This window comes from Pistacia vera, unplaced genomic scaffold, assembly GCF_008641045.1.
Source record: "Pistacia vera cultivar Batoury unplaced genomic scaffold, PisVer_v2 Contig78, whole genome shotgun sequence".
NCBI classification, from domain to species: domain Eukaryota; kingdom Viridiplantae; phylum Streptophyta; class Magnoliopsida; order Sapindales; family Anacardiaceae; genus Pistacia; species Pistacia vera.
The window spans coordinates 2,501,283-2,573,371 of record NW_022196645.1 but is presented as its reverse complement, the minus strand read 5'-3'; the positions used below and the strand labels follow the sequence as shown (position 1 = coordinate 2,573,371).

At 31.7% G+C, this 72,089-nt stretch overlaps 2 protein-coding genes across 11 annotated transcripts; one reads left to right on the top strand and one right to left on the bottom strand.

Annotated features, from left to right (window-relative positions):
• Positions 1 to 11,476: 11,476 nt before the first annotated feature.
• Positions 11,477 to 15,914, top strand: LOC116116690 (pentatricopeptide repeat-containing protein At1g66345, mitochondrial-like). 10 transcript variants are annotated; one of them, XR_004125832.1, is made up of 5 exons: positions 11,493 to 11,531; positions 12,321 to 12,463; positions 12,996 to 15,095; positions 15,554 to 15,628; positions 15,844 to 15,895. XR_004125832.1 is itself a non-coding variant. In XM_031402738.1 (5 exons), exons 3-4 carry the CDS (start codon positions 13,457 to 13,459, stop codon positions 15,606 to 15,608), a joined length of 1,476 nt encoding a protein of 491 aa, XP_031258598.1. In that variant the 5' UTR covers positions 11,493 to 11,531; positions 12,321 to 12,463; positions 12,996 to 13,456; the 3' UTR covers positions 15,609 to 15,628; positions 15,844 to 15,886. The 10 variants fall into 10 exon arrangements, 2 of the variants coding, with proteins under 2 accessions (XP_031258598.1, XP_031258597.1); XR_004125835.1 differs by lacking the exon at positions 15,844 to 15,895 and adding an exon at positions 15,745 to 15,799; XM_031402738.1 differs by having other exon boundaries at positions 12,996 to 14,877; positions 15,844 to 15,886.
• Positions 15,915 to 37,681: 21,767 nt separating this feature from the next.
• LOC116116660 (lysine--tRNA ligase) lies at positions 37,682 to 46,452 on the bottom strand (the record flags this gene model as incomplete). Its single annotated transcript, XM_031402712.1, has 16 exons — positions 37,682 to 37,816; positions 37,965 to 38,016; positions 38,108 to 38,251; positions 38,349 to 38,417; positions 38,527 to 38,670; positions 39,358 to 39,514; positions 39,618 to 39,714; positions 39,822 to 40,104; positions 40,217 to 40,342; positions 42,533 to 42,595; positions 42,676 to 42,830; positions 43,144 to 43,229; positions 44,467 to 44,560; positions 44,665 to 44,830; positions 44,938 to 45,009; positions 46,342 to 46,452. Coding segments are annotated over 16 exons (1,833 nt in total), but the record flags the coding sequence as incomplete, so codon positions are not given.
• Between the last annotated feature and the right edge of the window lie 25,637 nt (positions 46,453 to 72,089).

Genomic DNA, 72,089 nt, shown 5'->3' with positions numbered 1-72,089 from the left:
TTATGTTATATTGTGTTTGTTAAATATGTGATTTAATGGACATTAAAGGGTATTAAGATAATTTGTCTTAAGAGTTAAGGGTAAAGTTGTCTTTGTGCCAAAAATATGGAAAGTAGTGTAACACAATTTAATTGTTAATTATGTGTTTGATAGATTAATTAGATTAATGTATATTAATATGACATGTGTCTTATAAGATACATCAGTTTAATTGTTAGCTTATGTGTTTGATAAGATTCAATGCCATGTGTCTTATAATAAGGGTTAAATAATTGCTTATTTATGTAAATGTTACATTATACCCTAAAGTTTAATAAATTGTTTTAATTTGCTTTTGTGGGCAATGTTGAATATAATTAATATATAGATATATGTGTGTTATATCAACATAATGCATTTTTGTCATGTTCATAACATGTAATGCTATTTGAAGCATGCAATATGCTTGTATTTTTATGCATATAATTATGCCATGTATATAGTTAGGTTTTAATATTATATGAAGTGTTGAAACTTAATTTATGGCATGACATTAGTTTTAGGTTTGTAGTTGGGGGTTTATGTTTTATTTAGTTGATACATATTATGGATATGTATAGGGTAGATATTAAAACATTAACCTAAATTAAAACCTAAACTTTAAATCTTCCCTAATTAAAATATTAAGTCTATGCCTTCCATTATGAGTCAATTAATCTTTGCCATAAACTTAGAGATCCCAAGATTTCTATTATGTGAGGGATGCTAATTTATGACTTAGAATTGATTGTCTTGTTCTTGGATAGAAATTCATATTGTACCCAAGATTTCTATTATGTGAGGGTATATAGGAATTCTATTTTAAGAAAGCATAATGGTCGGATTTAACAGTATAGGATACCAGATTTCATTATGTGAGGTATCTGAAACTAGAGGCAAGAAAATGAATCATAGCTTATATGGTGATATAAAGGAAAAGTTTCCTACTTATTGAATTTAATGGACCAAGATTTCTATTATGTGAGGTTTATGAAATCTGATAAGAATTTGATCCCACTAGAAATTTTAATCCAGCAAAATTTCCGAATCTTTATCCGGGAAGTATAGGATTTGAATAAAATAGTGGGAGCTAATTAGATTAGCTTAAGAAAAGATATATATACAACAACACTCATGATTTGTTTTTAATTTTCTTGCAGCATCTCTCATAAGATATAATAGTGAAGATGATAATCTACGTTGAAAATCCTGGATGATAAGAACAAGTTAGTTGGCCGTAGTAATTTCAATGATTGGCTGAGAAAACTGAAAATAATATTATTCAGAAAACGTAGCCTAGTTTTAGAAACACCCCTGCCTGAACCTCCTCCTTCTGTCGCCTTCTGATAGCATAATGATATAAAAAATGGAAGGAAGATGAACTTAAAGCTCGCTCTTATATGTTGCATCGATGAGTGACGAGCTTCAGAGAAAGTGTGAAAAGATGAAAAGTGCTAAGAATTTACCTCGCGTTACAAGAGTTGTATCGTGAGAATTCGAGGATAAGGCAATATGAATTAAGTTCAACTTTATTTGGAATGAAGTTGAAAGAAGGCGTGTCACCAGAAGAACAGTAATGAAATGAACATTCTGGGCAATTACATGCCATGAGAATTGAAATGCCGGATACCTCAAGGAGGATTTGGTTCTCCAATCTCTACCTCCAAGTTTCACACCTTTCATCAATAATTATCATCTCAATAGGATGAGAGGAAACTTCCTGATTTGTTGAATGAGATTCAACAGTTTTATGATCAGGAAAGAAAAGGCAAAAGGCAGGAGGTTGTAAGTATGGCTTCTTCCAGTAAGACAAGAAGAAAAAGCCAATGAAATCTCAAAAGAAATTGGGAACAAAACCCAAGGGAAAGGGATTTAAGAACAGCTGCTCCTCAAGCAAATAAATCTAATGAAAAGGGCCAATGCTTTGGTGTAAGAAAGTGGGCACTGGAAGAGGAATTGTCCTCTATCTAGACAGTCTTAAGAAGGCTAAAGCTCTTCGCATTGCGAAGACTGGATCAGGTATGTCCCAATGCTATGTCATTGAATTTGAATTAAATGTTAGTTCAAATAATTCAACCTGGATATTAGATTCAGCTGCTACTTCACACATTTGTGTTTGTTTGCAGGATCTGCAGAATAGTTTCTCCTCTAGCAAAGATCAAGTCATGTTAAATGGCAAATGGAACAAATGTTGCTGCCGAAGCCATGGGAACACAGTTTAGGCTCCATCAGGACACATTTTGTATTTGTACAATGTCCTGTATTTGCTAAAGCCACTAGAATATAATTTCTGTTTCTGTATTGTAAATATGGTTACAGTATACAGTTCAATAGAAATGAATGTTTAGTTTATTTTGGAAATAACTTGTTGGCAAAGCTATCAATACAAATGGTTTGTATGTGATAGAATTAAATGGGCATAGCATATGAATTCCATTACTAATAAACGAACTCGAAATGAAATTAATCCTAAATTACTTTGCATCATATTAGGTCATATAGGAGACAGAAGATAAACCAGTTAGGAGAAAGTGGACTTTTAAGTTCATTGGGTTCAGGACCTTATCCGACCTGTGAATCTTGTCTTCAAGAAAAATGACCAAGTCACCCTTTAAAGTAAAGGGAAAGGGCCAAAGAATTGTTGGAATTACATACAGATGTATGTGGACCATTAATGAAATGGCCAGAGGAGGTTTTCACTACTTCATTACCTTTAGATGATTATTCAAGGTACGGGTATTTGTATTTAAGAATACAAATCAGAATCTTTTGAAAAGTTCAAGAATTCAAGAATGAAGTAGAGAAACAAACTGGAAAGAGTATTAAAATCTACGATCGATCGTGGAGGTGAATACTTGAGTACCGAATTTCGAGATTTTCTAAAAGAAAATGGGATTATATCACAATTAACTCCTCCTTTTACACCACACACAATGGTGTACTGAAAGGAGAAATCGTACTTTATTGGATATGGTGCGATCGTATGACTTTTACGGACTTACCGATTTACTTGTGGGGGTATGCCTTACACAGCAGTGCATATTTTAAATAGAGCACCATCTAAATCAGTCCAGAAAACACCATATGGATTGTGTAGGCAAACCACCTAGTCTTAACTATTTAAAGGTCTGGGGTGTCCAGCTTATGTCAAGATTATTAAAACAGACAAGTTGGATGTAAGATCTGAAAAAGGTCGATTTATAGGATATCCTAAAGAAATTTAGGATATTATTTTTACTTCCCTACTGATCAAAGAATTCAATCAGTAGAAAGCACATTTCCTTGAGAAAGAATTCTTAGAAGAAGGAGGTGCAGGAAGAAAAGTTGAACTCAAAGAATATTCTGAAGATCTCAAATCGATCTACTCAGATAGGTGAACCAGATCAAGAACCTTCAACACATGACACAATGGTTCCAGCTCGTAAATCTTCTAGAATTCTCGACCTCCAGAGAGATATTATGGCTTTCTACATGAAAAGTTTTTGAATCTTTTTCAGTGGGAGGAAGTTGATCATGGAGATGATCCTAAAACTTATGAAGAGGCGATATTAGATATCGATTCTGGAAGATGGCTAGAAGCGATGAACTCTGAAATAGAATCCATGTACACTAATCAAGTTTGGACGCTTGTTGATCCTCCAGAAGGATAGTTCCTATTGGTTGTAAATGGGTCTCAAGAAGGTTGGCGTAGATGGAAAGGTAGAGACCTATAAGGCTAGACTGGTAGCGAAAGTTATACTCAGAAACAAGGGTTGGATTATGAGAAACTTTCTCACCAGTTGCAATGCTTAATCCATCAGAATTTTGCTAGCCATAGCAGCACACTATGATTATGAAATTTGGCAAATGGATGTCAAGACTGCGTTCCTCAATGGATTTATTGAGGAAAACATATATATGCAACAACCTGAAGGTTTTGTATCCAATGTTGAGAGACATAAAGTGTGCAAATTGCATAGATCTATTTATGGATTGAAGCAAGCTTCCAGAAGCTGGAATATCCGATTTGATGAAACAATCAAAACTTTTGGTTTCATAAAGAATCCGAATGAACCGTGTGTATACAAGTGGATAAAAGATCATGTCATGATTTTCCTCATATTATATGTAGATGACATATTATTAATGGGAAATGATATGGCATATGACTAAAGTTAAGATGTGGTTGTCAAAAGCGTTCTCAATGAAAGATTTGGGAGAAGCAAATTACATCCTAGGAATCGCATCTATAGAAATAGAGCGAAAGGATGATAGGGTTATCTCAGAGCATGTGTATAGAGAAAATGTTGAAAAAGTTCAACATGCAAGACTCCAAAAGAGGTTTTTTGCCTTGCGGTCATGGACTACATCTTTCTAAGGATATGAGTCCTAAGACTGATCAAGAGTACAGCGGATGCGTAATATACCCTACGCTTCAGCCGTGGGTAGTCTTATGTACGCATGCTATGTACAAGGCCTGATATAGCTTATGCTGTAAGTATTGTGAGCAGATATCAATCAAATCCAGGAGAGAAACATTGGTCAGCAGTTAAAACAATCTTTAAGTACTGAGAAGGACTAAATATTTAATACTGAGTATGGAGGTCATTGAAACCAGGGATACTCAGATTCTGATTTTCAATCAGATGGGTGATAGAAAGTCTACATCCGATTCTCTTACTGTATGGAGGAGCAGTTAGTTGGAAAAGTTCCAAACAGTCGACCACTGCAGACTCCACTACAGAAGCTGAATATATTGCCACTTCAGAAGCAGCAAAAGAAGGTGTGTGGATACGCAAATTTGTAGCTGAACTTGACGTGGTTCCGAATATGAGTTATCCAATAACCTTGTTTTGTGACAATAATGGTGCTATTGCACAAGCAAAAGAACCAAGAGCACACCAAAAATCAAAACTATTCAGCGTAAATATCATATTTTGAGAGAGCTTGTTGAAGCTGGAGAAATATTGGTGCAGAAAACACCTTCAGCGGATAACGTAGCTGATCCTTACTAAAGCGATGACACAGAAGCAATTGATCATCATCTTGAGAAGATGGGTATTAGATCCCACAACGATTGGCTCTAGTGCAAGTGGGATTTTGTTATGTATGCCCTAGAACCAATCGTGTCATCGGTTCCGAGGCATTATGTTTTGTATATATTTATGTGAATGTATATAGTTTGTATTACATTTTATCTTATCAATAAAGAAAGTGTTCTTATTTCACATGTGGTTTATTGCTTCATTTATATATATGTATTACATGTGAAATGTCCGATGATACAAATCTTTAGAAGATCAAAATCATCAAAGTATTCCCTACATAGGTAATATTAATTGGGCAATAATATTACATAGTAGGCATGCGAATGCCTCCGTAGAATACATGTGATGGTATTGTGTGGTGATTATAAAAGTTATATCACTAGGGCTTAGCATGGATACGCGGTTAGTGAACTGTTTTTGAATATGGCCATTTATGAGGATCACATGGACATTTAAAATGTAGTCAATGATTTATCATAAGATCATACTAAGGTATTTAATCCTTACACCTGAGATATCACGGTTGGATTCTGCATAAACGCATATGGTTCATATGGTGTATAAACATGAGGCTAATCATGCCATGTGTTAATAAGCCGATTTGGCCATGTGTTGTTATGTGTGAGGACAAGTGATAGTCAAGATGGGATCCGTTGACTGGTAAGATTGATATCAATTCCAAGACAAATGCAAGATACATTGGAAAGGGAAATCTCCGGCCGGGTGTATAAATGTTACATGAAAAGTTGTTTATGTGACACGTTCCATATGTATTGAATTAATTAAGATAAGGATTTTGACATACCATGAATCCATTTCTAATTAGGATTAGACAACGGAAGATTGATTATACAACATTATGATTGTAAAAGGTTCGTTGGAGTATATCTTCATTGTGACTTAGGGGTTATGGAGCATTGCTAGATGCCTACCAAATCAGTGGAGTTTTGTTCATAAGAGTTATGATAAAACATATCGAAATAGTCTATGATATTGGGCCCCGGCTAGGCCATAGTGAACCTAAGAGGTCACACATAAAACTAAGGAGAATGAAGAAATAGCCAAAGAGAGTTGATTATCCAAGGTTGGCTAGCACCTACCAAAGGTAATAAGTTATTTATATAATCATTTTCTTTATATTAAATTGGATTTACAAGGGGTTGTAATTGTAAACAATTTAAGAGTTAAATTGTTATTGTGATTAAATGTTAATCCAATGTTATAATTTAAAGAAGTTAACAACTTCATAACAATTATGGAATTGTTTAAGGAAGTCCAAACAATTATGAATTGTTTACAAGGATTCCTATATAAAGAAAATGATAATTGAATTGTGTAGAGAGAAAAAATCTCTAAGAACCCTAAATCTCCCTCTTGGTCAATCTCTTCTTCCCTTGGTGTGGATACTCTTTTGCTTAATTTCTCTTGAAATTAAGAGTCTCCAAGGTTGCTAAGGACTTAAGGTAACATGTTCTACCTTACTTATTTCAATTTGATTGAATTTTTTTTTTTTTTAAACATGACTATACTTGTTATAGCATGATATGCTTGATTCTTCATGCATCCATCTTTCAGATTGTACCGGATTGAACAATTGAACTGGTGTTGTTTATTGATCGACCTTGTCCTCTCCCTCTCCGATCTCTTGCTCTACTTCGACCTACTCTGCCTCGACATGTTTGATGATTCCTGGCTACATTATTTTGGTTGAGTTCGTGTCGTGATCTGTATCAATTACTCTATGGACGTCTACGACTCTGAGTCACAAATGGATTAAAGACAGTTGTATTTCTTCCCCTGTTGTCATCATCTAGTTGCCTCACAATAACGTCATCTGAATTCTCTTCTTGCACATTCATCCCATAATGCCAATTCAAGAATTCTACCTTTAAGTCTTCCAACCTCTTGTCCAGGTACTCCAACTTGTTCCTGTTGTCAAGACAACAATGATATGCTTCTTGAAATTGCTTATCCATCCTCTTATACCTTTCATACTCTTCTATCATTTGCGGATACCCTCCTATGAAAAACATATAGTTGTTTCATCGATAAACGTCTTTCCTCCACCTCCTTATCAGATAAAGCTCATTGATCATGTAAAGTCTTTCACAAACAATATCTTAAAAATATGGCAACAAAGGATTCCCTTTGATTCAAATTTCCTACAATTGCATTAAAATTTGAAAAAGGAAAGAAAAATCAAACATTAAAATTTTACTTGTCTGAATGAAACCAAACACAATGAAACCAATATTGCACAGGAACCGTAAACCAAATTCATTTCCCGTTTCCAAGAACTACAATGAAACCAAATTTTCAAAAGCTTAAGTTATAATATGTAATTTTAGTAAATTATAGAATATTAAGGTTCCAACCTATTTCCTACGTAATTTTAGTAACATTTACCATATACTAAAGTAACTACAATAAATTACTCATGTCAATAACATTTCGTTAATGTTAGGCTATAAAATATGTACCCTAAATTCATAATTCAAACATATATCACACGTAAAAGACTTTGAAAATTTTGAAAGAAAATAAAACGGGGATTATCACACGTAATACTTCTGAAAAAGAAAGAAAAAATTTATGCACGAACCTACAATTACACCTTAACAGTTGTCCATCTTCTATATACTCAACTTCATAGGTGAACTCCTTGCGATACCGGTCATTCACTATACATCTCTCTGTCACCTTAAACTTCTCAACACCATCTTTCTGCACTTCCTCATCGATATGTGGAGTTACATTGCAATACAACATGTGCCTTATCTTATCCTGAACAACCTTGAACATTTCGTTTGTGAATGCTTATTGAAACTGCCTATCCCATTCAAATTAAGAAATGCACTTAATCATTATATCTTTACTTCTAAAATCAGCATAAAATTCAATTCTCCATCTTATCATGCATAGCAATCTCGTATTGATCCACAAATAGTTTAAGTGTGCTCATCAAATTCACATACCCATCAAAATATGCATGCATGCCCTCACTCCTTTGAGTTGATAGTATTCTGGCCCAGAATATATTGTTCAAATAGATTGGCACCCAATTCACCCTCTCCCTGAGAATTTTTTACAACCATTTATTTTCCTGTAGCCTATGCCTCTCCATGAACCCATTCCAATTGCTTTTGAACATCTCATATATGATAGCTTTAAACTCACGAACTATAGTACCATAGTCTACAACACTTAAACTTCTCTAGGACTTTACATAGAATATGCCACAAGCAAAATCTATGAACAGTATTAGGCATGACTTTTGAGATGGCTTTCTTGATACTTTCACATTGATAAGTCATTAAGGCTTTTGGATGAATGTCTCCCATAACAAACAAGTGAACAACCATTTAAAAGTATCAACATCCTCATGTGAAATCAAGGCATAACCTAATAGAATTGATTGTCTATGGTGGTTGATGCCCACAAATGTCGTGAATGGCATTTTGTACCTGTTCATTAAGTATGTTGTGTTGAAGCTAACTAAACCATTGAACTCCTCGTAAGCAGCTTTGTAAACCTAGAATCACTGTCAACATCAATCAAGTGAAAAAAAATCTCTACCCTTTTGCTGCATCTTCAAGAATAATTGGTGGATTGACTCAACATCACCATCACCAAGTCTCAGTTTCCTTTTTTTTCAATGAAATTATGACAATCCTTTGACAAACATGTTAGATTCTCTAGCCCACCAAATTGGATTTCAAGCATCCTAACGCTTTTGCAAGGCCTGATCCCAGCAATATCAGTAGCCTCTAGATTTCTCCTCACTTCAAGATTCAAATTCTTGTGTCTTGCCATGAGCCTACACGTTGATGGATCCAAAACATGATTATGATTTGTCTGAACCTTTGTAACCTGCCACTTTCCATTAGATCTTAGAACCATGCTTAACCTAGCAAGACAATTTATCCTCTTCGAGGAATTCTTATAATATGTTTTCCTTCCTTGGTCACAACTAATAGTCTGATATTTTCGATCACCATTCCTCCCCTTACATGCTGATTTCTTCACAATAGCAAAGCCTTTATAGTTGTGCATGCTCTTTATATGCCTTGAAGAGAGATTCCAAGCTACGACAAAACATACCTAGCTAAGGACCATGTTTAACAGTCGCTTCTGTTACATCAGTCCTTGCTTTGGTATCCGAATTTACAATTTCATTACCATGGGTCACTCCATCCTCGTTCACATCATAAATCATTGAGTTGTCATCTTCATTGTTGTAGAAAATTGCTTCCAATACTGTGTTTCGCTCTCTGGATTCCATAGTTTCCTTCCAAATTGAATAATGAATCAGTACTTGCTTCGGTATCTGAATTTACAATTTCAACATGAAAATCAGCACTTATTGATAAACAAAACCATACCAAACAAAAAATGAACACTTAGATTAAAAACAAACTTCCATAGTTGTCTAAGTTCTTAATTCTTACATTACAAAACAAACTTCATGATTTCTCTTTAAATTAAACCAATTTTATTACAACTTCTCTATCTGCTAAATGTTTACATGTCCACCATTTTGGTCTTAAATTTCTTTCTTTCCTTTTTAAAGTCTCCGACTCTCAATACTAGATTTTTATTTCATATTTAACTATTAATGAAATTAAACATAAATTAACTTAGTTAAACTAAAGAATTAAACTGTATAACCCTTGAATTAGTAATTTAATTAATAATTTTTTTTTCTCAAAGAAAAAAAATAAGGCAAAAGTGAAATTATTAATAAGAAGATGGAATATGAGATAAGTCAGAAGGGAAATTTATTATAATGGAGTTGATTATTAGCAATAATAAATATTATATTTAACCCTCCGATGTTGTAAGAATTTATAAAATTGTGTAATTAATAGAAAACAAATAAAAAAATATACAAAGACGATAGAACAAATAAATGAAATTAAAGAACATGATCCATCCTTGTTGAGCCAAAGCAATTAAATAAAAGCTAAGCTCATATATATATTATTGTTTCAATCTAATGCTCTTGCCAATTTCAAAATATTATTTCTTAAAATAAAAAAGGAATTATTGTCCATCATCCCCAACTTTCCTTCTCAAATCCTAATTGTTTTGAAAGTAAAAAGTGGCCGTTACAAAATCTCTCAACACCTACAAGTTATTCTTCACTACATATACGAAAATAAGTATTGGATAACGATAATATTCTCTTATTCTTCTTCAAAACTCTTAGGTTTTCAAATATGAACATTTTTTATCAGCTCTCTCTATTTTATCAATATACAAAAAACATTTTTTATCTTTTTATCAATATACATAAAACATTGATATACGGAAAACATTTTTTATACAACTATCTCCATTTTATTCACACAACACTCAGATCAATATACATAATACATTTTTTATCCAGCTCTATCTATTTTATCCACACAACATTCAGATCAATTACAGAAAACATTTTTTATCCAGTAGCTATTTTATTACAATATGAACTAGAATATCCATTTGTTGGTGAAAATGAGATAAAAGGGTGTGCCTTTGTATGAAACTATGTTGAAAATCAATGTGTTTCACTTTGGGTGCTTCTCATAAGGGATTATTCTTGCAAACGATTTTGACACAAGAAAAAAGCAGCACAACCTCGGTCATTGTCCACATCCATGCATTTCTATCCAGCTAATCATCACATTGCTTAGACAGACTTTGTCATTGTCTATACCTTCTTTATATGCAACACCCACAATATTATTAACTTTATTTCTTTCAATGTTCATAGCAAACACAAAAATCTCATTTCACTCATCTATTCATATACTCATATCTCCGAAACTCGTAACTTCATTCATCTGATTTTTTTCCACCTTTTACTATAATGAGCCACTGAAGTTTACCTCTTTTTTTTTTTTTTTTTTTTTTTTTTTTTTTAGCTGTGAAGATGAAGAGCAAGATGTAGAAGGGGGAAGAGTATACATGTTTTTTTTTTAAAGAAATTTAATTATTACAATAAATTGATTCCAACTTTCCAACTTATATTCTTGGAAATATTGAAGTAATCATTACTTCTTTCTCATCCTTCTACAATTTTAATAAAGGGAATTGTTTTCTCTCTCAAAGGCAAGGTTTAGGAGCCAAAAATATATTTACTTTACTGAGGATAAATTTAAAAATTTACCTTCCCAAAAACAGTAGCAAGATTTAGGAGTCAAAATAAATTTATTCTGCTGAAGGGTAATTTGTAAATTTACATTTCAAAAACGTTTCTGATCCTAATCGATCCAAATAGCACTGTCCTTACATTAAGCAAGTACTAGCAAAACCACATGGGTATATTTTGAAAATTTCCCCAATCAAAAAGAAGGAGAAGACAGAAATCAAAAGGAAAATAAAAGGGGAGATAGAAAAGCCGATAGACAGAAAAGAGAATAAAGAAAGAAGGGAGAACCGAGAGATCAGAATAGAAGGAAGAAAGAAAGCTGTTTGAGAGAAAATGGAGAATAAGAGAAAGAGGTGAGTCCAAACTAGAACCCTTTTTGTTTGTTTTTTTTTTTATAAATGTTTTAATATACTCTCTGAAATCAAAGCCATATTATTTTTGTTAAATCTTAATTTAATTTTTGGTTTGATATCAGAATATTTTGTATAATTTATGATATTACAGCATGCGATTTTCTTTTTAGTGGGTTGAGTTGGATGGAGGATAATATTGTTGCTGTGAAATTGGAAGTTAGAGAAAAGCTTTAGAAAATGGTTAGATTGTTCATTATTTTATTTATTTATGTTAATAGTCATTGATCTAATCAGGTAACGTGTGATTCATACAAGCCTTCAAACATTTTCTAGTTTAATTACAAATTTGATAAATATTAAATAATACATTCTGGTTAGTAATGGTTATGAATGAGTTGTATTCAATTAGATTTGGTTTAAATAATTTAGTAGAGTATCTAACTAAAGTGATAGTAGGGTATTAATGTGTTTATTAAAAATGATTCCAAGCGAGGTGTACATATTTGTTCAAATAATTAAGCATTAATAATTGTCTTGAAAACGAAATTAGTGTATGGAACAGTGAAAGTTAAAGATAGTTGTAAAATTTACACTCTGGCCCAAGAATGTTATATCATATATTATTATTATATATTATTAGTTAAATGAGAAGACAAGAAATAGTGTACAAACCACCCTATGAAGTATCCATCCCCTAGAGATCAGTTTTAGATACAGATTACAGATATAAGCTTTCTGGATGCGTATGATAGTCTTATTACTTTGCCTGTGCAATGAGTTTCTCACCAGGTATGACAGATTTTAGTTGCTCTGCCCAAGTGATGTTAGAGCTTGTAGGGTATGACAAATTTAGTTGCCCTTCCCGTGTGATATTCGAGCTGTCGGGTATGATAGATTCTCCTTGCTCTGCCTGTGTGTGGGATGCCGACCAGGTATGACAGATATTCCCTTAAGTACTCGTTGTGGTGAGAGTTTTCATATCAGGTATCAGAGTTACAGATTGAAGATGAATTAATAAAAGAGTATAGTCAGTATTAAAATTATAGAACCAGAGATAAGTTATTAAAGAGTGCAGTTAACATTACCAGTTTATAAATATGAGTCGATTGAAATTAATACAGATGCAGTTTTACTAAAAAGTATAAGATAAGAATTGTAAGTTGATAAATAATCATCTAAAATTGCAGTATCTGATATTAGTATTTTAGAATCAGACAGCAAAACTTTAGACACCAGAGATGAGCTAAATAAAAGTATATATAGTATATATTTAGTTATAAAATATCAGTTGTAATAAATAATTCAGATATGATTTTATTAAAGATGATTAATAGCATAGTTAAAGAAAAATATAATTCTGAAGAATAAAAGTACTTACACTTAGGCTTAAAAGTTTTCAGAAAATGATTTTATAATATTTTCCACTCGCTGGGCTTTAGCTCACTTTTTCGCCTCCCTTCCCAGGTTGTTGCAGGACTTAGCAGGTCAATACTTGAATTGTAGAAGTTGGTCAATGTGACGTACACTACAAAGAAGTTATTTGTATACTCAAGTTAGTGAGTTCATCAGTTGTCACATAGCCATCTAGTCAGTGTTTTGCAGGTCCATCCTGGATTTTTTGAGGAGGAGATCCAGACGGGTTCTGTCAGCGGTGGTTTGGATTTGTGGTTGATAGACTTTTCTGGGTTGAAGAAGAGATTGAGGGAGAGTTGACAGAAGTGAAATGACTTTGATGTGTCCATGGTTTTGCTATTAGTGCCCTTGATGTGTTGCAACAGACTTGCTCTCTGTTCATCTGTAACAAGTTGTCTTGGACCAGATTTCTACTATTAAGTTGGACCAAATTTTTTTCTTTTAAAGAGAATTTATCAATTTTGGGAGTGATTAAAGAATGTCTCAGTAAATGGATCCACGTTATCAGAATCATGAATGCACTTCGTCAAAGAACTCACTCTTTAGTCTGCATATCACTCAACACCTCCAAATTCATTCACATTTCCACAAATTCAAAGAGCAGCACACTTGTCAATGCCATGTGTGATTCTTTAAGACGAGGCTCGAATTGGGACACTCTTACCAAGCAATTCTGTTCTGTTGAGTTAAACCATTCTATTGTTGAGAAAGTCTTGCTGAAACTAAAGGACCCAGTTGATGCTAAATGCGCTTTGGGTTTCTTTCATTGGTCAGCCCAAAGGAAGCACTATCAACACAACCTTTGGTCTTATTGCGCCACAATTCATGTTATGGTCAGAGCCCGGATGCTCATTGATGCTCGTGTGTTGATTGAATCAGTTTTGAAGAAACATGTGGAGGATGATTCAAGATGCTTGGTTATTGATTCATTGTTTCGTACTTATGAAGTTATGGAGTCAAGTCCACTTGTGTTTGATTTGTTGGTTCAGGCCTATGCTAAAATGAGAATGCTTGAGGTTGCTTTTGATGTTTGTTGCTACTTGGAAGAACATGGGTTTTCTTTGAGTTTAATAAGTTTCAATACTTTGATTCATCTTGTTACAAAATCTGATAAAAGTTGTCTAGTGTGGAGTATCTATGAGTATATGCTGCAAAAGAGAAGATACCCAAATGAAGAGACAATCAGAAGTTTAATAAGTGCATTGTGCAAGGAAGGGAAGTTGCAAACTTATGTGGACATGTTGGATAGGATTCATGGGAAGAGATGTTCTCCTTCAGTGATTGTTAATACCAGTTTGATTTTTAGGATTATAGAGGAGGGACAAACTGAAGGTGGTGTGCTACTGTTGAAGAGAATGTTACAAAGGAACATGATTCTTGATACAATTGCTTACTCATTAGTTGTTTATGCAAAGGTAAAACTTGGGAATTTGGAGTCAGCATTGGAAGGCTATGAAGAAATGCTTAAGAGAGGATTTAGTGCAAATTCTTTTGTGTATACTACATTTATAGGAGCCTATTGTAGAGAAGGGAAAATTGAAAGAGCAAATTTCTTGTTGCAAGAAATGGAAAACATGGGTTTGAAGCCATATGATGAAACCTTTAATCTTATAATCGAGGGTTGTGCAAAGGTAAATAGAGTGGAAGAAAGTTTAAGTAACTGTGAGAAAATGATGGGGAGAGGACTTCTTCCCAGCTGTTCAGCTTTCAATGAGATGATAGGAAAGTTATGTGAGACTGGGAATGCAGAACAGGCCAATGCAATGCTAACTCCCTTATTAGATAAAGGGTTTCTACCTAATGAAATCACATACTCTCATCTTATAGCTGGTTATGCCAAAGCACACAAGATTCAAGAAATATTGAAGCTTTACTATGAGATGGAATCCAGACTACTTACTCCAACATTGCAGGTTTTCTCATCATTGATAAGGTGCCTTTGTCAATGTGGGAAAGTAGATAAAGCAGATAAGTATTTAAGAGTAATGAAAAGCCGATCACTAGTTCCAGGTGTGGAAATCTATGAGGCATTGATTGCTAGCCACATTCAAAAGGGTGATAAAACAAGAGCTCTTCACCTTCATAATGAGCTGATTTCTAAGTGATTGAAATCTAGTTGTTCATATTTCTATGGTGCTACTACAGAAAGAGGTTAGCTTAGTTGAGGAAATCGTCTTTAGACTTACGTTATATACAACTCAATCAGGAAAGACTAATAATTATGGGAACATATAGTAAGTTAAATGAAACTGTACTGCCCCAATGCCTGGCCATTACCGCTTAGAATCTTGGACTCTGCCTGTATGTAAATGTCGCATTGTCACTAAAGCTTGAGTCAATGTAATACATTATTATTTTCAATTTGTCTATATAATGATCTCTGTACCTTCGAATTTGCAGTGTCTTTAGCACCATATCATTACATCATTTAATCAGTTTTATCAAATCAACTGTTATATATTCTGTTTTGCAATTTGTCACTCATTTGAGCATCCTTTATTTGAAACTCACATATGTATTTTGGATCCTTCTGATTTAAGTCTCTGTCCGTTGCTTTTCAATGGTTGCTAATCTCTTTATATTGATGTTTAGATGTTCTTCACATGCAGCAATGACTTCTTGACCGTCGCAACAACAGTCCTTGGAACTCTGTTTGGGATGTAGCTATTGCAGTAAACCCTAAGGTAAGACACCTTACTTTGCCGTGAGCCAATTGTTCATAGAGAGATGGGCCTAGTTGCTCAGAAGATACTGTGTATATTGTCACCATGAAAATTCAATGATTTCTGTTATGGTGCAGAGGTTTGTTATGCTAGTTTTCACAATTACCTGGAATCAATATCTAGAGTCATTTTACTCTTATGGAATTCAATTTCTTGATTATGAACCAATGCTGCAGACCAGTTTGGATATCCATTTGCTTTCTGCATGTTAATAAAGACGTTAAGAAGATTATCCCTCAACAATACGAGAAAGTGGGTATGTTTCTTTTGCTATTATCCTTTTCTTTGTTGGGATTTGTAGCTGCAATTAAATCATTATTTTATTTCCTTTAATGAAGAAATATGGGCTAACTTAAGACTAGAGGCTAGAGCTGGTCAAGGACCAATCCCAAGCGGGCCCGGGCTTGGGCCCGTTTGGGACTGGTCCCATTTGGGACCAATCGCTCATGGGCTTGGGAATGAGCAATTTTAGGACCCGAACTGCCCTGGGCTTGCAAAATTTCATTTTCCCCTTATCTTTTTTTATATTTTAAGGGCAAAATGAAATTTTGTTGGGGGGGTTTATGTAATTTTTAGGGGTAGATTAGTAAGTTTTTAAAAGTTTAATTAATTTTTAAAAAACAATAAAATAATAAATAAATTAATGGGTAATGGGTAATTTTAACATAAATGTAATATTCACACATTCACATTTCACAAATAAACAATTAAATAATTTTTTTTATTAAATTATTCATCTTCATTGTCAACAATATTTAAATCATTAAAATCTATTTTCCTAAAGAGTTCGAGTAGTTTGGGATCTTCAGGGTGCTGTTGTAATGTTCTCTCTGTATGAGTCCAATCCCGTAAACACATTATCACTTCAATCATCTCATCGGTTAAAGAGCATCTTCTGTCTTCAACAATCCGGTCACTTGTTGAAAATGCTGACTTGGATGCAATTGTAGAAATCGGCATAGATAAAATGTCACATGCCATTTAGGCTACAATAGAGAATCGACTTTGATGTTTGTTACACCATTGAAGCACATCTATCTCACGTTTCTCCTTCTTCGTCATGTAGGACATGTCCATTTGTAAGTAGCGATTCAACTCATTTGGTTCATGTATATACAAGCTAGAGTTGCTACTTCTGCCATATCCCATATACGTCCACATGCTCGATCATTGATGGAGGTCTTCATTAGGATCTTGATCGTCTCTCCTGGACGTTCCACTTCCACTTCCATTGTATTTGTTTTGATATAAAGAAAAAAAGTTTTCTAATTTTTGTTTAAAGTCAGTCAAATAAGACGTATAATCATGTCCTAAATGCTGACCTATCTCAGTAATTATATATTTAACTATGTGTAATTTAAACCTAGGATCTACAAAAAAAGCCTAATCCATATAAGAATGGAATATTTAACCAATATTTCTCGTATTTTTCTTCCATCTTTAAAATAATTTTCATTAAAATGTCATTATATCTATATTTAGCAAAAGTTTTAGAAATTTGAAGTAAAATATCTAACGCTAAATTAGTAGTCGAATAATAAATACCACTTAATGTATTAGTAGAATCATAACAAATTATAAGAAACGAATTAAAAAGTTCACAAACCGCTCAATCATCATAGTTGACAACTTTCTTTGGATGATTCTTCCAGTTGACGAAATCTGTAATTTGTCTTGCGGTTGGCAAAGTTTTTTTCAACATTAAGTAGGTAGAGTTCAAACGGATAGGCATGTTTATACATAACTTCAAAGGTCGAACCGGTGGGTCCTTTTGCTTATAATATTTGACGTACTCCTGTCATCTTTTGTTGCTATCGTCGACAATAAATCCGATAGTCGTGCGCACCCTCTCCATCTTCGAATGTATAGCATCTAAACTTACTTTAACAATCAAATTAATGATGTGGCAAGCACATCTTTGGTGAAAAAATTTGCTTTCACCACGCAAATTTAATCTCTTTTCAAATAAAGAGATTGTCGCGGTGTTAGCAGCTGCATTATCAAGCATTAGCGTTACAACTCTATCAGTTAATACATATTCTTGCAAAACTTCAAGAATTTTAAAATAAATAGTGTTAGCACTATATTTTTCATATAATGGTTTAAAATCTATCAATTTTTGTTGTAAACTCTAACTATGATCTAAGAAATGTATTTTGACAGTTAAAAAATCTGTTTTTGATCTACAAGCTCATATGTTTGATGTAAGTGCAATAGATATATTCCTAAAATTTTGAAATTCGTTTTTAAGTTTATTATTTATTTTGTTATAAAGTTTTAGTATATCTCTTCTACTTGTACTTCTACTAACAGGGGTATATGCTGGACAAAATACAGTTTTAATCATGTGAATAAAATAAGGATTTTCAAATAAACAAATAGGAGAGTTCGTAGCAACCATGAATCTTGCTATTTCCTCTCGTGCAACATGTGCATTGTATTGTCATGTTGAGAGAGTTGAGGATTGTAGATTGAGTTTGAATTTACCTATCCGATCCGGTTGAAGATGTACCGAACAGCTACATTATTTGGGGGTGCTTCTTCTCCAAATGTCATCGCATCGTCGAAGTCCCCTTCTCAGCGTCAATAATGGTTTCACATAAATTACATACCCCACACGATTATTCCTCATCCCCATTTGTCTTTGGCCATTTTAATTTGGTGAAGTGTCGTCATACATTAGACACGACCCTTTTTTACGGTCGGGGGAGTTTGGCCATGCTCGCGCCCGTTGAGTCGCAGCTCGCTTGTGTTTGGCTACACCTCGTCCCAGCCGAATGAAGTTGTTGAATTACAGTTGCTGCCTTTGGAGGAAAGGGTGAAAATAGATCGAACCCTTTCATTTCTTCGATGGATAGAACGTAAAAGTCATTTGGGGATGATCTTCCGAATGCATCATTTCGAGAATACATTATGAATTTATGATAAAATGAAAAAATAATAATAATAATATGAATAAGAGATAATATTGAATAATAGAAAAAATTGAATAATATAAATAAATAAATTATAAATATAAATATAAATTTATTGAGAATTTGATTAGAGATTTTGAGTAGAGAGTAAAGAGATTGAGTGGTGTGGAAAAAAGGAGAAATTTAGAGGATATTTATCATGTAGCATTTTTGGGGGGGGAGAGGGGGGGGGGGGGGGGGGGGGGGTGGAGAGAAGAAAAAAAATAAACATTTCCTTGCCAATGGTTATTAAATGCAAATTTTTTAAATTTTATAAAATTTCATTTTAACCCTTACAATTTTTGTTTATTTTAAATTTATAGGGGGTTTTAGTAATTGTCCAAGTGGCTAAAAAAAATAAACTAAAAAGATTTGGGCCTGAGCCTTGGAGGAGGGCCCAGTGGAGAGATCGAGCCCTCCTCCTTAGGCCTGGTCTGGTTTTGGGACCTTTCCCTGCCAATGGTTATTAAATGCAAATTTTTTAAATTTTATAAAATTTCATTTTAACCCCTACAATTTTTGTCTATTTGAAATTTATAGGGGGTTTTAGTAATTGTCCAAGTGGCTAAAAAAAATAAACTAAAAAGATTTGGGCCTGAGCCTTAGAGGAGGGCCTAGTGGAGAGACCGAGCCCTCCTCCTTAGGCCTGGTCTAGTTTTGGGACCAGGTCTGCTAGGACTGGTCCTAACCTGATCCCAAAACCGGGTTTTGGGTCAGGTTTTTATACCCAATCCTAAATGCCCAACGCTACTTAAGACCATGCATTATGATGAGTCTGTTACTTTACTAAGCATAGTTGAAATAAGTTGAACCTTTCAATTATCACAAATTGGATGGAAAAATAAAGCTGCCTAAGTTGAGATGTAAAACTTGAGTTGCTTCAGCTAATATTAATTAATTTATATATTTTTTTAAAATAAATTTTATTCTGTTATTTTTCAACTTTTTATTATTAGATGAAATGTGAAACGCAGTTAGTATTGATTGAATAAAAGTGGTCGCAACCAAAGAAGAAAGAAAGTAGAAGAGCAATCAATGTAGAGCTGGGCATTTGGGATTAAGTCCAAAAACCCGGTCCTTGAGAGGACCGATCCTAGCAAGCCTGGTCACAAAACCGAACTAGTCCTAAGGAGGAGGGCTCGATCCCTCCACTGGGCCCTCCTCCGTCCCAAGCCCAAGCCCAAACCCTTTTGGTTTATTTTTTTTAACCCCTAGACAATTACATAAAATTCCTTGTAAATTTTGAAATAGACAAAAACTATAGGGGTTAAAATAAAATTTAAAAAAAATTAAAAAAATTTGCATTTAATAATCGTTGGCTTAGATAAAGGTTTATTTTAATTTTGAAAAATGAATAGTAAATACTTTTGAAATAATAAATGTTTTTGTAAATCATTATCCCACCAATTCTTAAGCATTCCCGTAAATCCTGAGACTAATGTTTTTGCTATTTGATGATCAGTGTTATCATGAGTTTATAAGCTAATGTTGACTTTGAACAGTGTTTTGCTACAGTAACTACGGTAATGCTTTTGTAAAAAAGTCATCAAACAATAACACGTTTTCTTCATCAAATTTCCTGTAAGTTTCCTTCAGTATTTTCATCATTACTTTTACTATTCATCTCATTATTGCTTTTCATACTTTTGAATACTTGTTATCATTCGTTGAAAATACTGAAGGAAACTTATAAGAAATTTGATGAAGAAAACGTGTTATTGTTTAATGACTTTTTTACAAAGTATTTTCAAAGGACTAAAATTTTTGCTCTCACTTTTTTGTGCTCTTGTTTTCTCTCTTTTTCGCATTTTGATTTTTTCATTCTAAGTAATACATATTTATACTACAAAAGAGCAGACTTCAAATACATTTGAATCCGTCTTCATTATTACAATACAGAATAAAATATAAAGTAATTGATAAGTTGATGAGCTAACTTAGATGTGTCTGGAATTATTGAGGACTTGTTTTGATATTGGCCGACAAAATGATATTGTTGATAAGGGGAATCTTGAAAAATCCTGGACATCTATCGAAAGTATTGATAACATTAGGAATTAAAAACTACACAAATTAACATCCATTACCGTAGTTACTGTAGCAAAACACTGTTCAAAATTACTGTTCATTACTGTTTGCTGATACTGTTCACACTGTAGTAATTTACTCTTCATTCGTAGCACTGTTCATTTCTTGGTTGAATTAAGGGTTAAATAAATCTAGAAGGTTTTAATATAGAAGAACTCTAGAATTGATTCTAGGTTGCACTTGGTAAGCCTGGAGGGTGCGTTTGGTCAGCCTGTAACCGTTGCTCAGCCGTGTTAGGTGGTCCCATAATATATGAGAGAAACTAGAACTTTTAGGTTAGAATTATCTTAGAGATGTCTAACTTCTTAAGGAGATTAGGAAGTAGCAGTAAGCGAGATGATAGTAGTAACAATAACGCTATTAGAATTAACATTCCACACCAAAACACAAACAATAATCAAGAATTAATGAAATCTATTAACACTCAAGAGATTAATATGGTAAATATCGATCAACACTTACATAACTGGAACATACCACCAGTTAAAAAAAACATAATATATCAAATAGGTAGTTTTGAATTTATGACAGATTACTCTATTAAAACAACAGAAGACACAATAATGATAATCGAAGAGAGGGTTGAAGAAATTCAACTTCTTTCTGAAGAAGCAATGCATAAACACAGACAAAACAATTATAAATTTTCACTCATAGGATTAGTACAAGTAGAAGTAAAACCATTATTTAGACTAGGACAAAAAATTCCAATATTAGTAATGTTAAAAGATGCAAGAAATTAAACTTCAATAACTCTTTATTAGCAGTATTAAATTCTAATTTTGAAAGTGGTCCAGTTTATTTTTGAACCATTTGATATATCAAAAGATGAAATTGTTAAATTCAATAATCATAATACTATCATAGAAACTATTAGTAAAAAACTTAGTAAATTATCACCCTCTAAATCAAACATTAATATTCTTACAGAATTCGACCCTAGAGAAGAATTAAATCAAAATGTTTAAAGCTTATCTATTAATAAAATGAGAAATAATATGAAATATCCTAAAACTCGAAACTATTACCCAAGACCTTCCTTACCAGATATGCAATTTGAAGATGTAACACAAATGGCAAGATCTTCCTATAATCGAATGAATGGAATATAGATGGATTAGCTGAACACCAAATATTAAACGTTTTACAAGAAATGACTTATGTTAGTATTAGCTTATAAATCTTATGATAACACTGATCATCAAATAGCAAAAATATTAGTCTTAGGATTTACAGGAATGCTTAAGAATTGGTGGGATAATGATTTACCAGAATCGCATAAATATCACATATTACACGCAACAAAAAAGATTAGAAAAGTCAAAATTGAAGGTACTAGTCCAATAGAGTATGAACAAGAAGAAGGAGACGTTGTAGCTACATTAATTTATGCAATAACCAAAAACTTTGTAGGAAAGCCAACAAGCTTTCAAAAAAAATCACAAGAAATATTATCAAACCTAAGATGTCCAACCATGGCAGATTTTAGATGGTATAATGATATGTTTTTACAAAAAAAAGTATTTACAAGAACAGACTGTATGAAATCCTATTTGAAGGAAAGGTTCCTAAATGGTTTACCTAGATTATTTAGTCAAGCTGTTAAAAATGCATTAAATAGAAAATGTGATGGAAATATACCTTATGAAGAATTAACTTATGGAGATTTAATTAGTTTTATTAACAATGAAGCTTTAATAATTTGCCCTGATTTAAAATTAAAAGCTGAATTAAAACATAAGAAAACATAATTAAGTGGATTTTGTAGTCAATATGGTTATGAAAAAATATTACCTCCCTCTATTAAATATAAAAAAGATAAAAACAAAAACAATATAGAAAATCTTATTACAAAAAAGATTATAAATATGAACAAAAATCTTATGATAAGCCTTATAAAAAGAAAAAACATTCCAATAAGAAAATATCTAAAAACCCTATCACATGTGGAAAATGTAAACAACAAGGTCATTATACTACTAAGTGCCTAATAAAAGATCAAATTAAAAAAAAAAATTAGAAATAGACTCAAAATTAAAACAACAATTATTAAATATTATTCAAACAGACTCTGAAGAAGAATCTAGTTATAATACAGATAATGAAGATATGATTTATCAAATTCAAGAAAACTCTTCTGAAACAATAAGTGAATCTTCACAAGACTCTGAAGATTGTGATTGCATGGGGCCTTGCTACTGTGTAATGAAATCAATAAATATGATATTAACCTCTAGACCCAAGTCAATAAATGTTATTACTAAATCAAAAGAATTTCTATTAGATATTATTGATAAAATTCAGGGTGAAGATATTAAGAGAGAATATTTATTAAAACTTAAAGAATTAATTTTAATTGAAGAAAAACAAAAGGATGTAGATTCTTATAATTTAAAAGATATATTAAAAAGATTTGACAAACCCACACAAGTTACTCTAAATGGCTTGTAAGAAGAAATCAATATTCTAAAAAATTAAGTTAAAGAATTACAAAAAGATAATTTTGAAAGTAAGACATGTTTATTATGTTTAAAAGCCTCTAAAGAAACTATAGCACAACTATCAACCTCGAAATCAGAATTACAAATTATTGAAGAAACTGAAGAATCATTTATTAATGAAATCTCTAGAATTCAATTTTAAAAATAGCATGTTTATATTATGATCAATATTAATCATGAATTAGATATTATTACACAAGTCTTAGTAGACACAAGGGTAGATCAAAATTGTATGAGAGAATGATTAATTCCAACAAAATATTATGAAAAAACAAATGAAAGATTACATGGAGCTAATGGTCAACAACTAAACATTAATAATAAATTATCCAATGTTCATGTATGTATACAAAATTTTTGTATTAAAAATATTTTTATTCTAGCAAAAGATTTAGATCAAGATGTTATATTAGGTACCTCTTTTATTACTCAAATTTATCCTTTCACGGTAAACGATAAAGAAATTACAACAAATATTTTAGGACAAGATATAACATTTGAATTTGTTAATCTACCATTAGTAATTTAAAAAATATTCGATATCTAAGATAAATACTATTATTAAATTAGAGAGTCTAGAAATTATTCCTACAAAAGAATGACTCGATACTAGAAAAATTTTGGATGCTTGCATTACAAAAACGTGTTTTCAACTTTTTGCTTTAAAATTTAAAAAGTTTCAAAATTGTGTTTTCAATTAAATGCAAAAGTAAAAAATGTTTTACTTTAATAGTCTCTCATAATAACTTTTAGGACGAGAAGTTTTTGAGAGAAAGTGAGGAAATGATGGACATTCCCATCAAACCCCCTCATAATCTAAAATCAAAAGCCTCGTATGCAATGTTACCACCTCAATAACCTATTACCCAACAATCAAAACCTATAAAACCTAATAAACAGAAAATCATTATTACCCAACCAAATTGGTTCACTCTTCTAGATGAAGAATCTGTTTCTTCATCACCATCAAAAAATTACCAATAACCCCATACAATACCAACATCTTATTCACCTTCTCTGTCAAAACATATTAACATTAATCCAACTTTTCAATACATTGAAAAAGAAATAATTCAATCAATTTGTATTATTGTGCTCGAATTCTGGGTACAAACTTTTCAATAAACCTTATCAAAAATTTTCCCTCCAGATTTTATTTTATTCCTGATGATCTATTAAAAACAATAACTTTTTATGAATTTATTTTAGTTGATACTAATTCAATTGAAATTACCCATAATCCAGATAAAAAGGATCCAAATAAAATTGCTTTTTCAAAATGCAAAATCAAAAAAGTCTTGAGACCACAAGATTGGCATGTTGGAATTTATAAAAAACGCCCATTTTCTCAAATATTTATTCCTCAAGAATTTTCATATAAAGATTATGAAAAAACTTGGTTTTATACTTTCTGTTTATCACATACAACACATTCTTGGTTTTTTTTATATTTGATAAAACTTATCCAAAAACTTTCCCAAAATGGTTATAATAATGGTTCAATTTTTTCGGTTTAAATGAAAAAATTCTCTCACCTTCGGTTTGGGAAGGATATCAATTATTCGCCAAAAATTTCAATAACAGTGAAGAACCTTTGCTAGCATTTTCTAGCAATTTCTTAATTTCTTGAATAATGAGTTGGCAATTTTATATCACTACACCTCATCCTCCAAAATTCAGAGAATTACAAAGAAAATTATTTATTAAATGATGGTCTAGCTTTTTCATCCAAAACATTAGCCACCAGCCGTGCAGATATGGATTTCTCAACACCCTCATTTATGTCAACCTCAACAACAATCAACATTTTTGACACAAAAATCAAAACTTCTGGCTGAGTTGGCTCAATGCCAAACCTCTCAAGATATGGATAAAATAATTATGGCCATTGGATCTTCCTCATCTTAAAAAGTAGATTCAGACAATACCAATTGATCAAGACGAAGATGACTACTTTGCAATGTTTCATAATCAAATCAATTATGATTTCAATAAAGGAAAATGACTCAGCATCAGCTTTATCACATGTTCAATACCTTCAGTGGATATCCAAGATTTTCAAGATTTTCATTATCAACAAGATGATTTTGTCGGCCAATATCAAAACAAGTTCTCAATAATTAAAGGCACGTATCCAAGACCAAGGCTGTGCAAAACCGGATATCCGATCCGGTTGGGGTTATTTATGATCCGATCCAGATTTTCAGATCAGGTTATATCCTGATCCGAATCTGATCTGAATTATATGGATATCTGGTTTTCCAAATATCCGACTTTTCGGATCAGATAACTGGATATCCGAAATTGATTCGAATTTTACAAAAATGCTTATTACAAATATAAAAAATCAAACTGCCAAATACAGAGAAATTGGCGAGTATATAGAAGCAAAGAAACAATTAAATATAAAAAAAATAACAAATCAAACTGCCCTCTCATTTTCAAAACATCTGAAACACTCAAAACACAGTTTTGAAACATGTAAAAAACACAAACTTTTTGTTATTACCAGATTTGTACACAAAAATTAACCAAAAACAAATGCATGAGCAGCAAAAAGATACAAAAAAAAATAAACTCAATAACCATTTTTGAACACCAAGACCACATGAAAGAAGACCATGTAGCCATTTTTAAAAAGAAAAAACTAAACCAACAGTGTTGACAAATGACAATTCTTCATAAACATGAACAAGGTTGTTTAGCCATTTTGAAGCAAAGATCTAACATACCCACCAAATCTAAATGGCTTGTGAAGAAGAAGAAACAAAAACCCATACTGGGAGAGATCAAAGATGGAGAGCCAGTAAGTGCAAATGGTGATGGGTGGTAGCCGGTGGGTGTTGAGAGATTAGAGATGGATAGACTTTACTTTTTTGTTTTAGGTTTAAGTTTTTACTTTTTTGTTTATACTTTAAAGTGCTAATGAAATTCGGATCGGACACGAATATCCGATTTTTTTTCACACTTGATCCGTATCCGATTCAGATATTCGGATTTTTCTATTTTTACTATCCGAATCCGATCCGGATTTTCAGATATCCGGTTTTTTCGGATCAGATTTCGAATAATTTTGCACACCCCTATCCATGACAACTCATCAACTTATTAACTACTTTATGTTTTATTCTGTATTGTAATAATGAAGACGGATTCAAATGTATTTGAAGTCTGCTCTTTTGTAGTATAAATATATATCACCTAGAATGAAAAATCAGAATGCGAAAAAGAGAAAAAACAATAGCACAAAAAAGTGAGAGCGCAAAAATTTTAGTCCTTTGAAAATGTTTTGTAAAGAAGTCATCAAGCAATAACACGTTTCTTCATCAAAACTTCTTCCTGTAAGTTATCATTCATTATTTGATTCAGTCTTTTACATTATTACATTTATTTTCACATTTATTATTTCAAAAGCATTTACTATTCATTTTCAATATATATCTTTCATTGACTTTTAAAATATTGAAAATGAATAGTAAATGCTTTTGAAATAATAAATGTGAAAAGAAATGTACTAATGTAAAAGACTGAATCAAATAATGAATGATAACTTACAGGAAGAAGTTTTGATGAAGAAACGTGTTATTGCTTGATGACTTTTTTACAAAACATTTTCAAAGGACTAAAATTTTTGCTCTCTCACTTTTTTGTGCTCTTGTTGTCTCTCTTTTTCGCATTCTGATTTTTTCATTCGAAGTGATACATATTTATACTACAAAAAAGTGGACTTCAAATACATTTGAATCCGTCTTCATTATTACAATACAGAATAAAACATAAAGTAGTTGATGAGTTGTCTTGAATATGTGTCTTGAATTATTGAGAACTTGTCTTGATATTGGCTGACAAAATGATCTTGTTGATAAGGAGAATCTTAAAAATCTTGGATATCCACCCAAAGTATTAAACATGTGATAAAGTTGATGCTGAGTCATTTTCATTCATTGAAATCATAATTGATTTGATTATGAAACATTGCAAAATAGTCATCTTCGTCTTGATCACTTGGTGACTTGGTATTGTCCGAATCTGTTTTTTGAGATGAGGAAGATCCAATGGCCATAATTATTTTGTCCATATCTTGAGGGGTTTAGGATTGAGCTAACTCAGCTAGAAGTTTTGATTTTTGTGTTAGAAATGTTGATTGTTGTTGAGGTTGACATAAATGAGAGTGTTGAGAAATCCATATTTGCACGGCTGGTGGGCTAACATTTTGGATAGAAAAGCTAGGCCACCATTTAATAAAGAACCTTCTTTGTAATTCTCTTAATTTTGGAGGAGGAGATGTAGTGATATAAAATTGTCAACTCATTATCCAAGTAATTAAGAAATTGTTAGAAAATGCTAACAAAGGTTCTTCAATGTTATTGAAATTTTTGGCTAATAATTGATATCCTTCCCAAACCGAAGGTGGGAGAATTTTTTCATTTAAACTGAAAAAATTGAACCATTGTTGAAACCATTTTGGGAAAATTTTTGGATAAGTTTTATCAAATATAAAAAAACCAAGAATGTGTTGTATGTGATAAACAGAAAGTATAAAATCAGGCTTTTTCATAATCTTTATATGAAAATTCTTGAGGAATAAAGATTTGAGAAAATAGGCGTTTTTTATAAATTCCAACACGCCAATCTTGTGGTCTCAAGACTTTTTTTATTTTGCATTTTGAAAAAGCAATTTTATTTGAATCATTTTATCTGGATTATGGGTAATTTCAATTGAATCAGTATCAACTAAAATAAATTCATAAAAAGTTCTTGTTTTTAATAGATTATCAGAAATAAAATAAAAATCTGAAGGGAAAATTTTTTATAAGGTTTCTTGAAAAGTTTGTCCTCAGAATTCGGGTTCAATAATACAAATTGATTGAGTTGTTTCTTTTTCAATGTATTGAAAAGTTGGATTAATGTTAATAGGTTTTGATGGAAAATGTGAATAAGATGTTGGTATTGTAAGGGCTTGTTGGTAATTTTTTGGTGGTGATGAAGAAACATATTCTTCATATAGAAGAATGAACCAATTTAGTTTGGTAATAATGGTTTTTTGTTTATAAGGTTTTGTAGGTTTTGATTGTGAGGTAATAGGTTGTTGAGGTGGTAGCATCGCATACGATGCTTTTGATTTTGGATTATTTTGGGGTTTGATGTGAGTGCCCATCTTTTTCTCACTTTCTCTCAAAAAACTCTTGTGCTGAAAGTTATTATGAAAGAGACTATTAGAGTAAAACATTTTTTACTTTTGTATTTCATTGAAAACATAATTTTGAAACTTTTTAAATTTTAATGCAAAAAGTTGAAAACACGTTTTTGTAATACAAGCATCCAAAATTTTTCTAGTATCAAGCCATTCTTTTGTAGGAACAATTTCTAGACTCTCTAATTTAGTAATAGTATGTATCTTAGATATTGAAATATTTTTTAAATTACTAATGTCTTTTACTAATGGTTGATTAACAAATTTAAATGTTACATCTTGTCCTAAAATATTTGTTGTAATTTCTTTATCGTTTACTGTGAAGGGGTAAATTTGAGTAATAAAAGGAGTATCTAATATAACATCTTGATCTAAATCTTTTGCTAGAATAAAAGTATTTTTAATACAAAAATTTTATATACATCATAAGCATTGGATAATTTATAATTAATGTTTAATTGTTGATCATTAGCTCCATGTAATCTTTCTTTTGTTTTTTCATAATATTTTGTTGAAATTAATCATCCTCTCATACAATTTTGATCTACTCCTATGTCTACTAAGGCTTGTGTAATAATATTTAATTCATGATTAATATTAATCATAATATAAACATGCCATTTTTTAAATTGAATTCTAGAGATTTCATTAATAAATGATTCTTCAGTTTCTTCAATAATTTGAAATTTTGATTTCGAGGTTAATCGGTTTCCTATAGTTTCTTTAGAGGCTTTTAAATATAATAAATTTGTCTTTATTTCAAAATTATCTTTTTGTAATTCTTTAACTTGATTTTTTATAATATTGATTTCTTCTTACAAGTCACTTAGAGTAACTTGTGTGGGTTTGTCAAATCTTTTTAATATATCTTTTAAATTATAAGAATCTACATCTTTTTGTTTTTCTTCAGATAAAATTAATTCTTTAAGTTTTAATAAATATTCTCTCTTAATATCTTCATCCTGAATTTTATCAATAATATCTAATAGAAATTCTTTTGATTTAGTGATAACATTTATTGACTTAGGTCTAGAGGTTGATATCATATTTATTGATTTCATTGCACAATAGCAATGGCCCATGCAATCACAATCTTCAGAGTCTTGTGAAGTTTCACTTCTTGTTTCAGAAGAGTTTTCTTGAATTTGATAAATCATATCTTCATTATCTGTGTTATAACTAGATTCTTCTTCAGAGTCTGTTTGAATAATATTTAATAATTGTTGTTTTAATTTTGAATCTATTTCTAATTTTTTAATTTGATCTTTTATTGGACACTTAGTAGCATAATGACCTTGTTGTTTACATTTCCAACATGTGATAGGTTTTTTAGATATTTTCTTATCGAAATGTTTTTTCTTTTTATAAGACTTATCATAAGATTTTTGTTCATATTTATAATCTTTTTTGTAATAAGGTTTTTTTATATTGTTTTTGTTTTTTATCTTTTTTATATTTTACAGAGGGAGGTAATATTTTTTTCATAACCATATTGATTACAAAATCCACTTAATTCTGTTTTCTTATGTTTTAATTCAGCTTTTAATTTTAAATCACTGCAAATTATTAAAGCTTCATTGTTAATAAAACTAATTAAATCTCCATAAGTTAATTTTTCATAAGGTATATTTCCATCATATTTTCTATATAATGCATTTTTAATAGTTTGACTAAATAATCTAAGAACCTTTCTTTCCAAAAGGGTTTCCTACAGTCTGTTCTTATAAATACTTTTTTTGTAAAAACATATCCTTATACCATCTAAATGTTGGAGTTGTCGACTAATTCAGTATTAATGGGTAATGCAGCGCCCCCGAGCCCGTAGGCGGTTTTGGGTTTTTCCATGTATAACCGCTGTAGGATTTCTTTTAAGTTACTAATTCCTTGTTGGGTTGGGCTTAGGAATAGGAATCCTTGTAAAACTAAGTTTAGTCTCTTAAACCTAGTATATAATCATATTTTTCTCTTGTTATGTGTGTGAGAGCAATTCATTCATTGTAAACGAGAGAGGTGAGGCATATTGCAATAATATTGACTCAGCTGGACGTAGGCCACATTGGGTGAACCAGGGTAAATCGCGCGTGTTATTTTCTTTGTTTACTGTTTGATTTGTTTTACTATTATATTTTGTTCTTGTTGTTGTCTCTATTTCGTTCACTAAAATCTGCCATGGTTGGATATCTTAGGTTTGATAATATTTCTTGTGATTTTTTCTGAAAGCTTGTTGGGTCTCCTACAAAGTTTTTGGTTATTGCATAAATTAATGTAGCTACAGCGTCTCCTTCTTCTTATTCATACTCTATTTGACTAGTATTTTCAATTTTGACTTTTCTAATCTTTTTTGTTGCATGTAATATGTGATTCTGGTAAATCATTATCCCACCAATTCTTAAGCATTCCCGTAAATCCTGAGACTAATATATTTGCTATTTGATTATCAGTGTTATCATGAGATTTATAAGCTAATGCTGACATAGTCATTTCTTGTAAAACGTTTAATATTTGGTGTTCAGCTAATCCATCTATATTCCATTCATCTATTCTTGTTCGATTATAGGAAGATCTAGCCATTTGTATTACATCTTCAAATTGCAAATCTGGTAAGGAAAGTCTTGAGTAATAGTTTCGAGTTTTAGGATATTTTATATTATTTCTCATTTTATTAATAGATAAGTTTTGAAAATGTTGATTTAATTCTTCTATAGGGTCGGATTCTATAAGAACATTAATGTTTGATTTAGAGGGTGATAATTCACTAAGTTTTTTACTAATAGTTTCTAGGATAGTATTGTGATTATTGAATTTAACAATTTCTTCTTTTGGTATATCAAAGGGTTCAAAAAATGGTTTAACATATTTTTATGAATAAAGAGGTGTTGAATTTCCCATTTCTACTATCTCCTTCCCAGGGATTTTTGAAAATTTTGTGATTATGTGTGTAGTATTATCTTCTATCCTAGGGTTGTGATGATTTATATTAGTAATTATGGGTTGATTTTGTTCTAAGGGAGTTTCTCTAAATTTTAATCTTATTGTACCATCTGGTTCTTATATTATTTGTTGTATTTCATATTCATTTTGATCATGTAAAGGTTTTAGAGGGCATAATTTTTCTATTTTCCAATATGTTTGTTTAATAATTTCATCCCAAGCTAATCTTTTTGGTGTAAAAGTTTTATGTTTTGTTTTATCGGCTTCTATAATAACTGTGTGTCTTGGTGGGAACATCCTAATGGCTCTTGGACTAATTGTGGTATTCATAACTTTGTAATAAATCATTTATATTAATGCTACTGGTTGGGTTTTATCTTGATAAGTAAGATTAGAAGCTTTTAAGTTGATAGTTAATGCAGACAGTATTGTTGGATCATATAATCCTACTGTAAAGTTTGGATAACAATCAAAATAAACTGGACCACTTTCTAAATTAGAATTTAATACTGCTAATAAAGAGTTTTTGAAGTTTAAATTTCTTGTATCTCTTAACATTACTAATATTAGAATGTTTTGTCTTAGTCTAAATAATGGTTTTACTTCTAATTGTACTAATCCTATGTATAAAATTTTATAATTGTTTTGTCTGTGTTTATGTATTGCTTCTTCGGAAAGAAGTTGAATTTCTTCAACCCTCTCTTCGGTTATCATTATTGTGTCTTCTGTTGTTTTAATAAAGCAATCTGACATAAATTCAAAACTACCTATTTGATATATTGTGTCTTTTTTAACTGGTGGTATGTTCCAATTATGTAAGTGTTGATCGATATTTGCCATATTAATTTCTTGAGTGTTAATAGATTTCATTAATTCTTTATTATTGTTTGTGTTTTGGTGTTGAATGTTAATTCTAATAACGTTATTGTTACTATTATCATCTCGCTTACTGCTACTTCCTAATCTCCTTAAGAAATTAGACATCTCTAAAATAATTCTAACCTAAAAGTTTCAATTTCTCTCCTAGATTACAGGACCACTAAGGTACGGGACCACCTAACAAGGTTGACCAACGGTTACAAGCGCACCCTCCAGGCTGACCAAGCGCAACCTAGAATCAATTCTAGAGTTCTTTTAGATTAAAACCTTCTAGATTTATCTAACCCTTGATTCAACCAAGAAATGAACAGTGCTACAAATGAACAGTAAACTGCTGCAGTGTGAATTGTGATGAACAGTGACTGTAAACATTAATTTTGAACAGTGTTTTGCTACAGTAACAACGATAATGGATGTTAATTTGTTCCGTTTTTAATTCCTAATTCCTCACTTCTATTGACTCTTGGCTTTGATACCATATAAGGCAAAGCACTCAATCTCTCTACTCTCTACTCCAAATCTCCAATCAAATTCTCATTCAATTTATATTTATATTTATAATTTATTCATATTATTATTTATTTATTTATATTATTCAATATTTTTTTTATTTTTCAATATCATCTCTTATTCATATTATTTTTTCATTTTACTTATTTATTATTTTATCATAAATTCATAATGGATTCCTGAAATAATGCATTCGGAGAATCATCTCCAAATAAGTTTTATATTCCATCCACCAAAGAAATGGAAGGGTTTGATCCATTTTTCACCCTTCCTCCAAAGGCAACAATTGCAATTCAGCAACAACTGCAATTCAACAACCACATTCGGCTGGGACGAGGTGTAACCAAACACAAGCGAACTGCAACTCAACGGGCATGGTCCAACCCCCTCGACCGTCAAAGAGGGTCGTGTCCGATGTATGGCGACACTTCACCAAATTAAAACGGCCAAAGACAAATGGGGAGGGGGAAGAATCGTGTGGGGTATATAATTTCTGTGAAACCATTAAAACCATTATTGGCGTTGAGAAGAGGACTTCGACGATGCGACAACACTTAGAGAAGAAGCACCCCCAAATAATGCAGTTGTCTGGTACATCTTCAACCGGATCAGGTAGGTAAATTCAAACTCAACTTAATTTTAATCCTCAACTCTCTCAACATGACAATACAATGCACATGTTACACGAGAGAAAATAACAAGATTCATAGTTGCTACAGACTCTCCCATTTGTTTATCTCAATATCCTTATTTTATTCACATGATTAAAACTGTATTTTTTTCAGCATATACCCCTGTTAGTAAAAATACAAGTAGAAGATATATACTAAAACTTTATAACAAAATAAATAATAAACTTAAAAACGAATTTCAAAATTTAAGAAATATATCTGTTGCACTTACATCAGACATATGGGCTTCTAGATCAAAAACAAATTTTTTAACTGTCACAATACATTTCTTAAATCATAGTTGGGGTTTACAACAAAAATTGATAGGTTTTAAACTATTATATGAAAAACATAGTGCTGACACTATTTATTTTACAATTCTTGAAGTTTTGCAAGAATATGTATTAACTGATAGAGTTGTAGTGCTAACGTTTGATAATGCAGTTGCTAACACTACGACAATCTCTTTATTTGAAAAGAGATTAGATCCGCGTGGTGAAGGCAAATTTTTTCACTAGAGATGTGCTTGCCACATCATCAATTTGATAATTAAAGCAGGTTTAGATGTTATACATTCGAAGATGGAGAGGGTGCGCGCGGCTATCAGATTTATCGTTAGTGATAGCAACAAAAGATGACAAGAGTACGTCAAATATTGTAGGCAAGAGGACCCATCGATTTGACTTTTGAAGTTATGTACGGACATGCCTATCCGTTTGAACTTCACCTGCTTAATATTGGAAAAAGTTTTGTCAACCGCAAGACAAAATACAGATTTCGTCAACCAAAAGAACCATCCGGAGGAAGTTGTCAGCTATAATGATTGAGCAGTTTGTGAACTTTTTTATTCATTTCTTAAAAATTTTTATGATTCCACTAATACATTAAGTGGTATTTATTATTCGACTACTGATTTAGCGTTAGATATTTTATTTCAAATTTCTAAAACTTTTGCTAAATATAGATATAATGACGTTTTAATAGAAATTGTTTTAAAGATGGAAGAAAAATACAAAAAATATATGGTTAAATATTCAATTATTATATGGATTAGGCCTTATTGTAGATCCTAGGTTTAAATTACATGTAGTTAAATGTATAATTATTGAGATAGACCAGCAATAACGACATGATTATACTTCTTATATGACTGAATTTAAGCAAAAATTAGAAAGTTTTTTTTTTTATATCAGAACAGGTACAATAGAAGTGGAAATGGAAGTGGAACGTCCAAGAGAGACGATCAGGACCATGATGAAGACCTCTATCAAGGATCGAGCATGTGAACATATATGGAACATGGCAAAAATAGCAGCTCCAGCTCGTACATACATTGACAAAATGAGTTGAATCGCTACTTACAAATGGATATGTTCTACATGACGAAGAAGGAGAAACGTGAGATGAATGTGTTTCAATGGTGGAACCAACATCAAAGTCGATTCCCCATTGTAGCCCAAATGGCACGTGACATTTTATCTGTGCCGCTTTCTACAATTGCATCCGAGTCAGCATTTTTAACGAGTGGCCGAATTGTTGAAGACAGAAGATGTTCTTTAATTGATGAGATGATTGAAGTGATAACGTGTTTACGAGATTGGACTCATACAGAGAAAAGACTACAATAGCACCCTAAAGATCCCGAACTACTCGAACTCTTTATGAACACAGATTTTAATGATTTAAATATTATTAAAGATAAAGATGAATAATTTCATATAAAAAATTTATTTAATTGGTTATTTGTGAAGCGTGATTGTGTGATTGTGTAAATATTACATTTATGTTAAAATTAACCATTAATTTATTTATTATTTTTTTAAATTAATTAAACTTTTAAAAACTTACTAATCTACACTTAAAAATTACATAAACCCCCCTACAGAATTTTATTTCACCCCTAAAATATAAAAAAAAGATAGGAGAGAAAATGAAATTTTACAAGCCCATAGGACTGGTCCTATGGGCCCAGGACCAATCCTAGGGACTAGTCCGGGTCCTGAAATTGCTTATAGCCCTGGGACCGATCCCAAGCCCACAAGCAACCGATCCTTGACCAACTCTAAATCAATGTGACTCACATCATCTTGTTGAAGTTGCAGTACAAGACTGGTTTCGAGAAAAGCTAGAATGATAATTGATTCTATGACCATTCTGATTTTTCCTTATTGAGCTCACTTAGAAAGTTTATATCAAACATCAATGATTTGCAAAATATAAAAATTAAAACTTGTCTTGTTAGGGAGATTAAGTAAATAAAACAACCCAAAACCAAATACTACGATTTTTTTAAACAATTCAAATTATGTCACATAATTAACCCAAAAATATGAAATTTTCTTTGTTTTTAAATCATTATACTCAATCTGTTAGCATGCATTTCCTCTATACCAAGTTTTCATCACAAAGCATTCCAATAATTTGCAGTCTACCAAGTTTCAAGAAACCCAAAATTTAGATGAATGCATAAATGATAAATTTATAAAATAAATAAATCATACTCAGTTCCCTTTTCCCTCAAAATCAGAAACTATTCAGGCAAAAGAAATGCACGCCACTCCTTTGGTATCTAGACAGACCCAGATGCGGCCAAGGCCACAACAAACTCACCGCAAAAGTTGCACTTGCTGTGGTGAAAATAGAGAGAGCCGCTAAACCCAAACGAGGAAATGGAGCAAGCGGCAGGTTTAAGAGAAGAAAAAAAGGTTAAGGGGCGCTTGGTGGAGAGTGAATGAGAAAGAAAAGAGTGCAGTGGTGGGCTGGGTTGTGGTGGTGAAGAAAAAGGATTTATGGAAGAGATAGGCGAAAATTTGAGAACTTGAACTTTAATTCCACCCAAAGTGGCGAAGAAGAACTGAAGATCGTTACCTTATTGACGACGACTGTCGAAAATGCATTGACATCGACTGCCAAAAATGTGTTGACGACCTATGTTTCAAAACCCAGACCGGATCGATCAATCCAACCGGTTAAACCAAGACCCGGCCTTTAATCTAAGTTAACATAAAAACCGAAAATAACATAAACCCAATTTAGATCGGTAATAGACCGGCGAAACAGTAAAAACCGTCGATCCGACCGGTTTGAAGCTTAAAATGGTTCATTGTTTTGGGATTAATCTGATCTCTAATTCCTAAATCAGATTTGCAGCACCGTTTTATTCTCTATTTCATTGAGTCAGCAAGCATTCTTCATTTTATTTTAATACCATTTTCATCTTCAAAGACCAAATTGCATCTTCCATTTTCATCTTTTATTCTTCACTTACTTTAAAATCTACCATGTAAGGAAGAAGAAGTAAAGGAAGGGGAAAGAAGAAGAAAGAGAAGAGGAGACAAAGAAGAATAGAGGAAGGAAGAAGATTAAAAGAAAGAGGAGAAGACAAAGAAGAATAGAGGAAGGAATAAGATTAGAAGAAAGAAAAAAGGAGACGAAGAGAAAGAGAAAAGAGAAAAGAGAAAAAAGTTATTGAAAAAATGGGAAAAGAATAGAAGAAAGAAGAAAGTGACGGGGAGAAAGAGAAAAAATGAGAAAGATAAAAGTGATTGGGAGAGATAAAAAATAATTAATAATAAAAGTTACAAGTTATTTCAAATATACAGGGACTCGTGTAAATTTTAAGAGTGTATTTGCCAGTTTTTAAACTTATAAAGACTGAAAAATTATTCAGAGATCTATCTGTTGTGTATCGATCAGACCAATCGATCCAACCGGTTGAACAGGTTAACCCAAAAACCGACTCCTTGATCGGCTCAAAGAACGGTCCGATTTTTAAAACAACATTGACGACGACTGCCAAAAATGCAGAAATGAAAAAATGGTGAAGATGAAAAGAAGCTAAAGTGAAGAATGAAAATTGAATGAATCTAGAATGAAAATTGAATGAATCTAGAATGAACATGAAATGAAGAAAATGTCGAATGCAAACTTAAAAGGAGAAATTAGATTTAGGTTTTTACAAATTAGGATGGGGTTAAGAGTAACCCGGTTTTGGCTTGAAAGCGATTGGACCAGCGATTCGCTACAATTACTATGGTCCAACCAAAAGTCAATCTTGGGTGAATCATTAATCTCGGTTTTTTGCTTAACCCGACCCGACTCAATGGCCGGTTCCCGATCGAACCGGTTAAACCGGTCGAGCCCGGCCGGGCTGGGTTTTAAAACATTGTTGATAAGTATGCTATATATTCAATATGAGCATTTTATGGTGTGTACTTGAGAGCACAATTCTTATCATATAATGGGTTGTATAATATAACATAATAAGACCCTTTTAACACCAAAAATATAAAATAAAATAACTGGTGCAAAAGTAATAACAAAAATTTGACCGCAGGATTGCCTCTTCGATTCTCGATTAGAGCCCCAAAATAAATTTACTTATCAGATTTCAGCTCCTCAAAACACCTAATTTGCTGCAGCTGCCAATAAACGAGAAAACAAATTCGCCAACGTCAAAGAATGGTAATCTCTGTGATATGCAACAAACTGTACACTAATTGCAACCGAAACAAACATGTATCAAGGCACTAAAATAAAGTTTCCAAATGGAACATATAGGTGGAGTACCTTTAGCAGATGGTTCATCCTGAGGTTTCATGGCTGGGAAGAGAAGAACCTCCTGTGACAAATAACATACAAGAGATGATGAATGACTGCTAACAGTGCGAACCAATGACAGGGAAGAAATGCATGAGAGAGAGACCACAAACCTTGATGTTTTGTGAGTCGGTAAACAACATGGTCAGCCGATCAATTCCCAAACCCCATCCACCAGTTGGAGGCAATCCATACTCTAAAGCCGTACAAAATGTCTCATCCAGAGCCATTGCTTCGTCATCACCTGATTGTCGGTCCTGATATTTAAAGAAGATATCAGATTTTTCACAAAATTCCCAGTGGATTATTAAGAATAGTAAAATTGTAATCATAAATCCTAAACATATGTGATACCTTTAGTTGCTCAGCAAATCGTTGACGTTGTACCACGGGATCATTCAGCTCAGTGTATGCATTGCAAAGCTGTGTAGCAGCATATTAGTTAGAAAGAATAATATTAAAAGAAATTAAAAAAGAGCTGCATCAAAATGGGCAAAACAAAAACAAGAATTTTATAATCAGATTAGCATACTTCATGCTTGTTAATGAACAATTCAAAACGCTCAGTCAGGCCTGGCTTTGATCTGTGCCACTTCGCCAAAGGACTCATTATCTCAGGATGGTTAATGATGAAAGCAGGATTAACACATGTCTCTTCCAAAAAGTGACCCACAAGCTGCCATCACAAAAAAAATAAGATTAATCAATAATATAGATAATATAATTAGTGCGTAAGGCATTTTGGGGAGTAATATTTGGTGAATGCATCTTTCAGTCAAATATTCATGCTTACAGTTCATATGTGCACACATGTGATATGTCAAAAATTAAATATTCTATTTGATAATAATCCCGGACACAAACTACCTGAAGGTCCTGAACCCACACCACCAAGCCCCAACAAACAAATGGGCAGGTACAATAAAAAAATTAATGATAAAATCACAAATATTAGCGCAGGAAAAACTTCTTATAAAATGATTATGCTTAAATAACATGCGAAAAGAATATTACATTCCACATCATCTTAGGTTGCATGCCACAACCAGAAATCCTTTTCTCAACAAGGTTAACTACCACGAAATACTTCCCAATGATGATCACTCAAAAGGCAGTCATAATGAGTCATTGTTATAATAACCAAAGGCTAAGTACTAATAGAAATAGAAAAACAAAATAAGAGTCACAAGAAGGATCTTTTCTTTTTATTCCAGTAGACCTTTTCTAAAACAATTTATTTTTCCTATGTTACACCCAAATCCAAACCTTTAGTCTATTATAGTACATACTACACAAAAGAAGGGCAATACAAGTTCTTAAATTCATGTCAATAAATTTGAAAGACCTAATAAAGAAAAGTTACCTTGTCTAACAAGCGGGTAGTTGTTTGAGGAGGGGGGCATTTGACATCATACTTCAAGCAAGCATCCACCAGATATTTGTTAGCCTCATCGCTGGATAGGTCCTTTGGTATCTTGAGGTTAGCCATCTTCTCCAACTCATCAATCATGTCAATCCTTCTGTAACATTTAAAAAACGAGGATAAATTCAACTCCAAAAGAGATCTCCACACAGATGTTTAATCTTATAACAGTGATAACCATAAAATAAAGGATTGTTGACCTGAAAGGAGGTGTGAAATCAATCTCGATTGGATCCTTATCAAGCCCATTGGCATGATATTTGATTTTATAGCCACCGGTAATTTCCTTGACCATCCCTGTTTCGTTCAAAATAAGTCAGGAGTCATCTTAAGTCTAGTTGAAAAAGAAAAACTCAAGATACTGGAAGCTAAGATTTCTCTCGACGTCAATGTTTTCTACTTACCACTCAACATTTGTTCGGTAAGTTCCATCAAATCATTGTAGTCTGCAAAAGCCATATAGAACTCGCAAGTGGTGAATTCAGGATTATGAGTCAAATCAATACCCTCGTTTCTAAATTGTTTTCCAATCTCATAAACTCTATCCAGCCCACCAACAACTAGCTCCTTAAGATACAGTTCAGGTGCAATGCGCATAAACAACTTCATATTAAGCTCATTGTGATGGGTAACAAAAGGACGTGCAGCTGCTCCACCAGCAATCATGTTCATCATGGGTGTTTCAACCTAAAGGTGAATACGGCATTAATGATAATGAAAAGTATAATTAATCCAAAAATATATATATGCTAATTCCATCAAAGAAGTGAACCATTAAACAACCAGACAGATTACTAACCTCCAAGAAATCAAGATTGTCAAGGAATCTCCTAACATAAGAAATAACCTTTGCTCTAGTCTTGAATATTTGCCGAACTTCCAGATTCAACATCAAATCCAAGTAACGTTGACGATACCGAGTTTCCTAGCAGAGGCAAATTAACCTTTTAAATCACCACTAAAAAAGGGAACAAATGTAAACTAAATTGCTGAAATGTAAATAGTAACAGAGTAACAATGTTCATGCAATTACTGAAAACACCATATCAAAAATTCTTCAGGCTCAAGTTAACGCACCAAACTTAATTACCAATGAAATAAAATACAGATTAAAAAGGAAATTCAAGGCTCAGCCACCATCAAATTATGTAGAAGTAAGAAGTTTACATAGACAAGCTAAGAAGTTTACATAGACAAGCTCCATCTATTGCACTAGAAGGCCCAGCTAGAAGCTTTACAGGGTACCTAACGACGTACAGAGCAGTTGTTCACAATATTGTGCTGACATCCCTCTTAGCAAATAATTCATACCATCTTCTTGTTGCTACTGCTCCAAATTTTTATTTTTTATTCTCTTTTAAGAGGAAAAAATTTACATTAGGCTATTACATTAAGAAAAAAGAGGGTACAACATAATGGAAAGGCCGACTGACAAAAAAAGGACAAGCTGTCCAAGAACCCCAAAAAATTCAGAAACTATACAAAGAAAAGTCAGCTCAAATCCATAAACAAGTGAAGCCTTAGCCTAGAAATCAAGAACATCCTTTCTAATTNATTTATATTAGGCTATTACATTAAGAAAAAAGAGGGTACAACATAATGGAAAAGCCGACTGACAAAAAAAGGACAAGCTGTCCAAAAACCCCAAAAAATTCAGAAACTATACAAAGAAAAGTCAGCTCAAATCCATAAACAAGTGAAGCCTTAGCCTAGAAATCAAGAACATCCTTTCTAATTAGGCTATTGAAGCTTCCCAACTTTGAAGAATAAAGAAAAACAAAACTTCCTCACATTCTGAGAGAACATACGCCCATAGAGAAGCCCAAATTCCTTAATTAGCTATTGCTCCAGACTATTCAGTAATATACCACAGCAGTGTGTTGCAACTCAAGAATAAATTCTCCCTTGGAGAGTCAATTTCAGCCATTATCGGACACTTCAGTTTCAATCCTAAGGCCAATATTGTCCACTTAAAGTTGGAAGACAAGATATCAATGATAAGTAAGATTTCAGTTTCAAGTACTGATATCACCTACTAATATCAACCAAGGTTTTGCTCAAATTAGGATAGAAGAAGGGCAGACTAATTAATTCCAACTAAACCTGAGCTGAAATATGGGAAAGCTTGCCAGAAAACTTCTACAATAACTGTTCAGAGTATGGATTAGAACCAACTTTTTAGCAAGTCTTAGGTGTATGACAGTGGAAAAATAACATGTACTTTTATCAAGTATGACACAAAATCAAATACAATTATTAAGCATATGAAAGATAATAATGATAGTAATAGTCAATTTTAGTACTTCCAATATATAGAAGTAGAAAAACATATAGATCTGTGAAATTTGCTGCATACACATATATATGTGGTTATGCATACACATGCAAAAACATATATACAATAGATGAAGTAGATTATCTTGAGTTATGCATATGTAGCATTGCCATAATATGATTAAAATTGAGAGAACGAAAAAGACTATTTCCAGAACTCTTCAATTATGACCCTCCAAATATGTTTCTGGCTCAACTAAAATTCCAAAAAGGGCTTGAATACCAGTTGTAAATAATCCAAGGAACTAATTGCAGCTAATTTATTGATTCCACAGGTATTATTGTTTAACATAATCATCAAACTTATTAAGAAAATTTAATGAGTTGGTGAACAAGATGACACTAGTTATTACAGTGTAAGCCTCGTTACATACATTTAAAAGTAATAATTTGCTATACAAGCATATCTCATGTTTCCAAAACCTGGGAGTTTCCAAGCTTAAGATAAAGGAGAAACACTCAAACCAGACTGGCTCCAATTGAGCTATGAATACCACAATCAATCCTTACCATAAGTTTGGCACTAAATATATCAACAAGCGTAGATCCAAAAAAGACCAATCTCAAATCTTATATGTTGTTCTCTAATTTTATGTTCCTTTAGCTTCTTGCATTTTGCATCAGAAAGTCATGTAGATCCAAATATATGACAATGCACACTTCATACACCTAGATAATCTATTTATGCCCAAAGTTGATGCAGTTTAATTTCATGCACATGGTCCAAAACATCTAAAATAACAAAAATGACTTCTCCTTAATAATGGATATTAATTAATACCTGATCTTTTAAAATATAATTGTCAGGGTTCCTGGTACTTCCTGGCACCCATACGTCAGCTCTCTGCAGAAAAGGGAACAGATTGTTAACATCATGAAAGGATCTCAGTCAAAATCAAGTCAGTCAGGGCAAACTTTGTTTACCTTAGAATTATCCGCAGCAGGATCAGGTTTAACTTTGCTTCCCTTAGTATTATCCCCACCAGGACCAGGTTTCTTAGTTGGCATCATATGGAGACAATGAGAAAGTACCACAAATATTTTAGGAAAAATACTCAATTCCCCCCTCTTAGTTTTTCCTGGAAGGATGAGGAAGAGAAAGATTAAACCAAAGTATACAATTAACTAGCATAAAGCTTTCAGGTCAAAAAGAGCTAGCACAGCATCAAAATGAAGATGCATCTTTTTTTTCTGGTGGATAAGAAACTATTAAGTAGGATCACCACTTTGTCCAGCAGATCTCTACTACAGCTAATGTATTTAGTTATTTTTAAGCTCAATCAAGCTGACAAAAATCAATTACTTCTAGAATCCAAATAAAGTGAATTAAAAAGGTGTACACAATATGAAAAAAAGATAATGTGAATTAATTAACAATTGCAATATCCAAACCTGGGAATCCAGTGACACCAACAATGTCACCACGCTTCACACTAGAATGGAACTTCGAAAATTCAGCTTCATCCATGCCTGACTTACTACAATCAGAAAATTCCCAATCAATTAGCCCGAATAGAAGAATCACAATAAAATAAAACAAAACAAAAAGGGCACCAAAAAAAAAAAAATTTTGTTCATTTAGTGTCACATAAAAGGATACAAAATATTGAATTTTTCAACCTTGAACATCATATAGTGCCAATTCAACAAACCACAAATTTATACAGCCGCATGATAGAACATTGCCATCAGAGGTTTACAAGAGGAAGGGAAAGAAGAATAAGAGGAATATTTAGTTAGTTAGGCCCTTTTCGGGAAATTTGTTATTGGAAGCCACGTGACAGCAACAATGCGACTAGTGTGATAGTGGGTATAAATTGAGAGAGAGATCTTGTAAAAAGGAGAGTATATTTTGCTAGTGGGAAATCTGTGGGAGGTCCCTAGCTCCTCGAATTGCTAGGTTTATCTTTCAATTACTTGTTGTTTTCTCTTCTTGTTCTGCTCCGGTTAATTAAGCATTCCTTTTACAGTTCAGCAATACTATATTCAATTCTATAAATTGATTTCTTCTATTACTTGATCTGTGTTGGTGAGTTCTTTGTTCTGTGTGGTTGAGTTGATTGAAAGTGCCCAGGTTCCCATCACCGCACTTACAAAACCAAGGCCAAATTTAAAAGTAATGCATTTTTAAACGTTTCTTAACTATTTTGTTAACATAGATCTTTTAGATGTGTATATGAAACATAAAGGGAAACAAAAACAAAAATGCAGCTTGCACCCTAAACTATAGAGAAATAAATGTACAGCCAAAAGTATATCTGGAAAGAAAAAACTTTAAATTCTTCCCCCAATTTCCTTCTTGTCTTTTTTATTTTTGATATGTGATAATTTCCACTTATTCAACTTTAAAGAGTCGGGATAAAATTCTTATCTTGACTTCATTTCATTTTCTGGTTTTACAATAACTTTTGAGATTGTATCCCAAAACTATTTTAGAGCTTGTAACTAAAGAGGTTTCTTAAAATTTTTTGGCTCCCTTACCTTAAAAATAAAAAATTGCATTTGAATTCTTAATCAAGCTGGACCTTAATAATTAAAGTACATGGTTGGTCAAACAAATAAAAACAATAACATAGACAAATCCCACTATAATTGCTGAAACATAAATTGCTATTTAATTTAACCCCACCCTACCCGTCCTCCCAAATTGGAAAGAGAAAATATGTAAAGTACAAATGAGTTTTAACAATAGATAAAATAGTAATGAAAAAGTACCTAGCATCAGCCATAACTTGGAGTTTTGCACCACCACCGTGCAAATCATAGAATAAGAGCTTTGATGACGAAGATCGTTTGCTCATGATTCTTCCTGGCAAAATATAATTATAATAAAGTTCGATATTTTAAAAAAAAAAAAAAAAAAAAAAAAAAATCAGATGATACCTACAACGATTGAAGTCCCATTTTTTATACCTGCCAAAGATACAGTCACATCCTCAAGATGCTCCCCATTGCCTAAGCCTCCATATTTCTCAGTATACTCAAGAATAGACATGTCAACAAAGAATTTGTGGGGATATGGATTTTTTCCATCAGCCTTCTGAGCAGCGAGATATTTCACTCGATTTTCGAAGTATTGCTGCAGAAGAAACAAATCAGAAAAACAAAACAGCAGACAGTCAGGTGTTATCTGCAAAAGAAATACAAAAAGGCTCAAAATTATTGTTAAGAACCATGGAATCATACCGTTGGATCCATATCTTCATCATCAGCTGCAGCTTTCTGGTTCTGATTCTGCATGCTTGCCTTGGCAGCAGCCTTGAATTTATAAACACATACGTTACTAACGTCAAATTATTAACTACATTACACAAATTCTAGTCTCTTAATCCTTAAACCAGAACAAAATAACACCAACGTTCATAAACACATGTTACTAACTTCAAATTAACAACTACATTACACAAACAGTAAAACTTCTCTATAGTGATACTCTATATAGGAATAACATCTATGTAGTCATAAAAAATTTTAGTCTCATGGGATAGGTATATATAAGAATAAACTTCACATTGTAATAAGTTATAATTTTTCTAATTCCTGTCTTAAGAAAGTTGTCTCCACATAGTCATAATTATCTGTATATAGCAAAAATATATATGCTATATCACATTAAAAATTTAAGACGAAATAAAATATTAATCTAAAATTGTTTGGGACAATGATTTATGTTTTATAGTTGTTACCACATTTTTGAACTTGCGGGCATGTAATAACTCGCTAACATAGACACCTTCTTGTTGAAGCCAAAATATATCTAAGTTCTCAATCATGTTTAGAGTTTCTTAGCATGAAACTTTTTTGTATTTCCAAACTATCGTCCTCAAGATTATCTCCTTTCTCTTCTTGTCTAATTGCAGCAATGGTTTCTTTTTTAGTTAAAACATACACGACTTGTTGCTTATTTGGATGATTGAAGACAACATTAATATCATTCGATTAGTGTAATGTAATGTTGCTCATGGATACATGTAATAGTTTTTTGAAATTATGTCTATCTCTTTTATCAATGTCTATACCTTGGATTTGACAAGCTCCATTAATTAATTATTAATGTAATGCATACTTTACCTCTATACCACTTGCAATAAGAATAACTAAGTCAAAACAATAACTTTGTAACTACAACTCTATTAAGTTATAACATCCTCATAATATTAAATTAGTTTGATCCCACCATTATAACTATAGAGAGATTTTACTATATTATAGACTTTTAATCCTTAAACAAGAACAAAACAGCACCAATATTTATAAACACATATGCTACTAACTTCAAATTATTAACTACATTACACCTATTTCTAGTCTCTTAATCCTTAAAGAAGAACAAAATAGCACCAATATTCATAAATACAAATGTTACTAAATTCAAATTAGACACCTACTTCTTGTCTCTTAATACTTGAACAACAACAAAATAACACCAATTAACAAACAAAAACGAATGCCAAATACCCAATAGCCATATAAAAAACTCAAATAAGAAAAAAAAAAAAAAGCCAATTAACAAACAAAAATGAATACAAAATACCCAAAAGGCATATCAAAAAATCAACATATCATCTGCTTAAAACGAAAGCTAAGTACCTGTTTCGCCTTTTCCTCTTCTTTGCGCTTCCTCTCCTCTTCTCTCTGCTTATTCTTCAGCTCCTTCTTGCGAGCACTGAACACGCACACAACCCCACAAGAAAAAAATCGTCAAAAATAAAATTTGATCAAAAAAAAAAAAAAAAAGGACGAAACCCAATGAGAAAATAAGAGTTTAAAAAAAATCCCAGATACGAAAGGAGAGAAGGAGACTTTTGTTATTGTTTCTTCGTGAGCTGCAGGATCAGAAGAGGATGAATCCACGGCCAAGCTCGATACAGCTTTCGCTGTTTCGTCGACTGAGCTCTTACGTTGGCTCGTTGGGGCGCGGTTTGAGAGTGAGAAAGTGATTTGAATGGAATGTGAAAGGGAATGAGACAAGGGATTAGAAGAAGAAAAGAGAGCCGCCACTGCAGGTAAGTAGGGTTTCTATTTTAAGAGGAGAAATGGAGTTTTAACGCAACCAGCCAACCCGGCTATTGATTTTGATAAAATCGTCTACAGGGGAATATGTACAATTTTAAAACTTCAATAATGCTATGGACACTGGGATTTTTGTACCGAAATTGTTACCGACCTACGTGTACACGCCTTGATTTTTTTAATAAATTTTTTCTAGTGAATTGCCGTCCATGTTATATGGACGGGCGTCCATATACAAGGGACGGGCATCCTCATTTAAAGGACGCCTGTCCAAACGTTTTTTTTTTTCTACAGATACTGCACATCATCATCCAACTTTTTGACGTCCTCCAGCTAGTCTTGGTTCTTGAAGGGACAAATACAAGCACAGGTTTTCCATTCTTGGCATGTTGGGCAATTGCAGTATATATGGGTTTCGTCATGGGACATCCTTGCATCAAAATTGGATATATCCACCCTAAATATGTATTTCCAGAGGCACAGGCGAACCCCAGGAGGGAAATTGAAAAGGCCATGAGAGGTAGCCCATCCATTCGTCATGGCTTTTCTATTGCGATCCCATGAAAACTTTGAGGACTATCTTAGTGGTATCAGTGAAGAGATGTTGAGAGCTACTTTACGTCATGGAGTAAGCTGTTTCAGAGCTATTCAAAGGTGGATATGAAGACAGAAGAAAAAGAGAGGAGATAGGGAATGAAGACGAAATTTTTTTTTTTAAAGTATGACGAAATGGACGCCCGTCCAAACGTTTTTTTTTTTTTTTAAGTATGGACGGGAATGGACGCCCGTCCAAACATAAGGGACGGCCGTCCAAAATTTATGGACGGCCGTCCCCAAAGTTTTTTTTTTTTATTTTCATATTTTATTTATGGACGGGCGTCCTTTAAATGGGGATGCTCGTCCCTTGTATATGGACGCCCGTCCATATAACATGGACGGGCGTCCATGTGAGTGAACGGTCGTTCAAATTTGATGGACGGCCGTTCACTAGAAAAAATTTGTTAAAAAAATCAGAGGCGTATTACACGTAGGCCGGTACAATATTTCGGTGCAAAAATCCCGGTGTCCGTAGCATTATTGTTAAAACTTTGGGGCATGTAATAATGTTCAACATACACTCTACACTTGAAAAAGGGAATAATTTAGACCCCAAAATTTAAGGGTGCATTTAGTTTATTATTTTGGGTAGAATTTTGGGGATAGTATTGGATAGTTAGAAAGGGGAGTATTACGAGATAAAATTTAAAAATTTATGAAAAAACCCCTAAGGTTTGCTAATTTAATAAACACCCCAATATATTAAAATATTGTAAAATGACAAAAACACCCCTACCACCTGCAGTGCCAGATTCCGGCCACCACTGTTGAAATCTGGCCAGAAAATTGGATAACCACACATACCAGTTGGATCTGGTGGGTATTCGATCGACATGGCCTTTTCCAGCCATATCCACCACGGATCTGGCTGGAAAAGGCCAAATCTAAGGCCGGATGTGGCCTTCGACGGCCGGAAAAGGTCATCTTTGGCCATCAGCAACGGCCAAAGATATGGCCGTCGTTGACAGTCAACAACGGCCAGATCTGGCCTTTTCCGGCCAGATCCAGGCCAGATCCACCACTGATCTGGCCGAAAAAGGCCAGATCTGGCCATTACCAGCCATTTTCGGTGGTCGTGTGACTGTTGTGACAGATTCTGGCTACCACCGGCGGTGGTTGCTGGAATTTAGCAAGTATTGGCGGATGGGGGTGTTTTTGTTAGTTTTTAAACTTTTTTGGGGGGATATTTAATGAAATTAATAAACTTACGGGGTCTAAAAATAAATAAAAAAATAGACTAATATTTTGGGAATAACGTGTCAAACAACATTTGAAGAATAAGTTTGGGAATATGGATAAAAACAATAAGCCAAACTATGCAGGACATAAACTATGCCTTGTTGCATAATCTTTTTTGCTATTAAAATAAAAAAAAAAATATGTATATATATATATATTAAATAACCCAGTTTTGGAGGTGGGTTTTGGAGCTGTGTAATAACTCCATTCTATTCAAATACTCATAAAATATACACATAATGAAAACACATGTAAAATAACATAAATAGTTGGGCCCAAATATTTTTCTTTCATTAAACATATATATGTACATAAATATTCTTTTCACAAATATTGTAATATGTACAAAACATCAAAAATAAAATGGACAGTGTTGCCATTCCCCTTCGCTTGCTGACGTCCATCTGACCGTGTCCTCACCTAGATCCTGCAAAACATGAAAAACAACGGGGTGAGCACAAATAATGCTCAGTAAGTAAATCCTCTACGCATCTATCCCCGTAACTATCTTTCTCCAATTCTTTCCTTACAATTCTCATTTACTCTTTCTCTTACACCTCTCTCTCATAACTCTTTTCTACTAACTCTCTTTAGTAGTCACGGCCTCATCTTACTGGAGGCACGGCCGGGACTCGCTCCCACTCTACGTGACTTATACTCATTCTAGCTGATCGGACTCGGTTATGCATGGATTCGGAACCCTTGGCCATGTGAGTGTATAATCTCTCTCTCTTGGGTACTCTCGGCTATAGCCCTCATCTGCATGCACTCTCACGGGCTACACCACTTCTCTCTCTCATACTCATGCCGCTCTCTCAATGCGGCGTACATGCGGGAATACTCTACCCATAACTCACGGGTTCCCCATCGCACAACCTCCTCTATTCTCTTTTGTTTAGCACTACTTTCTCTTTGTTCTCTAGTGCTCATTCTCTCTTTCTCTCTCTTTACTCTTAAAGTAGCTTATACTCACATTCTTTACTATTTCTCAAGCTACTTCTTAAGTGCATAAATAATGTGTATGAACGGCTCATGCTCACTAATGCACTTATGCAAAGCACAAATGCAATGATACATCAAAGATAGTTATTCTGCACAGGTCACACTAAAAAGGGCATAACTTGCGCTATACACATCGGATTGCTACAATTTTTGTCTCGTTTTAAAGCTTAGAGATAGGGCTATAACTTTGATGTTTTAGTCTCAGCCCAGTTCAATCCGTAAGATGCCCAAAATTCACTTAGAAAGTCACGGCTGTGACATGACAGATTTCACTTAAGCATTTCCTCAAATAACTCATGTGCATACCAAAGCTCTACTTATCTATAACTCTACTCTTCTCTTTAATCATCCAAAATGAGAGGAAAACTCCCTCATACACTCTAAGTTCCTGTTAAGGTAAAACACTCCCATAGGGTTTGCTCATGACTCCCTCCAACCTCAATCAAACTCAACTCATCATCACACAATCACAACACTTCTCATAACTCAATTAAATTCATATCAACATAGATACATACTCATAACATCTCAATTCCTCAGCAAGCATAATACATACATATACATACACAATTTCTATTCAAATAAATTCTTAAATCTCAATTTAGTTTGGATTTACTTACCTTTAATGGAGAGGTTCCACTAATGCTTCTCCTTAGTACCTTGTCCCATCTCTACACCTTTAACCCATAAAACCATAAGGCTTCAAGATACAAATACAAGCAAAGCTATATCTAAAGCAAGAATCCTTACCTTAGAATGCTTTAGATGGAATCTTTATTAAAAAATTACCCAAAAGCTCCTTTGAAATCTTGGAAGATTGGATGGAGAATTGAGAGAAGTTAGAGAATGGATATGGCGGTGGAAATGGGTAAAATGAAGGTTTTCTCTACACTTAATCCTTTTAGCTCATATTATAACCATCATTTCCCATTTTGCCCTTGCTCTTCCTTAGAAATTCCATCTATATCCTTTGATTCTTTGCAAATACACCCTTATCACCAACACATTCTCTACTAAATTTCCTTTCATTTTACTCCCCACTTTTCCTACTAATTAGGGGTAGAAAGGTCATTATGCCCCAAAGGAAGAATTCTCTAGAAAACTCAAGAAATTTTTGTTAGGCTCTTCGCCGCGGCGAAGAACATTCCGTCGCCCCGGCGAAACACGACAGAACTTACCCGTGGGTGCAGCACCTCATCGTCGCAGCGAAGATTCTCCTTCGCCCCGGCGAAGATTGGATTTCCAAAATTCACTAAATCTCAACCAAAACCAAGGCAAACACTTAACCAATACAACATACAAACTCAATTGAAACTGAATCAATGAACTGTAATCTTAAGTACGTACCTCAAGTGGGGCGTTACAAGCTGAGGCAGTGAGGTTTGCGAACACAAACTTGAAGTACTTGTTGAATCCAGTGAAGAAATTTTAGGTTTTTTTGAAGAAAAGTATGTGATCGGTTAGGTTATCTAAAGATCTTGTGTTTGAGTTTCCATAGTGGCCACCTACTACAATTGTAACTCAAAAAAAACCATCATTAGGTGGTATGATGATGAAAAAGTAAAAGAAGATTTAAATTTATATATTCTCTCGAGTTTGAGTCCTCACGGTTACTAATAGGATGATCATTGAAGTTTGTACTTGATCAATAATTTCAGGGCTGCGAGGATTAGTTGAGGTGTGCACAGGGGTGGATCTAGCCCCTTTGAGAGTAGGCCTAGGCCTACCCTCAAGTTTTTTTAAAAAAAATTATTAATATATAGACTCATAAAAATTGCTATTAATATATATACTCAAGCCTACTCTTGCAATGTTTAAAAAAAAAAAAAAAAAAAAAAAAATTATTATCATATATCTAAACCCACAAAAAATTTGTTATAATATATATATTTCAAGCCCTTATTATATTAAAAGTTTAAAACTCTTCCACCCTTCTTCCGACTCCACCAACTTTTATGATTTTATCCGCAAAATTAGTTACTCTACATTCTCTCTTCTCTTCCTCATGCTATTCGATCCAAAACTTTTGAAGACTGAAATTGTTGAAGCTTCACTACTCAAGGTCACAATTAACTATATTTCTGTTTTATTACTTTTAAGTATGGTATTGCTCATTTCAATTTAGTATTTTAGGGTTGAATCATGCTTTTTTTTTTTTTTTTTGGAGGTTTTTTGTTCTAATTTGAGAGGAAAAGAAATGGACCTTGTGAGTTTATTTTGGTTTTGTGTCTAAAGAAAGAACTGCTTTCCCAAATTTAAACCTTAACTATATGTTAAAGGACGTCATTCTTCACCATTTACCCACCACTTTTCTACAATTCAAATGTCACGGTTCTGATACTCAAAATAAATAAAGAAATTTGAGTTACTATATATGTTTATATTAAGAAAATTTCCTTTTTTTTTTACTAATTCATATTAAAAGTCAACACAACGTTGACTGATTTAAGTTTTGATTGACTTAACTAGATTAGGTCTGATCAAAGTCATGAAAATTACATTATAATCTTTAAAAGCCAAAAATAAAATTAAAAATTAAAATTAAAAGAAGGTTTTGCTCAAGGTTACAACACATTACTCAAAAATTTACTTCTCATGGATTTATTCAAGTAGGAAAGTATTGCGTTATTGTATTTTGGTTATTTTTTAAAGTTTTACTAGTTGTTTAGCAAACAATGATGGAGCCATGGAGGCTCTCCTTGACAAAAATCGGTCCGCCTTGGGTGTGCACAAAATGCTCCGAACACCCGATCATTAAAAAAAAAAAAAAATGTGATTTGAGTGATTTTCGTCCCATTATTTGATGAAGAAATTGATAGAATAAGAAAACAATTTTATTTTTAATTCAATTAAAAACTCTATGAATTTAAAAAATATAAAAACATCTCACCTCACTTAGCAAGAAACGTGGACTCCAAGAGAGATCCATGTTATTTTCACTTTTGAGGAATTTTCAACACAAAAATTATAACTTTTAGATTTTGTGATGTTCTATTTATAGTAGTGAAACCATATAGAGAAAATATAAATAGTAGGATTCAAATAATAAAACACTTTTTATTACAGTAGAACTCTTTCTATGATATTCGTGTAAACCTAATTTAATTAGGAAGTTATAAACTTCTATTAATTGCAATAATGTTTATCAACAGATTATATAACTTATCTATGAAAAATAGATAATTACAAGTAGGATCATTTTCAATACGATTTACATTAAGTCCACTACACTATGCTTTTATAAAGAATTTATTTATTTATGGGAACCGATTTTTTTTATTCATCATTGAGGAATGTCTAGAATAGCTTAAGTGCATCTCAATTAACCCTTGGGGCCCTGAAACTGTTGGTTGGGTAAGAGTCAAAGTAGTCACCCTATTAATGCTTGGAAAGACTCGAACTCAAAAGTTTATGAAATCTCCTTACTCTTCTATCATTAAGCCACCAGTGGTGGGTGAAAAGTGATTTTTAGCCCCATTAAGCACCAGCGGGTGGTTATGAAAAGTGATTTTTAGCCCCCATTAAGCCACCCAGCGGTGGTTATGAAAAGTGATTTTTAGCCCCCATTTAAGTGATCTTCACCCCTCATGATTATATATATATATATAGTAAAACCTCTTTATAGTCATAATGGTGGGACTTATTAATTTTATTACTATAAGGAGGTTATAACTTAATAGAGGTGTAGTTACAAAAATTTCTTATTTCATAATTCATGTTTTAGTAGTACAATATTAGGATTTCAATTCATGTTTTAATAGTATTAGGGTTTTAATTTAGCACTTTAATTGCCTTTTTTAAAACGGATAGAAGATCATATCTTGGAACCAACAAAAATAAGAGTCTTTGATGGAATTGTAAATGCAATTACTGTATGGTCAATTGATGTGAAGCCACAGATAATTGCCAATTATTTTAAGCATTGCAAAATTAAGACCCATGATATCAGTGAATTGCAAATTACAAATGAAGTGGATGAGGAGAATCAAAGAGTCATTGTAGAATTGAGTGATCAGAATTCGACAACTTCAATATACTAATCGAATGGATATCAATGTCTTCCTCAATCATCCAAATGAGCAACAAGTCATGTATGCTTTAACTAAAGAAGAAATCATTGCTATAATTAGACAAGAAGAGAAAAAAATAATAATAAAGATGATAGTACAGAATTACAAAAAGTTTTGTGTCAAGAAGCTCTAAACATGTTGAGAAGCTAGAAATGTTTTAGCTTCAATAAGAAAATGTCAATGCTAACAGGTAATGTACCCACAAGTTAAAAGATGTGGTAACAACTCTAAAGAATAAATCATTGTCCTAAACAACTTTAGATAAATATTTTTATTTCATCTTAGACCTTTAATGTAAGATAACATATATTTTTTGGCAATATACAGATAATTATTACTATGTGGAGGCAACTTTCCTTAAAACGGGAATTAAAAAAATTAGAACTTATTACAATGTGGAGTTTATTCTTATTTATATCTATCCCAAATTGGGAATATAATTTTTTATGACTTTGTAGAGTTTATTCCTATATACAGTATCACCGTAGAGAGGTTTTACTCTATATATATGGCATTTAATACTGAAAATAACCTTTTAAGCTTAATCAGGCTTATTTTTCTCAATCTCCAACTTAATTAGGTTTTTTCTTTACACATTTTCCCTCAATTTTCTAACTTTAACTTATTTTCTCTTCTTCAAATTTAGCTTCATTTTTGGCAGTCGATGTCAATGCATTTTCGGTAGTCGTCGTCAATAAGGTAACGATCTTTAGTTCTTCTTCGCCACTCTGGGTGGAATTAAAGTTCAAGTTCTCAGATTTTCGCCTATCTCTTCCATAAACCCTTTCTCCTCACAACCACAACCAAGCCGACCACTACTCTCTTTTCTTTCTCATTCACTCTCCACCAAGCGCCCCTTAACCTTTTTTTCTTCTCTTAAACCTATCGCTTGCTCCATTTCCTCGTCTGGGTTTAGCGGCTCTCTATTTTCATCATAGCAAGTGCAACTTTTGCGGTGGGTTTGCTGTGGCCATGGCCGCATCTGGGTTTGTCCAAAAACCAGAGGAGTGGGGTGCGTTTCTTTTGCTTGAATAGTTTCTGATTTTGAGGGAAAAGGGAACTGAGTATGATTTATTTATTTTATAAATTTATCAGTTACGAATTCAACTAAATTTTGGGTTTCTTAAAAACTTGGTAAATCGCAAAGTATTGGAATGCTTTGTGATGAAAACTTGGTAAAGAGGAAATGCATGCTAAAAGATTGAGTATAATGATTTAAAAACAAAGAAAATTTCATATTTTTGGGTTCATGAGCAACCTACCGGGAAAAATTATGTGACATAATTTGAATTGTTTAAAAAAATTGTAGTATTTGGTTTTGGGTTGTTTTATTTACTTAATCTCCCCAACAAGACAAGTTTTAATTTTTATATTTTGCAAACTGTAGTTTTTGCTTGCAGAGCATTGCAGTTTAGTTTGGATTGTGTTGGATTGTATTTGCAGTATGATGATGTCACCGGTTTGATCTATCGGTCAAACCGGTCAACCTGGGACCTAGCCACTTTGCTGGATTTCGTCCCAGGTCGGTTATTAAAACATTGCTTATCAATTCTTCATTTCTTCTACGTTACTTACATATTATTAATTGAACATTTTGTGATTGATTTGAATTGCTGAAGCCTTTGTTAAATTTTCCCAGCGTTTTCCGATTTGTTTTTCTATTTGATTGTTGAATATTAAAGTCGAAAGTGTTCGCAAATTTTTTCCCGTATGTTTTGGTGTCAAAAATCTTGTGAGCTCCATATTAATGTACTTGAACCAAATTGATCAATTAGTCAAAACCATATTTTAGTTGAAAATTTGCGTATATGAACTAGAATGTAAATCACTGGTGTTTGATATAAACTTTCTAAGTGAGCTCAATAAGGAAAAATCATAATGGTCATAGAATCAATTATCATTCTAGCTTTTCTCGAAACCAGTCTTGTATTGCAACTTCAACAAGATGATGTGAGTCACATTGATTTAGAGTTGGTCAAGGACTGGTCCCATTTGGGACCAGTCACTCGTGGGCTTGGGAACGGTCCTAGGCCTATGAGCAATTTCAGGACCCAGACCGATCCCTAGGATCGGTCCTGGGCCCATAGGACCGGTCCTATGGGCTTGTAAAATTTCATTTTTCATCCTATCTTTTTTATATTTTAGGGGTGAAATGAAATTCTGTAGGGGGGTTTATGTAATTTTTAAGTGTAGATTAGTAAGTTTTTAAAAGTTTAATTAATTTTAAAAAATAATAAATAAATTAATGGTTAATTTTAACATAAATATAATATTCACACAATTACACATTCACACTTCACAAATAAACAATTAAATAAATTTTTTTTATGAAATTATTCATCTTTATCATCAATAATATTTAAATCATTAAAATCTGTGTTTATAAAGAGTTCGAGTAATTTGGGATCTTTAGGGTGCTATTGTAGTCTTTTCTCTGCATGAGTTCAATCTCGTAAACACGTTATCACTTTAATCATCTCATCGATTAAAGAGCATCTTCTGTCTTCAACAATCCGATCACTTGTTGAAAATGCTGACTCGGATGCAATTGTAGAAACTGGCACAGATAAAATGTCACGTGCCATTTGGGCTATAATAGGGAATCGACTTTGATGTTGGTTTCACCATTGAAGCACATCCATCTCACGTTTCTCCTTCTTCGTCATGTAGAATATGTTAATTTGTAGGTAGCGATCCAACTCATTTGGTCCATGTATGTACGAGCTGGAGCTGCTACTTCTGCCATGTTCCATATACGTCCACATGCTCGATCCTTGATGGAGGTCTTCATCATGGTCCTGATCGTCTCTCTTGGACGTTCCACTTCCACTTCCATTGTACCTGTTTTGATATAAAGAAAAAAAACTTTCCAATTTTTGCTTAAAGTTAATCATATAAGACATATAATCATGTCCTAAATGCTGGCCTATTTCAGTTATTATACATTTAACTACATGTAATTTAAACCTAGAATCTACAACGATGCCTAATCCATATAAGAATGGAATATCTAACCAATATTTCTCGTATTTTTCTTCCATCTTTAAAACAATTTCCATTAAAACGTCATTATATCTATATTTAGTAAAAGTTTTAGAAATTTGAAGTAAAATATCTAACGCTAAATTAGTAGTCGGATAATAAATACAAGTTAATGTATCAGTGGAATCATAAAAAATTTTAAGAAATGAATAAAAAAATTCACAAACCGCCCAATCATCATAACTGAAAATTTCCTCTGGATGTTTCTTTCGGTTGACAAAATCTGTAATTTGTCTTGCGGTTGACAAAACTTTTTCCAACATCAAGTAGGTGAAGTTCAAACGGATAGGCATGTCCGTACATAACTTCAAAGGTCGAACCAATGAGTCCTCTTGCCTACAATATTTGTCTTAAGAAATGAAAATTTTTTGTTGCTACTGCTGACGATAAATTCGATAGCCGCGCGCACCTTCTCCATCTTCGAATGTATAACATCTAAACCTGCTTTAATAATCAAATTGATGATGTGGCAAGCACATCTCTAGTGAAAAAAATTACCTTCACCATGCAAATCCAATCTATTTTCAAATAAAGAGATTGTCGCGGTGTTAGCAGCTGCATTATCAAACGTTAGCACTACAACTCTATCAATTAATACATATTCTTACAAAACTTCAAGAATTTAAAATAAATAGTGTCAGCACTATGTTTTTCATATAATGGTTTAAAATCTATCAATTTTTGTTGTAAACCTCAAACAATGATCTAAGAAATGTATTATGCTAGTTAAAAAATATGTTTTTGATCTAGAAGCCCATATGTCTGATGTAAGTGCAATAGATATATTCCTAAAATTTTGAAATTCGTTTTTAAGTTTATTATTTATTTTGTTATAAAGTTTTAGTATATATCTTTTACTTGTATTTTTACTAACAGGGGTATATGCTGGAAAAAATGCAGTTTTAATCATGTGAATAAAATATGGATTTTCAGATAAATAAATGGGAGAGTCCGTAGCAACTATGAATCTTGCTATTTCCTCTCATGCAACATGTGCATTGTATTGCCATGTTGAGAGAGTTGAGGATTAAAATTAAGTTGAGTTTGAATTTATCTACTTGATCCGGTTGAAGATGTACTGGACAGCTGCATTATTTGGGGGTGCTTCTTCTCCAAGTGTCGTCGCATCGTCGAAGTCCCCTTCTCAACTCCAATAATAGTTTCACAAAAATTACATATCCCACACGATTTTTACCCCTCCCCATTTGTCTTTGGCCGTTTTGATTTGGTGAAGTGTCGCTATACATCAGACACGACCCTCTTTGACGGTCGGGGGGGTTGGACCATGCCTGTTGAGTCGCAGTTCGCTTGTGTTTGGTTGCACCTCGTCCCAGCCGAATGTGGTTGTTGAAGGGTGAAAATTGATCGAACCCTTCCATTTCTTCGGTGGATGAAATGTATAACTCATTTCGGGATGATCTTCCAAAAACATTATTTCGGGAATCCATTATGAATTTATGATAAAATAATAAATAATTAAAATTAAAAAATAATATGAATGAGAGATGATATTGAAAAATAGAAAAAATTGAATAATATAAATAAATTATAATAATATGAATAAATTATAAATATAAATATAAATTGAATAAGAATTTGATTGGAGATTTGGAGTAGAGAGATTAAGAGCTCTGCTTCATATGGTATCAGAGCCAAAAGTCAATAGAAGTGAGGAATTAGGAATTAAAAACTGAACAAATTAACATCCATTACCGTAGTTACTGTAGCAAAACATTGTTCAAAATTAATGTTTACAGTCACTGTTCATCACTATTCACTAATACTGTTCACACTGTAGCAGTTTATCGTTTATCCGTAACACTGTTCATTTCTTGATTGAATTAAGGTTAGATAAATCTAGAAGGTTTTAATCTAGAAGAACTCTAGAATTGATTCTAGGTTGCGCTTGGTCAGCCTGTAACCGTTGGTCAACCGTGTTAGGTGGTCCCGGAGGTGGTCCCATACCTTGGTGGTCCCGTAATCTAGGAGAAAAACTAGAACTTTTAGGTTAGAATTATTTTAGAGATGTCTAATTTCTTAAGGAGATTAGGAAGTAGCAGTAAGCGAGATGATAGTAGTAGCAGTAACGCTATTATAATTAACAATTAACACCAAAACACAAACAATAATCAAGAATTAATGAAATCTATTAACACTCAAGAGATTAATATGACAAAAATTGATCAACACTTACATAATTGGAACATACCACCAGTTTAAAAAGACACAATATATCAAATAGGTAGTTTTGAATTTATGTCAGATTGCTTTATTAAAACAACAGAAGACACAATAATGATAACCGAAGAAAGGGTTGAACAAATTCAACTTCTTTCTGAAGAAGCAATACATAAACACAGACAAAACAATTATAAATTTTTACACATAGGATTAGTACAAGTAGCAGTAAAACCATTATTTAGACCAAGACAAAAAATTCCAATATTAGAAATATTAAAAGAAACAAGAAATTAAAACTTCAAAAACTCTTTATTAGCAGTATTAAATTCTAATTTAGAAAGTGATTCAGTTTATTTTGATTGTTATCCAAACTTTACAGTAGGATTATATGATCCAACAATACTGTTTCCGTTAACTATCAACTTAAAAGCTTCCAATCTTACTTATCAAGATAAAACCCAACCAGTAGCATTAATATATAAGATTTATTACAAAGTTATGGATACCACAATTAGTCCAAGAGCCATTAGGATGTCCCCACCAGGACACACAGTTATTATGGAAGTCGAGAAAACAAAACATAAAACTTTACACCAAAAAGATTAGCTTGGGATGAAATGATTAAACAAATAGATTGGAAATTAGAAAAATTATGCTCTCCAAAACCTTTACATGATCAAAATGAATATGAAATACAACAAATAATACAAGAACTAGATGGTACAATAAGATTAAAATTTAGAGAAACTCCCTTAGAACAAAATCAACCCATAATTACTAATAAAAATCATCACAATCCTAGGATAGAAGATAATGCTACACACATAATCACAAAATTTTCAAAAAATCCTCGGGAAGGAGATAGTAGAAATAGGAAATTCAACATTTAAGTCACCACCTCTTTATTCATAAAAATATGTTAAACCATTTTTTGAACTCTTTGATATACCAGAAGAAGAAATTGTTAAATTCAACAATTACAATACTATCCTAGAAACTATTAGTAAAAAACTTAGTGAATTATCACCCTCTAAATCAAACATTAATGTTCTTACAGAATCCGACCCTATTGAAGAATTAAATCAAAATTTTCAAAACTTATCTATTAATAAAATGAGAAATAATATGAAATATCCTAAAACTCGAAACTATTACCCAAGACCTTCCTTACCAGATATGCAATTTGAAGATGTAATGCAAATGGCAAGATCTTCCTATAATCGAACATGAATAGATGAATGGAATATAAATGGATTAGTTGAACACCAAATATTAAACGTTTTACAAGAAATGACTTATATCAGCATTAGCTTATAAATCTCATGATAACACTGATCATCAAATAACAAAAATATTAGTCTTAGGATTTACGAGAATGCTTAATAATTGGTGGGATAATGATTTACCAGAATCACATAAACATCACATATTACATGTAACAAAAAAGTTTAGAAAAGTCAAAATTGAAGATACTAGTAAAATAGAGTATGAACAAGAAGAAGGAGACACTGTAGCTACATTAATTTATACAATAACCAAAAACTTTGTAAGAGACCCAACAAGCTTTCAGAAAAAATCACAAGAAATATTATCAAATCTAAGATGTCCAATCATGGCAGATTTTAGATGATATAAGGATATATTTTTACAAAAAGTATTTACAAGAACAAACTGTAGGAAATCCCATTGGAAAGAAAGGTTCATAGATTATTTAGTCAAACTGTTAAAAATGCATTATATAGAAAATATATTGGAAATATACCTTATGAAGAATTAACTTATAGAGATTTAATTAGTTTTATTAACAATGAAGCTTTAATAATTTGCAATGATTTAAAATTAAAAGCTGAATTAAAACATAAGAAAACAAAATTAAGTAGATTTTGTAATCAATATGGTTATGAAAAAATATTATCTCCCTCTGTAAAATATAAAAAAGATAAAAAAACAAAAACAATATAGAAAACTTTATTACAAAAAAGATTATAAATATGAATAAAAATCTTATGATAAGCCTTATAAAAAGAAAAAACATTCCAATAAGAAAATATCTAATAAACCTATCACATACTAGAAATGCAAATAACAAGGTCATTGTGCTACTAAGTGTCCAATAAAAGATCAAATTAAAAAATTAGAAATAGATTCAAAATTAAAACAGCAATTATTAAATATTATTCAAATAGACTCTGAAAAAGAATCTACTTATAATACAGATAATAAAGATATGATTTATCAAATTCAAGAAAACTCTTTTGAAACAATAAGTGAATCTTCACAAGACTCTGAAGATTGTGATTGCATGGAGCCTTGCTACTGTGCAATGAAATCAATAAATATGATATCAACCTCTAGACCTAAGTCAATAAATGTTATCACTAAATCAAAAGAATTTCTATTAGATATCATTGAAAAAATTCATGATGAAGATATTAAGTGAGAATATTTATTAAAACTTAAAGAATTAATTTTATCTTAAGAAAAACAAAAAGATGTAGATTCTTATAATTTAAAAGATATATTAAAAAGATTTGACAAACCCACACAAGTTACTCTAAGTGACTTGTAAGAAGAAATCAATATTCTAAAAAAATCAAGTGAAAGACTTACAAGAAGATAATTTTGAAATAAAGACAAATTTATTATGTTTAAAAGCCTTTAAAGAAACTATAGGACAACCATCAACCTCAGAATCAGAATTACAAATTATTGAAGAAACTGAAGAATCATTTATTAATGAAATCTCTAGAATTCAATTTAAAAAATGGCATGCTTATATTAGAAGCAATATTAATCATGAATTAAATATTATTACACAAGCCTTAGTAAACATAAGAGTAGATCAAAATTGTATGAGAGAAGAATAAATTCCAACAAAATATTATGAAAAAACAAAAGAAAGATTACTGGAGTTAATGGTCAATAATTAAACATTAATTATAAATTATCCAATGCTCATGTATGTATATAAAAATTTTGTATTAAAAATACTTTAATTCTAGTAAAAGATTTAGATCAAAATGTTATATTAGGTATTCATTTTATTACTAAAATTTACCCTTTCACGGTAAACAATAAAGAAATTACAATGAATATTTTAGGACAAGATATAACATTTAAATTTGTTAATCCACCATTAGTAATTTAAAAAATATTTCAATATCTAAGATAAATATTATTACTAAATTAAAGAGTCTAGAAATTGTTCCTACAAAAGAATGACTCGATACTAGAAAAATTTTGGATGCTTGCATTAAAAAAACGTGTTTTCAACTTTTTGCATTAAAATTTAAAAAGTTTTAAAATTATGTTTTCAATGAAATGCAAAAGTAAAAAATGTTTTACTCTAATAGTCTCTCTCATAATAACTTTCAGGACGAGAATTTTTTGAGAGAAAGTGAGGAAAAGATGGACACTCCCATCAAACCCCAAAATAATCCAAAATCAAAAGCATTGTATGCGATGCTACCACCTCAACAACCTATTATCCTACAATCAAAACCTACAAAACCCGATAAACAGAAAACCATTATTACCCAACCAAATCGGTTTACTCTTCTAGATGAAGAATCTGTTTCTTCATCACCACTAAAAAAATATCAACAAGCCTTTACAATACCAACATCTTATTCACCTTCTCCATCAAAACATATTAACATTAATCTAACTTTTAAATACATTGAAAAAGAAACAACTCAATCAATTTGTATTATTGAACCCGAATTCTGGGGACAAACTTTTCAGGAAACCTTATCAAAAATTTTCCCTCCAAATTTTTATTTTATTCCCGATGATCTATTAAAAACAAAAACTTTTTATGAATTTATTTTAGTTGATACTGATTCAATTGAAATTACCCATAATCTAGATAAAAATGATCCAAATAAAATTGTTTTTTCAAAATGCAAAATCAAAAAAGTCTTGAGACCACAATATTGGAGTGTTGGAATTTATAAAAAACGCCCATTTTCTCAAATCTTTATTCCTCAAGAATTTTCATATAAAGATTATGAAAAAGCCAGGTTTTTTACTTTCTATTTATCACATACAACACATTCTTGGTTTTTTATATTTGATAAAACTTATCCAAAAATTTTCCCAAAATGGTTTCAACAATGGTTCAATTTTTTCGGTTTAAATGGAAAAATTCTCCCACCTTCGGTTTGGGAAGGATATTAATTATTCGCCAAAAATTTTAATAACAGTGAAGAACCTCTGCTAGAATTTTCCAGCAACTTCTTAATTTCTTAGATAATGAGTTGGCAATTTTATATCACTACACCTCCTCCTCCAAAATTCAGAGAATTACAAAGAAAATTCTTTATTAAATGGTGGCTTAGCTTTTCCATCCAAAATATAAGCCCACCAGGCTTGCAGATATGGATTTCTCAACATCCTCATTTATGTCAACCTCAACAACAATCAATATTTCTGACACAAAAATCAAAACTTCTGGCTGAGTTGGCTCAATGCCAAACCCCTCAAGATATGGACAAAATAATTATGGCCATTGGATCTTCCTCATCTCAAAAAGCAGATTCGGACAATACCAAGTCACCAAGTGATCAAGACGAAGATGATTATTTTGCAATGTTTCATAATCAAATCAATTATGATTTCAATAAAAGAAATGACTTAGCACCAGCTTTATCACATGTTCAATACTTTCGGTGGATATCCACGATTTTCAAGATTCTCCTTATCAACAAGATCATTTTGTCGACCAATATCAAGACAAATTCTCAATAATTCAAGACACGTATCCAAGACAACTCATCAACTACTTTATGTTTTATTATGTATTGTAATAATGAAGACAGATTCAAATATATTTGAAGTCCGCTCTTTTGTAGTATAAATATGTATTACTTCGAATGAAAAAATCAGAATACGAAAAAGAGAGACAACAAGAGCACAAAAAAAATGTGAGCAAAAATTTTGGTCCTTTGAAAATGTTTTGTAAAAAAGTCATCAAGGAATAACACGTTTCTTTATCAAAACTTCTTCTTATAAGTTATCATTTATTATTTGATTCAATCTTTTACATTATTACATTTCTTTTCACAATTATTATTTCAAAAGCATTTACTATTCATTTTCAATATATATCTTTCAAGATTTATATTACATTCCTCAAAATCTTGAAGAATGTAATATAAATCAAGTATTTTAAAAGTCAGTGAAAGATATATATCGAAAATGAATAGTAAATGCTTTTGAAATAATAAATGAGAAAAGAAATGTAATAATGTAAAAGACTTAATTAAATAATGAATGATAACTTACAAGAAGAAGTTTTGATGAAGAAACGTGTTATTGCTTGATGACTTTTTTAAAAAGTATTTTCAAAGGACTAAATTTTTGCTCTCTCACTTTTTTGTGCTATTGTTTTCTCTTTTTTTTTTTCGCATTCTGATTTTTTCATTCTAAGTGATACATATTTATACTACAAAAGAGCAGACTTCAGATACATTTGAATTCGTCTTCATTATTACAATACAGAATAAAACATAAAGTAGTTGATAAGTTGATGAGCTGTCTTGGATGGGGGTGTGCAAAATTATCTGAAAATCCGGATCGGATTTGGATAATAAAAATAGAAAAATCCTAATATCTGGATCGGATATGGATCAAGTGTGAAAAAAAAATCGGATATCCGTATCCGATCCGAATTTCATTAGCGCTTTAAAGTAAAAACTTAAACCTAAAACAAAAAAGTAAAGTCTCTCCATCTCAATCTCACTCTCTCGTCTCTCCATCTCTAATCTCTCAACACCCACCGGCTACCACCCATCACCATCTTCACTTACTGGCTCTCCATCTTTGATCTCTCCTGGTATGAGTTTTTGTTTCTTCTTCTTCACAAGCCATTTAGATTTGGTGGGTATGTTAGATCTTTGCTTCAAAATGGCTAAACAACCTTGTTCATGTTTATGGAGAATTGTCATTTGTCAACACTGTTGGTTTAGTTTTCTCTTTTTAAAAATGGCTACATGGTCTTCTTTCATGTGGTCTTGGTGTTAAAAAATGGTTATTGAGTTTATTTTATTTTTTTTGTATCTTTTTGCTGCTCATGCATTTGTTTTTGGTTAATTTTTGTGTACAAATATGGTAATAACATAAAGTTTGTGTTTTTTATATGTTTCAGAACTGTGCTTTGAGTGTTTCATATGTTTTGAAAATGAGAGGGCAGTTTGATTTGTTATTTTTTATATTTAATTGTTTCTTTGCTTCTATGTGTTCGCCAATTTCTCTGCATTTGGCAGTTTGATTTTTGATTTTTTATATTTGTAATAAGTATTTTTGTAAAATTCTGATCAATTTCGGATATCCGATTATCTGATCCAAAAAACCGGATATCCATATAATTCGGATCGGATTCGGATCTGGATATAACTTGATCCAAAAATCCAAATCGGATTAGAAATAAGCCCAATCGGATTAGATATCACAACCTTGGTCTTGGATACGTGTCTTAAATTATTGAGAACTTGTCTTGATATTGGGCGACAAAATGATATTGTTGATAATGAAAATCTTGGATATCCACCAAAAGTATTGAACATGTGATAAAGCTAATGCTGAGTCATTTTTCTTTATTGAAATCATAATTGATTTGATTATGAAACATTGCAAAATAGTCATCTTCGTCTTGATCACTTTGTGACTTGGTATTATTCGAATCTGCTTTTTGAGATGAGGAAGATCCAATGACCATAATTATTTTGTCTATATCTTGAGGGGTTTGGCATTGAGCCAACTCAGCTAGAAGTTTTGATTTTTGTGTCAGAAATGTTGATTGTTGTTGAGGTTGACATAAATGAGGGTGTTGAGAAATTCATATCTGCACGGCTGGTGGGCTAATATTTTGGATGAAAAAGTTAGGCCACCATTTAATAAAGAATTTTCTTTGTAATTCTCTGAATTTTGGAGGAGGAGGTGTAGTAATATAAAATTGCCAACTCATTATCCAAGAAATTAAGAAATTGCTGGAAAATGCTAGCAAAGGTTCTTTACTGTTATTAAAATTTTTGGCGAATAATTAATATCCTTCCCAAACCAAAAAAATTGAACCATTGTTGAAACCATTTTGGATAAGTTTTTGGATAAGTTTTATCAAATATAAAAAACCAAGAATGTGTTGTATGTGATAAACAGAAAGTATAAAATCATGATTTTTCATAATCTTTATATGAAAATTCTTAAGGAATAAAGATTTGAGAAAATAAATGTTTTTTATAAATTCCAACATGCCAATGTTGTGGTCTCAAGATTTTTTTGATTTTGCATTTTGAAAAGCTATTTTATTTGGATCATTTTTATATGGATTATGGGTAATTTCAATTGAATCAATATCAACTAAAATAAATTCATAAAAAGTTCTTGTTTTTAATAGATCATCAGGAATAAAATAAAAATCTGGAGGGAAAATTTTTGATAAGGTTTCTTGAAAAGTTTGTCCCCAGAATTCGGGTTCAATAATACAAATTGATTGAGTTTTTTCTTTTTCAATGTATTGAAAAATTGGATTAATGTTAATAGGTTTTGATGGAGAAGGTGAATAAGATGTTGGTATTGTAAGGGATTGTTGGTAATTTTTTGGTGGTGATGAAGAAACAGATTCTTCATCTAGAAGAGTGAACCAATTTGGTTGGATAATAATGATTTTCGGTTTATTGGGTTTTGTAGGTTTTGATTGTGAGGTAATAGGCTGTTGAGGTGGTAGCATTGCATACGATGCTTTTGATTTTGGATTATTTTGGGGTTTGATGGGAGTGTCCATCTTTTCCTCACTTTCTATCAAAAAATTCTCGTCCTGAAAGTTATTATGAGAGAGACTATTAGAGTAAAACATTTTTGACTTTTGCATTTAATTGAAAACATAATTTTGAAACTTTTTAAATTTTAATGCAAAAAGTTGAAAACACATTTTTGTAATGCAAGCATCCAAAGTTTTTCTAGTATCAAGTCATTCTTTTATAGGAATAATTTCTAGACTCCCTAATTTAGTAATAGTATTTATCTTATATATCGAAATATTTTTTAAATTAGTAATGTCTTTTACTAATGGTGGATTAACAAATTCAAATGTTACATCTTGTCCTAAAATATTTGTTGTAATTCTTTTATCTTTTATTGTGAAAAGATAAATTTGAGTAATAAAAGATGTACCTAATATAATATTTTAATCTAAATATTTTGCTAGAATAAAAAGTATTTTTAATACAAAAATTTTGTATACATATATGAGCATTGGATAATTTATAATTAATGTTTAGTTGTTGACCATTAGCTCAATGTAATCTTTCTTTTATTTTTTTCATAATATTTTGTTGAAATTATTCCGTCTCTCATACAATTTTGATCTGCCCCTGTGTCTACTAAGACTTGTGTAATAATATCTAATTCGTGATTAATATTGATCATAATATAAACATGCCATTTTTTAAATTGAATTATAGAAATTTCATTAATAAATGATTCTTTAGTTCTTCAATAATTTGTAATTCTGATTTCGAGATTGATAGTTGTCCTATAGTTTCTTTAGCGGCTTTTAAACATAATAAATTTGTCTTAATTTCAAAATTATCTTTTTGTAATTCTTTAACTTGATTTTTTAGAATATTGATTTCTTTTTGCAAGTCACTTAGAGTAACTTGTGTAGGTTTGTCAAATCTTTTTAATATATCTTTTAAATTATAAGAATCTACATCTTTTTGTTTTTCTTCAGATAAAATTAATTCTTTAAGTTTTAATAAATATTCTCTCTTAATATCTTCATATTGAATTTTATCAATAATATGCAATAGAAATTCTTTTGATTTAGTGATAACATTTATTGACTTAAGTCTAGAGGTTGATATCATATTTATTGATTTCATTACACAATAGCAAAGCCCTATGCAATCACAATCTTCATAGTCTTGTGAAGATTCACATATTGTTTCAGAAGAGTTTTCTTGAATTTGATAAATCATATCTTCATTATCTGTATTATAACTAGATTCTTCTTCAAGGTCTGGTTGAATAATATTTAATCATTGTTGTTTTAATTTTGAATCTATTTCAAATTTGTTTTTCTAATTTGATCTTTTATTCGACACTTAGTAGCATAATGACCTTGTTATTTACATTTTCCACATGTGATAGGTTTTTTTTAGATATTTTCTTATTGGAATTTTTTTCTTTTTATAAGGCTTATTATAAGATTTTTGTTGATATTTATAATCTATTTTGTAATAAGGTTTTCTATATTGTTTTTGTTTTTTTATATTTTTTATATTTAACAGAGGGAGGTAATATTTTTTCATAACTATATTGACTATAAAATCCACTTAATTATGTTTTCTTATGTTTTAATTCAGCTTTTAATTTTAAATTCGTGCAAATCATTAAAGCTTCATTGTTAATAAAACTAATTAAATCTCCATAAGTTAATTCTTCATAAGGTATATTTCCATCATATTTTCTATTTAATGCATTTTTAATAGTTTGACTAAATAATCTAGGTAGACCATCTAAGAACCTTTCCTTCCAATAGGGTTTCTTACAGTTCGTTCTTGTAAATATTTTTTTTTTGTAAAAACATATCCTTATACCATCTAAAATCTGCCATGGTTGGACATTTTAGGTTTGATAATATTTCTTGTAATTTTTTCTGAAAGCTTGTTGGGTCTCCTACAAAGTTTTTGGTTATAGCATAAATTAATGTAGCTACAAGGTCTCCTTCTTCTTGTTCATACTCTATTGGACCAGTACCTTCAATTTTAACTTTTTTAATCTTTTTTGTTGCGTGTAATATGTGATATTTATGTGATTCTGGTAAATCATTATCCCACCAATTCTTAAGCATTCCCGTAAATCCTGAAACTAATATTTTTGCTATTTGATGATCAGTGTTATCATGAGATTCATCTATATTCCATTCATCTATTCCTGTTCGATTATAGGAAGATCTTGCCATTTGTGTTACATCTTCAAATTGCATATCTGGTAAGGAAAGTCTTGGATAATAGTTTCGAGTTTTAGGATATTTCATATTATTTATCATTTTATTAATCCATAAGTTTTGAAAATTTTGATTTAATTCTTCTATAGGGTTAGATTATGTAAGAACATTAATGTTTGATTTAGAGGGTGATAATTCACTAAGTTTTTTACTAATAGTTTCTAGGATAGTATTGTGATAATTGAATTTAACAATTTTTTCTTTTGGTATATCAAAGCGTTCAAAAAATGGTTTAACATATTTTTATGAATAAAGGGGTGTTGAATTAGATGTTGAATTCCCCATTTCTACTATCTCCTTCCCGGGGGTTTTTGAAAATTTTGTGATTATGTGTTTAGTATTATCTTCTATCATATTCATTTGTTGACTAATAGTGTGGAGAATTTAATTAGAATAATTGTTTTGATGTTGAATATTTTTAATGTCTCTTAAAGTTGGTTGTTTTTTATCATCATCAATTTCATTAAGTTTTTTAAAGGGTGATGCTATTATTTATGCTTGTTAATGTTCTATTTTAATTTCTTCTAAAGGTGAATGTACAGATGTAATAGTTTTATTTGTTGATGTTTGCCAATTTTTTGTTGTATTAATGGTTACAAAAATAGTTTTTTTTTTTTCACTTAAATTTTGATAATATTTTCTAACCAATTAAAGAAATAAATATTTTGTTTTAATTTTACTTGTGTATTTTACCATTCAGATCTTAGAGTATTTTGTTCTTCTGGTTTAAATGTTGTAAAGAAAATTTGTCTTTTTTCTTTATTATAGTTTTGTAAGATTTCTTGTTTTCATAATTCTTTGTTAATTTCAAAAGGTTTAGTTATTGTGTTAATTTGATTATAATTTCCTAATACTTCCGATATTAGTGAACTAGGTGGACTTAATGTGTTTTCATATACTGGTTTTGGTACAGGAGGGGAATAATTTACTCATACTAATTTACTTGTTGAACTTGCTGATGAAGGCCTAAGTGTAGTGATTTCTTCAATCCTAGGGTTGTGATGATTTTTATTAGTAATTATGGGTTGATTTTGTTCTAAGGGAGTTTCTCTAAATTTTAATCTTATTGTACAATTTGGTTCTTGTATTATTTGTTGTATTTCAGATTCATTTTGATCATGTAAAGGTTTTGGAGGGCATACTTTTTCTAATTTCCAATTTATTTGTTTAATAATTTTATCCCAAGCTAATCTTTTTGGTGTAAAAGTTTTATGTTTTGTTTTATCGGCTTTCATAATAACTGTGTGTTCTGGTGGAGACATCCTAATGGCTTTTGGACGAATTGTGGTATTTATAACTTTGTAAGAACTCTTATATATTAATGCTACTGGTTGGGCTTTATCTTAATAAGTAAGATTAGAAGCTTTTAAGTTGATAGTTAATGCAGACAGTATTGTTGGATCATATAATCCTACTGTAAAGTTTGGATAACAATCAAAATAAACTGGATCACTTTCTAAATTAGAATTTAATACTGCTAATAAAGAGTTATTGAAGTTTTAATTTCTTGAATCTCTTAACATTACTAATATTGGAATGTTGTCCTAGTCTAAATAATGGTTTTACTTCTACTTGTACTAATCCTATGTGTAAAAATTTATAATTATTTTGTTTGCGTTTATGTATTGCTTCTTCAAAAAAAAATTGAATTTCTTCAACCCTCTCTTCGGTTATCATTATTGTGTCTTTTGTTGTTTTAATAGAGTAATCTGACATAAATTCAAAACTACCTATTTGATATATTGTGTCTTTTTTAACTAGTGGTATGTTCTAATTATGTAAGTGTTGATCGATATTTGCCATATTAATCTCTTGAGTGTTAATATATTTCATTAATTCTTGATTATTGTTTGTGTTTTGGTGTTGATTGTTAATTCTAATAGCGTTATTGTTACTGCTATCATCTCGCTTACTGCTCCTTCCTAATCTCCTTAAGAAATTAGACATTTCTAAAATAATTTTAACCTAAGAGTTCCAGTTTCTCTCCTAGATTACGGCACCACCTAAAATGGCTGAGCAACGGTTACAAGCTGACCAAGTGCACCCTCTAGGCTGACCAAGTGCACCCTCTAGGCTGACCAAGCGCAACCTAGAATCAATTCTAGAGTTCTTCTATATTAAAACCTTCTAGATTTATCTAGCCCTTAATTCAACCAAGAAATGAATAGTGCTACGAATAAACAGTAAATTGCTATAGTGTGAACAATATCAGTAAACAGTAATGAACAGTGACTATAACAGTAATTTTGAACAGTGTTTTGCTTCAGTAACTATGGTAATGGATGTTAATTTGTGTAGTTTTTAATTCCTAATGTTATCAGCACCAGCTTTATCACATGTTCAATACTTTCGGTGGATATCCAAGATTTTTCAAGATTCCCCTTATCAACAATATCATTTTGTCGACCAATATCAAGACAAGTCCTCAATAATTCCAGACACGTATCCAAGTCAGCTCATCAACTTATCAACTTCTTTATGTTTTATTCTATATTGTAATAATGAAGAAGGATTCAAATGTATTTGAAGTCCGCTTTTTTGTAGTATAAATATGTATCACTTAGAATGAAAAAATCAGAATGCAAAAAAGAGAGAAAACAAGAGCACAAAAAAGTGAGAGAGCAAAAATTTTAGTCCTTTGAAAATACTTTGTAAAACAGTCATCAAGCAATAACACGTTTTATTCATCAAATTTCTTGTAAGTTTCCTTCAGTATTTTCAATGAATGATAACAAGTATTCAAAAGTATGAAAAGTAAGAATGAGATGAATAGTAAAAGTAATGATGAAAATACTGAAGGAAACTTACAGGAAATTTGATGAAGAAAACGTGTTATTGCTTGATGACCTTTTTACAAAAGCATGAATATAGTTACTGTAGCAAAACACTATTCAAAGTCAGCATTAGCTTATAAATCTTATGATAACACTGATCATCAAATAGCAAAAACATTAGTCTCAAGATTTATGGGAATACTTAATAATTGGTGGGATAATGATTTACAAAAACATTTATTATTTCAAAAGCATTTACTATTCATTTTCAAAATTAAAATAAACCTTTATCTACCATTGGCAGAAGCCAACGATTATTAAATGCAATTTTTTTAAATTTTAAATTTTAAATTTTGTAAAATTTTTTTTTACCCCTATAATTTTTATCTATTTCAAAATTTACAATGAGCT

Bases quoted from the DNA above. Each gene is read 5' to 3' on its own strand.
- LOC116116690 (XM_031402738.1), top strand. From the start codon at position 13,457: ATGAATGCACTTCGTCAAAGAACTCACTCTTTAGTCTGCATATCACTC. The intron at 14,878-15,553 runs GTGCCTTTGTCA...CTTCACATGCAG, and splicing joins GTTTTCTCATCATTGATAAG to CAATGACTTCTTGACCGTCG.